Raw genomic sequence first — 72,089 nt, 5'->3', positions numbered from 1 at the left:
TTATTGCCTAATTTTATATTCTTTGTCAGAACTGTGTGAGCTTCAGGCTTCATAAGATACACCTATTCCCTGGAGACCAAACTAACCCATTTCAAGGGGAGTCCCTGTGGGTTCCCCCCATCAGCGACGCTCCCTCTCAGTGCAAGGACTGGGAACGGCCACGCCCCTGCCTCAGGCTGCAGGGCTTGGATGTGAACAGGATTGTGACACCGAGCCTGAGCCCTGCCTCGTGTGCAAGAGGATCCCCAAAGGTGGTCCCGGCACCAGCAGCCTCTGATGCCCCAGAATCCCTAGGCCTGGTGCATCAGAGCCTCCTGGGCTTGGCACTTTCCCCAGGCGATGCTGATGCACTTTAACCCTGGCCTGGAATGCAGCCTGAAACTGCAGGCAGCCTCACAAAGCACCACGATTTGCCTGGGATTTTAACCTAGGGGTCCCTGGGTGCTCTCAGCAATTTTACTCATCCCTCCGCGGAATTACGCTTTCTGTGTGAGAATAAAGAATTAGCCCGAGTAGCAATCGACTGGCTTAGGCGATGAGGGGCTGACATGCTGCTCTGGCCTGCAACTAGAAACAGCATAACTGCAAAGACAAGCTGCGGGCTGCGCATGTCCAGCGTTTCTCCTTCTCCTCCACAGCAACTCTGGTAGCGAAGCGCCATCCTGTGGACAAATGTAGCCACTGCGTGAAAATGGTAGTTTCTCGGTTTTGGTTTGATTTTTACTCCAATCTGTCGCAAACTAGATTTTCTCTTGTAAAAGACGATATTCTGGAAAGTTTGTATATTATAAGACAATATATATATATATGTATATATGTGTATATATGTGTGTCTATATATATATATATATACATATATATACCCACATTTGGAGTAGCACCGCACTGTTTAACTGCTTAGGAGTTCAAGGTGCGTTGCTAAAAACCGTTTCTGTCCTGGAGAGGAGTTTGTATTCTAGAGTGCAAAAATAAGCGTGGGGCTGGGGATTTAGCTCAGCGGCATAAGCGCCTGCCTTGCAAGCAGGCGGTTGTGAGTTCGATCCCCGGTACTGATAAAAAAAAGGAAAAAGACAAAACAAACAAACAAACAAAAAAAAAGTGTGACTGTCTAAATGCAAACATACATTCCGTACTGGTTCTGAACTGACCACCAACAAGTCTAAAAAAATGACTTTTACGCTAGCCCTGTGCACACATCAGATTTCAGATAGCTATTTAAATTTGAATTTGTTTTTTGCGTTTTGTCTTGTTTTGTTTTCCTCTTATAAAAATAACAAGTTTGTATTCCTAAAACAATGTTTTTATGAATTAACATGAGGATATTGAGGAAAACTATGTTTGCTTTTTTCTTATTATTTATTCGCACTTGACATTTTGGTGCCATTTACACAATGAACCATTAAAAACTCAACACAATGGCTAAAATAAAACAGGTGCTGTGAGCTTTACTTATAAAAATCTTTCTGATCAGTCAGCTAGCTGGTTAGAGACAAACCAACAAGAAAGTAGAATGCAGTCAACATTATAAAAGGCAGACACAAAGATCAATTTCCATCACCAAATGCTGAAATGCTGTCATCAGGAAGAATGAAAAATTGAAACGTGAAATAAGGATCACCATTAACTAAAATATATTTGAGCCGGGTGTGGTAGCAAAGGTCTGTAATCCTAGAGACTCTGGAGGCTGAGGCAGGAAGATCACAAGTTCAAGGCCAGCCTGGGCAACACAGTGAGACCCTGTCTCAAAACTGAAAATAAATAAATAGATTAAAAAAAGGTCAAGGATGTAACTCAGCACTTCCTGGGTTCCCAGTAATGAAAAACAGTACTTAAAAGATGAATAGAAACAAATTGCAAGTGAGCACATGTAATATTCTTTAAGAAGAATTTTTATTATTATTCTGTAGAGGTTATTTAAATGAATTTTCTTCTTTTTCATGATCTCCAAAGTATAATTATTCATCGTTTTTATTTGCCTCTTGGAAGATGACTGAAGGTTCAAAGTTACTTGTGGGTGACCTAATAACATTTTAAAATAGTTTTGTCACTTTCAGTCTAACAAATTTTAATCAAAAGTCTACTCATTGTAGTCAGGGTTTATAGGGGAGTAGATTTAATACAGGACACAAAATTTATGGCATTATTTTATAATATCCACCTGAAGAGTCAAATGCAGAAGAGTACAGGAAATCTGAATCTAGAATCTCGGCCTAAACACTAGAATCTAGGCCTAAAGAATCAGCTGAGGGCCTGGATCCCGCAGCAATGTCCTGCATGAGTCCAGCTAAACACCTAGAGCCTACGGAAATGTCCTTCACAAGTCCAGCTGGAGGCTTAGAACCCACAACAATGTCTCACACAAGTCTGAATCAAGGATCTGCACTGGGAAGGCCCAAAAGTCAGTGGTGGGAGCTAGAAAGTCTGTGCCAGTGGGTGAAGGAGGGATCTACGCTGGAGTCAGAAAGCGATGCTCAAAGTAAGGGCCAGAGCTTCCCTACAGAGAACTACAGCGTCCTCAGCCACATTGAGGACCTGAGAACCTACAAAGATGAGAACAGCTGAGTTCCTATTAGGAGAGCCATCTCTTCTCCAGGAGAATCACCACCATGTCCCACCACCCCCTTTCTATGCTGTTGGCAACAACCCTCAGCTGGACCATCCACACGCAGCACCACGCTGATTCAGTTCAGTGGGTGTTACAAGGTGACCATAAGTTAATCCACCCTACTATTTCTTCTGGTTTTAAACTGTTAAATTTAAGGGATATTTAATTCATTTCATTCAATTAAATGATTTCTGGAAAAAGTACTTATTTCAGTGTTGACTACCAACTGTTAATGAAAAAGTGTTCGATGATCCTTGTTAAAGAATAGTAAGGAAGACTGTTCAGGGACTTTTTGGTAGATATGAATCTCTGCAATGGGATCTTGAGTTGGGGATGAAGATGGAGCTCAACCCAAATCCAGAATGGAAAGCAGAAACTGATAGTCAAGGCGCAAGGAGGGGCTCTGGATGAAAAATTAGCAGAGGAAGCGCCAAGGGAAGGGAGGTTAGGGCTGACCGACCCGCCCTGATCGAAGTCCTTCTGAAGACTGACCGCGATGATCTGGCCTGTCCTGGGGAGTGGCAGGGGGTCAGGGGCCTGGTCAGAGGCCAAGGACGATCAGGTATCAAGAAGGGACTGGGCAATCTCACTCTCCTGGGACCAGCGACAGCTTCTAACCCACAGCAAAGGCAATGTCCTGGGCTGAAATGTGTTCTCTCAAAACCCCTGTGTTTTAGCACTGACCCACAGGGCCTCAGGATGTGATTGAGAGACACTCTGGGTGCCACGGGGACAAAGGGCAGGTGCGCTTCAGAGGCCTCAGCTCAGACTGGCGACCCACTGCAGCCTGTGGAGTGCCTTTCCTACGGCCACTCTTCCCAACAGGCTCCTGACCTTGGAAACTGCGCACATCTTAAAGTCAGCGTGACTTCCCTCTGCATCCCTGGAAGTAAATTAGATGAGGCAATAGGGCTCTTGGGAGGTCACTGTACAAGAAGGAAGGGTTAGCTGTGTCTGGTGACCTGAGGAACTCTTGAAGATCACTATGTAAAATATCAACCTTAGTTCTGTTCCTACTACTGTCTTTTGAAGGCCTATATCATCATTGTTTTGGGCTCTTTGCCATTGTTATTTGTCTTTTCTGTTTCTTATTTTTCTAGTAATCTGTTTTGTTTTGGTTTGGTTTTTGCTATAATGCAGAAAGGATAAGTATGCATATAGAGGCTTATACATGCCTAGAACTTCTAAACAGTTTGAGAATCGATCATATTATGTGTGATGAAATGAACAGCTATTTTAAAGAAAAACAGACATTATGTATCCATCGCTGATTCCTTATCATCATACTGTGAAATCCAGTAATGCTTCTATTCTTTGTTCAGGATGATTTTAGTCTGTTTTCTATTGTTTAATTTCAACATACGTGAAGGTATGGACAGCTGTTTTGAAGAGAACGAGAGACATTAAGGCAGCCATTGTTGATTTCCCTGTTGTCGAGTTTTGAAGGCCTATAAGGCCTTCATCACTCTGTTCTGATCAGTTTAATACTACTTTGTTTTAGTATGATTTCATAGTGTGCAAAGATATGACAACTATTTGGAAGAAAACAAGAGACAATGTGGTAGCCGGTGAAGATCTCCTGTTGCCTTGCTCTCAAATCTGTTACTTGCATTGTTTTCTTCTGATCTGCTTTGTTCTGTTTTGTTATGCTTACTTTTACCCCTTTTTTAAAAATAAAGTAAAATAATTTTTTGAAAAGGAGAAAGGGTTAACAGAAGCTTTGGGGACCTTAATCTGTTGCTTGCTGTGAGCATAGTGCGTCTTTTCTCACCGACACCCCCGGCTTCGTGTTCTTGAGCGGTGCCAAGAACACACCCTTAGCCGAGGCCCAGGGTTTGCACAGAGTGGGAGCGTGTGGAGTCCACACAGTAACTCCCGGATAAGCTTGCTGGTGCCTCAAGGCCAGGATGTTTGCACAGAAAAGAAAATATTTTTAAATATTTAAATCTTTCTTCCAGGGCCAGTGAAAATTCCCTAGACATCAGCATACCCTGCACCCACACAGGAATCAAATCCTGCCTCTCCTTTGCTGGTGGCTGTCCCATTTTGCCTGTCTGGCTGCTCCTCCAGACCAAGCTGAAGTCCCTGACCTGCTTCACATTTCCTCCCACCCCATCTGTCTGAATTAAAGCTGTGCCTGTTCCACACTCCTTAGCCTGGCTTTTAATTGCTATTACTACTGGCTCCCAGGTCTTCAGTTACACTGCCAATTGTATTTGAAGTTGGGGCTTTTAAAGAGATAATTGAGTTAAACTGAGGCCATTAGGATTGACTCTAACCCTAGGGTCCTTATGAGGAGGAGAAATTTGGACTTAGACACTGCGGGTGTCACACACAGAGGAAAGGCCACATAAGGATACAGGGAGAAGCCATCATCTGCAAACCAAGGAGAAAGACCTCTAAAGACATTGAGCCCTGACCCAATACTTCCAGCTTCCAGAACTATGAGATGCTTGTAATCCAAGCAATGTGGGGGCTGAGGCAGGTTGATCCCAAACTGAACCCCAATTTAGCAACTTAGTGGTACCCTGTCTCAAAATAAAAAATAAAAACCTGGCTCAGGGCAAAGACTGTGAGTTTAATCCCCAGTACAAAAAAGAGGTGGGGGGGGGGGGAAACCTTTCTGTTGTTTAAGGTGCACAGTTTGTAACATTTTGTTATAGCAGCTATAGCAAACTCATGCAGACAGAAACAAGGATTTTTCTTAACCAGAACAAAACTGAATCCTGCTTCCCTGTGTTCCTGGAGACCTACCTGACACTACCTTCAGGCTGTCCAAAACTCAGTGATGCATCCAAACTGCTGCTGGATTCACACATTGCTGAACAAAGGCATCCTCTGGTGGTTTTCTTGATGGTTTAATAAATACCATAATCTGTACAAACGCATGCATGGATGGTCTGGATCCATCAACTCAATTGAGCCCTTTGATACCATCAAGTGACGCCATAAATATAGATGTGTGGAGCTACTGATGGCCTAACGTAGCACACTGCTTCACAGTAGGCATTTTTAATAAGTAAAGTACACTGTAAAAATAATCATAAAAGGTATAATAGGGTAATCAGAAAAGCAAGTGACATTATGATTACATAGCATATAAGTCTGTGCCATGCTTCTGCACGACTCGCCGTGCAGGAGAGTCATGTGCACCAACATCACCACCGTGAACCCCTGAGCAGGGCACTGTACCACGATGTGACCAGACAGCGGGAATTGCTCAGCTCCATTGTAATTTTACAGGATCGCTGTTCTCTATGTGATCCTTTATGACCAAAATGTCTTCCTGTAGTGACTTACAACTTCAATGTGGATCAGAATGTAGATGTCGGTAAATAAGACGATGTTTAATATATACATCTTAATATATTAGGTGCAAAAATTATTGTATTGCAAATGATGAGATACTGGGAGGACCTATCTACATCATGAATCAGTGGGTAGGAAGTGTATCCACACACTAAATGAGAAGCCCATAAGTTAAATTATGTAGTGGAGAACATATTTATCTCAAATGCTACTAAAGGTCTATTATATAGCAGATACTTCAATAATATTGAGCATTTCTGTCTTTAAATTCCTGTCCTTGGGCCTGAGGATTTAGCTCAGTAGCGTAAGTGCCTGCCTCACAATTGCAAGGTCATGAGCTCAATCTCCAGTACCAAAATAAAAAAAGAAGAAGACTCCAGCCAGAGGCACACATGGGACTGGGCTAGACCTAGGACCCTCCTGTGACTCCCACAATCTCCACAGATTACCTCACAGGACCCAGGAGCTCCAGCCAGAAGTGCGCACAGGGCCAGGCCAGAACCCAGCCCCTCCCATGTCCCACAGTCCTGGCCACCCACCTCAGGACCTAGGAACTCCACCTGTGACAGGCACCTTCACAGTCCTACTGTTGCCATTGGGGGACCCCCCCACCTCATGGACCTAGCATTGCTGTTGATCTTTGGCTCCCACACCTCCCCCCAGAACCTTGGACTGCAGTGAGTTAACCATGCAGTAAGGAGGGGAGATTCAGTAAGAACTCAAACAGTTGAGTTTGTCCCTAAAATAAGAATAAAGTTAGCCACCTTCAGTGCATAAATAGGAGCAACAGAGAAACCCTTCCAGAAGTAGGCCATAGGCAAGGTTGGCAAGTGAGTGGGTGGGTCTTTCTTCCACACAGAGAATATCAGGTAGCTTGAGGAGGGTGCCAATAAGGTTTCTCCTAACCTGGAGAAAATTAAGGGAGCCTGTGGGACACCCAGAGACACAGTAGGGTCCTGGCCAAGACAAACACTATAAACAGGGAGATCTGGTGAGTCTGAACAACCTGAAGACATGATAACAGCAGGAACTAGAGGTTGATCCATCAGTACTCCTAGGCTTGTAAGCCTTGGAAGAACATAGGACTCACCCAACAGGCCCTGCAGGGGAAATTCAGGTGACTGGCCCAACTCGTCATTGTGGGACCCAGGAATTGGACAAATATCAACCTTACAGTAGGACCACAAGATGCACATACCAACAGTTGACACTAGTGGGATTGAAGGACCAAATATTAACTTGAAAGGGGAAAATGGCAAAATAAAAAAGCAAGATTAAATCTCAAACATCTAGTCCACCAGGAGCAAGTACAGGAGACACTGAAATAGGGGATTTCAAAAGTAACACACTGAATATCTCTGAAAAGATAGCAACTGAAATAAAAAACAACTCCACAAGGCTATAAAGGAAATCAAATTAGAAGTACTCTCCCATGTAAAGACAGAAATAACAACTTTAGTAAAGGGGTTGCTGAGCATGCTAAAGAACAAATAGAGAAAAAAGTACAGGATCATGGGAAATTGATTGAAACAATATAGAAAACAAGCAGAATTCAAGAAACAAACTCAAAGAGACATTCAAGAAACAAAAAATTCTATTCAGAGATAGCAAAACCATTTAAATGAAGCAAAGGATAGGATTTCAGACCTTGAGGACAGGATAGCAATTAGCAATCATGAAAGGATAAAACTTTTAAAAATAACAAAACAGCATGAAATGACAATCCAGAAGCTTCAAGATGATGCCAGGAGAAACAATATAAGACTACCAGGCATCAGTGAAGATGAGGAGTCAATGCAAATGACATACCTAAAATATTCACAGAAGTAAGAGCAGAATATTTCCCAAACATGGGGAAAAATCTGATATGCAGATAAGTGAATGCCAAACAAGCACAACCAATATAAATCTACACCCAGACATATAATAATTAAGATCTCAGACAAAGCATAAAAACAGAATACTAAAAGCTGCTAGAGACTTCCGGGAGAACATGGTGGATAGACAACAGCAGCTATGGAGGCTCTCTGAAATAGCCAGCTTAGGATCCAGGAATGGTGTGGTGTGAGGAGTCCTAACCAAGGGGAGATATATCCTGCTGACCCAGGAATGAACTGAGATGAGAGAAACCAACTGGAAATGCAATCTCGGTGCTATAACCTGAACAGCTAAAATCTCAGCACCAAAGTTGGAACCTGCACTTGTGGAAACCGCGATTTGAATTTCCTGCCACCACTGGTGTGTCTGAATCAGCTCAGCAGGGACAGAGATATGAAAGCTCTGAGAGCAGGAATCGGTGAATGGAGTTGAGAGCTGGGGAGCCCTGCATCAACCTGCAGTGAGTGAGAGAAACGCAGACCCTTCCATAGACAAGGAGGTTCCAACAGAGGACATTCTGGGCCCAGGCAGACTAGCTGGAACAGGATGCTGCAGTGACTTTAGTCAAATATTCCCCTCTCAAGCAGGATTGGTGGGGAGCACTTGGCCTGGGTGACACCATGGACTAAGACCCAGTAGGCTAGCCCAAACCAGGTCCCAGCACCTGGCAGTGCACCCTAGCAGTGAAGCCTTCAGTAGGTTGACCTGGAGGGGCAGGCCTAGCAGAGGCTACCCAGGTCTGTGTCTCCCTAGTATACTGCAGAGGGTGGGAACACCTAGTCAGCACATTTCAAACAAACTGTAACCAACAAAGAAAGAAACTAGGCCTCCTATATATGTCTGTATGGAAGGGAAAAAAATATGAGAAGAGGAGGCAACAAGAAAGCATCCTCGACCCCCAATCCCCAGAACACTGATCCAAGAAATGTAAATGCAAAGGAGAATGAGGACAAAAAACATGCAACATCAGACACGGCACCAATAGACATAAAGCGATATCTCCGGAGCCTCATAGATGAGTTCAAAAGTGAAGTATTTAATGAAGTAAAGCAAGATATAAGGAGAATAGTTAGAGAAATGCTGAGCATCACCCAAGAAAAAACAGATAGTGGAATGGAAGAACAGAAAAAAGGGGAGAATTGTTTGATGGAGAAAATAGAGAAAACAGAATACGTGAAGCAGTTCAAAGAGATTACCAGGAAACTAAAAACTCTATTGAAAGCTGGCATAACAGCTTGAAAGAAACTAAGGATAGATTATCTGAACTGGAGGACAGATTTGTAAAGTGGGAGAATGAAATGAAAATCTTCTTAAAAATAACAAGGAAACAAACAGCAATAATACAAAGGCTAGAAGACGATAAGAGGATCTATAACTTAAGAATTAAGAACATAAAAGATGAAGTAGGGGCACAAACAAATGAACTACAAAGGCTATTCACAGAAATAATCCAGGAGAATTTCCCTAATTTAGCAAAAGGTAAAGATACTGTCATGGTTTATGTCTGTGTCCCCCGGTCCTCATGAGTTTGCATTGTTCATTTGTAATGGTTCATTGTATACTGCTTGGATTGATGGTTGTCAGTGCTCCACCCACATAGGGGTGGAGCCAGGATGTGATGTAATGGCAGGAAGAAGGTGTGTCTTGCTCTTTGCTGGTTCCGGCTTGCTGTTTGCAGCTGCCATGAACTGTGGTCCAGCCATGCCTGCCTGCCTTGGAGCTAACTGAGTGTGGACTGAAACCTCCAAAAAACTGTAAGAAACAAACCTTTCCTTTCCCAACTTTGGGCATCAGGTATTTTGTCTCAGCAATGAGGATAAAGTAACTAAGACAGAGACTCAGATGTATGAGGCATACAGGACTCCAGCCACCTACAACCCAAACAGAACTACACCCAAGCATATAATAATCGAAAGTCCAGAAATACAATATAAGAAAAGAATATTAAAAGTCATCAGAGACAAGAAACAGATCACTTACAAGGGAACACCCATCAGAATTACAGCAGACTTCTCGGCACAAACCATCAAATCATGAAGAGCGTGGGGGGAAATAATTCAATCTTTGAAAGATAATAACCTCCAGCCAAGATTGATATATGCACAGCTGTCCCTAGAAATTGATAGAAAAACAAGGTGCTTCCAGCATAAAGAGGAACTAGGGAAATTTGCAACCACCAATTCAACTCTACAGAGAATACTGTAGGACATTCTAAAAAAGAAAAATATCAGGATTCCAGAAACAGTGGCAGAGAGGCCACAATGAATGGAGCAGAAAGCAAAATGAAGAAGACCAACTGACAACTAATGACAGAAAAAGAGCTCAACAGAAATGAGGCAGAGAAGGTTGGATGGTATGAAGAGCTATTTTGGAGAAAACAAGACATCATAATAGCTAGTGCTGATTTAATATCATCTTGTTTTGAAGTCCCATCAAGCTTTTGTTCTTCTGTCTCCATCGGTTTTAATGGACTTTATTATATGTGATAATATAAACAAAAACTTTGATACACAAGGAGATTATAGAGAAACCATTGTTCATTTTCTGTTAGTTGGCTCTAAATACCCTGTAATACTATCATTCTCTTGAATGGTTTCACATTGGCTTGATATATTTGATGCTAAGGTATATTAAGTTATACTCAAAGATTTCAAGGAAAGAGAGACTATGGTAACTACTTTTATGTCAGGATATCTTGTGGTGAAAAACTATTTTGCTTAAATGGTTATGTTTTGACATGCACTGTTTTGTTGTTATGCCCTCATTTATCTCAATCTCCTTTTTAATTATTTACTTTTTTATTTTTATCTTTTTAATTAAGGGAAAAATAAATAAAAAATAGCAGGATATATTATAGTAACCCACTTTGATTTCCTATTAACTTGATTTGAAACCCTGTATTGCTCTCACCATCTTGTTTTGATTAATTTTCCTCTATTCTCTTTTGCTTGACAGTACCAAGTTTGAGAGTATAGGCAACAACTGTGAAGATAATAAGATTCACTATGATGCCCATTCTGGTTGACTATTATCTTCTTTTGAAGTCCTGTAATGTCTCCAATGTTTTGGTTTTATTAGTTTTGTTCTTTACTGTTTTGTTCAATTTTATTATAACTGATGATATAGGCAATTCTTTTTAAGATAGCAAGAGGCATTATGGTAACCATTGTTGATCACCTTGTATTCTGTTTTTACAATATGTATTATGTCCATCCTTTTGATTTGACTGACCCTGTTTTGTTATGTCACATTTGGTTTTATTCTCTTCCAAAAAAAAAGTAATAAGGACTTGGGAGTAATAAAACCCAAAAGGTGTAATAATCATCATACAAAAGAGAGGAAAAGAAAGTGCTCTAAAGGACATAACTGCATGTATACTTAAGCGTATAAGATAGATAACCATATTAGTGAGTTTTGTTGGATCATTGAACAGAACTGTTTGCAGTCTCACTGTTTGAATGTCCATTTATATGCTTTAATTTTGTAACTTGAACAAATATTTCCAAGATGACAATATGTAATCTATTAACTAGTGATTTCCTAATGTTTATTTTTTCTGAAATTCTGTATAATTTGTACCCTTTTTCTGTTTTTTTTTTTTCTTTTTCTCCTTAAATAAAATTTTTTTAAAAAGCTGCTGGAGAAAATGCACAAATCACCTATCAAGGAAAGCCCATTAGAGTCACAGCAGACTTTTCAGCACAAATCTTCAAGTCAAGATGAGCTTGGAATGAAGTCTTTCAAGCCCTGAAATAAAACAACTTTCAACCCAGGAAAACTTTCACTCAAATTTAATAGAGAAACAAGATACTTCCATGACAAAAAACAACTGAAGAAATTCATATCCACTAAACCAACCTTAGAGTGTTGAAAGATATACTAGATAGAGATAAAAATGACCACAATTCCCAGAAAACAACAGTAAGAAACCCCAAGGTAGGACAAGCAATTAAACAAAGGGGAAAAGCAGAAAGTAAACAACTGGAACATAATACAGCCAAGTCAAGCGAGTACATATCAATGATATTCATAAATGTAAATGGCCTTAATTCACCTACAAAAGGAAATAGGTTGACAGAATGGATCAAGAAACATGATCCCATAATATGCTGCATACAAGAAATACATCTGACCCAAAAGGAAACCATGGATCAAAGGATGGAAAATAGTATTTCATGCAACAGCAACCCAGAAAAAAGCAGGAGTAACTATGTTATTTGCAGACAATGTGAACTTCAAACCTAAAATGACTAAAAGAGATAAAGGTTATTACATATTCTTTAGTGGAAAAATTCAAGAGGAAGAACTAATAATTATAAATATATATGCAACAGGAGCATTCAACTATATAAAACAAACATTAATGGACATGAAAACTCAAATGCAAAAGAACACAGTTATAACAGGGGACCTTAAAACCCCATTGTCGGGGGCTGGGGATTTAGCTCAGCGGCATAAGCGCCTGCCTTGCAAGCAGGCAGTCGTGAGTTCGATCCCCGGTACCAATAAAAATGAAAAAGACCAAAAAAAAAAAAAATCCCATTGTCACAAAGACATAAATTAATTAGACAAAAAGTCAGAATAGAAATAATACAACTGACTCATACCTGTGAGAAATTGGACTTAGTAGATATTTACAGAGTGTTCCACTCAACCACATCAGACCGCACATTCTTCTCAGCTGCACATGGGACATTCTCCAAAAGAGACCATATATTGTCCCATAAACATTCTTAAGTAAAAGCAAAGGTATTGAAATTATCCCTTGTGTAATATCTGACAATAGCACACTGAAATTAGAAATTAATGGCAAAAGAAATTGCAAAACCTGCATAAATACATGGAAATTAAATAACCATCTGAACAAGCAGTAAGCTACAGATGAATTAAAGAAGAAATAAAGCAATACCTACAATTCAATGAAAATGCAGAAGTAACATACTGCCATCTGTGGGATGCAATGAAAGCAGACTTAAGAGGGAAATATATAGCAATAAATTGTCATATCAAGAAAACAGAATGAGCACAAATAAACAACCTAAAGCTTCATCACAAGCTTCTAGAAAAAGAAGAGTAAGTTAAACCTGAAGTTCATAGGAGAGGAAACTGTAAAGATTAGAGCAGAAATCAATGCAATTGAAACTAAAAAACAATACAAAGAATTAATGAGTCAAAAAGCTGATTTTTTGAGAGAATAAACCAAATTGACAAGCCTCTAGCCAACCTAAGAAAAAGAAAGAAAAAACCAAATTCATGCAATAAGGACTGAAAAGGGGGAAATTACTACACATCCCATGGAAATTCAAAAGATTGTAAGTACCTACTTTGGAAATCTCTACTCACATAGAATAGAAAACACAGAGGAAATGGACAGATTTCTAGAAACATATGAACTACCAAAACTCTACCAAGAAGATACAGCAATTTTGAATAACCCAATATCAGCTATTGAAATTGAAAATTTAATTAGAAACTTACCAACAAAGAAAAGTCCAGGTCCTGATGGATTCGTGACTGAATTCTACAAGAAACTTAGAGATCTTATGCCAATACTCCTTAAACTAGTCAATGAAATTGAAAAAGAAGCAGTTCTCACTAAATCATTCCTGGAGGCAGGTATTACTCTGATACCAAAACCAGAGACAGACACAACCAAAAAGAATTATAGGCCAAACTCACTAATGAACATTGATGCAAAGATTCTCAATAAAATACTGGCAAATAGAATGCAGAAAATCATCAAGAAGATTATACACCAAGACCAAGTGGGATTCATTCCAGGAATGCAGGGATGGTTTAACATACACAAATCAATAAATGTAATTCACCACATTAACAGAGCCAAAATAAAAACCATATGCTCATCTCAATGGATGCCAAAAAAACTTTTGATAAAGTCCAACACATGTTCATGATAAAAAACCCTTCAGAAACTCAGGATGCATGGTGTCTACTTCAATTTCATAAAGGCCGTTTATAACAAACCAACAGTCAGCATTATACTAGATGGACAAAAACTGAAAGCTTTCACACTAAAATCAGGAACAAGACAAGTATGTCCACTATCACCACTCCTATTCAATATAGTTCTGGAAATACTGGCCAGGGCAATCAGACAAGAGAGAGAAATAAAAGGAATAATGATAAAAAAAGAAAGAAGTTAAACTATCACTCTTTGCTATGACATGATACTCTATATAAAAGACCCAAAGACTACTAGAGGTAATAAACAAATTCAGCAATGTAGTTGGATACAAAATCAAATCTCAAAAATCAATAGCTTTCCTGTACACAAACAAAAAACTCACTGAGAGAGAAATGATGGAAATCTCATCTTTCATAATAGCATCTAAAAAATGAAATACTTAGAAATAAACCTAACCAAGAAGGTAAAAGACCTATATGCTGAAAATTATATTACTCTAAAAAGGGAGATTGAAGAGAATATTTGAAAATGGAAGGATATTCCTTGCTCTTGGCTAGAAAGAACCAACATTATGAAAATGGCCATACTCCCAAAACTGTTATGCATATTTAATGCAATCCCAATTAACCATTAACATATCTTACAGATCTAGAGAAAATATTCCTATATTCATTTGGAAGCAGAAGAAAACTAGAATAGCAAAGCAACTCTGGGCAACAAATCAAGACAGAAAGCATCTCAATTTCTGACTAGAAACTATACTATAAAGCCATAGTGATAAAATCAGCATAGTAGGAGACCCAGAACTCTGGAGATTCAGTCATGGTGGGACTCAGGCAGCTTATTCATCCACCCTCTTGGTAAACGTCTGCAGCGTGGGCCTGGAGGAGAACCACAACTTCCGAGATCCGGCCATAGTAGGACTCAGGCAACTTAATCACTCACCCCTCTTGGTAAGCACCTGTGGCATGGGCCAGGAGGAGAACCAGAACTCCCGAGATCCCGCCATGATGGGACTCAAACAGCTTATTCACCCACCCTCTTGGTAAGCATCTGAGCGTGGGCCTGGAGGAGAACCATTATCTGTGAGCCTACTGCCACACAAGCCGAAAATCAAGCACCCTTCCCTCACCCACCTCCTCCCCACATATCTACTGGGGATAGAGATCTAATCATCTCTTGGAGGATGACCATATGCAGTATGGCAAATATGGGAGATTTCCTTCTATCTTCTGTTTGAAGGCAAAGGTTGTTTTCACTGTTTTGTTATGTTTCTTTTGCTCTATTTAGTATTCTCAATTGGTTTTATAATGTTCTATTTTTTGTTTGATTTTGCTATACCTAATTGACTGGACAACTATTGTGAAGTTAAAGAGCTATACTATAGGGGCTGGGGATTTAGTTCAGTGGCATAAGCACCTGCCTTGCAAGCAGGCGGTCGTGAGTTTGACCCGTGGTACTGATAAAAATGAAAAAGACAAAAAAAAAAAAAGAGCTATACTATAGTACCTATTACTATTATCCCAGTATCCTACCGTGAAATCCTGTACCAGTTTCACTGCATTGTCTCAGTTGTCTTTGTTCTGTCTTGTGCTGTTGCATTTTACTACCTTCAAAATAAATTTTTTAAAAAATCAGCATGGTACTGACAAAGAAATAGATCTGAGGATCAATGGAACAGATTAGAAAATGCAAACCCAACTACAAAGACACTCAGCCACCTGATATTTGACAAAAGGGGCTAAACATGTTCACTGGAAGGATAGCCCCTTTATTTTTTTTATTTTAAAGAGGGTAATATTAAACAGAACAAAACAGATCATAAGGAAACAATTTTAAGAAACATGGATTTCAAAGCGAGTCCACTGGAGATCTTCACTGTCTATCATATTGTCTCTAGTTTTCTTCCAAATAGTTGTTCCTATCTTCACACACAGTGAATACATACTGAACATTATAGAATTAATCTAATCAGAACAGAATGATGAAGGCTTGTTAGGTTTTCAAGACCTGACATTGGGGAAGTCAATAATGACTACCATGATGTCTCTCATTCTCTTTGAAGTACCTGTCGATATCTTTACATATGCTGAAATTAAAACATAAGAGACTTGACTAATATCACTCTGAACAGTGAATAATAGTATTGCTAGATTTTATATCATAATGCTACAGAATTAGCACTGGGTATTTTAGTGACTTTTCTTCTTCAGAGTATCTGTTCATTGCATCATGCATTATGTAATCTGTTCCCATAAACTGTTTAGAAATTCTCCACTTGTGTGAGTCTCTACATGTACAGCTATCCTTTCTGTATTATAGGGAAAGACAGATCAAAACAAGACTGCAAAACAAATTCCTAGAAAAACATGAAACAAAAAAGACATATAAAACCACAATATTAGGTGATCTACAGTAGTTACTATGCTTTCTCTTGTTATTTTCAATAGAATTCTCTACATCATCAGACATAATATAACTGAACATTGCATTACATAGCAATTTTAATAAAAACACAATATTGGAGACATTGTAGGACTTCCAAAGCAGTTAATAATCAAACCGGAATGGATATCTTATTACATCTTGTCATCTTCAGAGTAGTTGCCTCTACTCTTAGCCTTGATACAATCAAACATACCAAATTCAAATAAAATCAGTCAAGACAAAACAGTGGTCTAACAAACCAGCTTCAAATAAGATCAGTCATAGAAAGACAATGTAAGTATAACAGGGATTCAGTTTAAGTTAATAGGGAATTAAGGATTTTTACCATAGAATATCCTGCTATTTTGGGGATAGCTGTCTGTTCCCTCAAATCTAGTATGAGTAGACAGACCAGAACAAAATAAAATCAAACTAAACAGAGCAATAAGACTAATGTGGCTTTAAATCCTGATACACTATTAACAATGTTCTCTGCCTTCCTTTTTTAGGCAATTCCTCCCCTTTCCCTTTCTCAGACTGCTTTGTGTATTTTGGGTCCCACAAACTCCTTTAGTTTCTAGATTAGGTGGGCAACATTATCTATCTAAGTGGTGTTGAACCTTTTTACCCCTGAGCTTGATCTTGAGCTGTATTCCTTTACTTACTAAAGCCACAAGGTTTTCCTTCCTTATAACTGAGTAGTTCTCCACTGCACAAAAGTGTCATAACTTTCCAACCTGTCTGCAGCTGCTGCATGAGTTGTCCCTATTTCTCTCTGGTTTCCTGTCATTTAGAGCTTCCTTTTCTCATCTTTGACTTTTAGTTTATTAACCTTCTTTCTGATTGAGTGTATTTCCTATTTAGAGCATCTCGATGGATCCTATCTCCTAATCTACTCTGCCTGTGTTTCTTTTTGTTAGTGTATCAAAGACTATCTACATTACAGATTATAGCCCACCTTTTCTGCCTCATCTTTGCTATTCTATTTTTCTGCTATTATTTGTCCATTTTTCTCCTTCATTCCACTGTGTGCCCCATTCATTGAGGCCTCTCTGCCTCTTTTGCTGGAATCCTGGTATTTTTTTTCTATCTCTTTCTGGACTGTCTTCAGTATTTTTATAGAGTTGGATTGGTGGCCACAAACTCCCACATTTACTCCTTGTCTTGGAAACATCTTGTTTTTCCATTAATTTTGAAAGAGTTTTTCAGGGTACGTCAATCTGGGTTAGAGGTTATTTTCTTTCAGGGCTTGGATTACTTCACTCCAGGCTCTTCTTGATTTGATAGTTTGTGTTGAGAAGTCTGTCATTATTTTGAATGATTTTCCTTTATAGGTGATCTGCTACTTTTCTCTGACTGCTTTTAATATTCTTTTCTTGTGGTGAATTTCTGGGACCTTGATTATTATATGTCTGAGTGTAGATCTGTTTTGGTTGTAGTTGTTTGGAGTTTTGTATGCCTCATTTATTTTCTATGCCTCATTTATCCTTTTTCCTATGCTTGGGGAGTTTTCTTAATTATTTCTGTGAAAAGTCTTCGTAATTCATTTGTGGTTACTCTTGCTCCTTCACTCACACTTTTTATTCTTAAGTTATAGATCCTCTTATCACCTTCTAGCCTTTGAATTGTTACTTCCTAGTTCCTTATTATTTTTTTAGGTAGAAATAATATACACATTCAAAGAAAAAAATAAACAGTAAGAAATCACTAACTGATGTTCACATATTGTTGTTTTACAAATAGTTGTTCAAGGTACAAGAGTGGAACATGTAACATGAGAATTCAAACAGTGAGACAGCAAACAGTTCTGTTCAACTGTCCAACAAAAACTTAGTAACATGGTTGTCAATCCTATACACTTAAACATACATGCAGTTATCCATATCTTCATTTATGTTTAGATTAAACAAACTAAAGCAGGTTAAATCATTCTGAACAAAGAATAATAGTATTGCTGGATTTCACATCATGACACTCCATGATCAGCACTGGGTAAAGTAGTGTCTTTTTAAAATTTAATTTAAATAAAGACTAAACAAAACAGAAAATGGGTAGAAATAAAACATAATTTCAAAGAAAAAAATAAACAGTAAAAAATCACTAGTTGTCTCTTCCGGTGTCATGGCTGCAATTGCAGCTGAGTTAGTTAGAAATACAGGCAACTGACTTCTGGGAGAACATGGCAGACAGATAGCAGCAGCTACCGAGGCTCTCTGAGAGACCCAGCTTAGAATCCAGGAATGGTGCAGAGTGAGGAATCCTAAGCAAGAGGAGATATACCCTACTGACCCAAGAACGAACTGGGCTGAGAGAAACCAACTGGGAATGCAATCCTGGTGCTATAAAAGGAACAGATAAAGCCTCAGCATGGAAACTGGAGCCCGTGCCATTGGAAGATGCAATTTGGGTTTCCTGCTGCCGCTGCTGCGTCTGAATCAGCTCAGCAGGGAGAGAGATGAGCAAAAGCTCTGAGAACAGGAATCGGTGAACAGAGTTGAGAGTGGGACGGGTGGGGAGCCGTGCATTGACCTGCGGTGAGTGAGGGAAACTGGGACTCTTCCATGGTCTAGGAGGCTCCAACAGAGGACATTCTGGAGGACATTCTCGGACCAGGCAGACTTGCCAGAACAGGGCGCTGTAGTGACCTCAGTCACATATCCCCCTCTCAAGCGGGATTGGTGAGCAGTGCCTAGCCTATGTGATGCTGCTGGCTGAGACCCAGTAGGCTAGCACAACCCAGGTCCCAGTGCCTGGAGGTGCATCCTAATGGTGAAGCCTTTAGTAGGTTGACCTGGAGGGGCGGGCCCCCACATAGAATGCCCAGTGTAACTCCCTGGTGCGCTGCAGTGGGGAGAAACACCTAGCAAGGGCAATTAAAACAGACTGTGGCCGACAGGGAAAGAAGCTGGGCCTTGTATATACACTTGTATTTAAGGAACAAAGAATATGGGAACAGGGAGCAACAAGAAAGGCTCCTTGGCCCCTAATCCTGAGAAACAGGCAATAGCAGACACAGCACCAATAGACATAAAGTGCTATCTCCAGAGCCTCATAGACAAGTTCAGGAATGAAGTCATTAATGACCTGAAGCAAGACATAAGCACAATAGTTAGAGAAATGCTAAGCACCGCCCAAGAAAAAACAGATGGTGGAATGGACGAACACAAAAAAAGGGCAGAATTGTGTGATGGAGAAAATAGAGAAAACATAGAATATGTGAAGCAGGCTCAAAGAGATTACCAGGAAACTAAAAACTCTATCGAAAACTGGCATAACAGCTTGAAAGAAACTAAGGATAGCTTATCTGAACTGGAGAGCAGATTTGTAATATGGGAGAATGAAATCAAAAACTTCTTAAAAATAACAAAGAAACAAACAGCAATAATACAAAGACTAGAAGATGATAAGAGGATCCATAACTTAAGAATTAAGAACATAAAAGAAGAGGTAGGGACACAAACAAATGAACTACAAAAGCTACTCACAGAAATAATCCAGGAGAATTTCCCTAATTTAGTAAAAGGTACAGAAACTCAGATGTATGAAGCATACAGGAACCCAGCCACCTACAACCCAAACAGCTACACCCAAACATATAGTAATCAAAATACCAGAAATTTAATATAAGAACATAATATTAAAAGCTGTCAGAGACAAGAAACAGACCACTTACAAGGGAACACCCATCAGAATTACAGCAGATTTCTCGGCACAAACCATCAAATCACGAAGAGTGTGGGGGGAAATAATTCAAGCTTTGAAAGATAATAACCTCCAGCCAAGATTGAGATATCCTGCACAATCATCCCTGGAAATTGATGGAAAAACAAGGTGCTTCCAGGATAAAGAGGAACTAGGGGAATATGCAATCACCAATTCAACCCTACAGAGAATACTGCAGGATATTCTAAAAAAGAAAAATACAAAGAATCCAGAAATAGTGGCAGAGAGGCCACAATGAATGGAGCAGAAAACAAAATGAAGAAGACAAACTGACAGCTAATGACAGAAAAAGAGCTCAACAGAGATGAGGCAGAGAAGATTTGATGATAGGAACAGCTATTTTGGAGAAAATGACATCATAATACGTAATGCTGATTTAATATCATCTTGTTTTGAAGTCTCATCAAGCTTTTGTTCTTTTGTCTCCATAGGTCTTAACATGTTGTATCTTATTGGATTTTATTATATGTGACAGTATAAACAAAAACTTTTATAGACAAGGAGATTATACAGAAACCATTGTTCATTTTCTGTTAGTTGATTCTAAATACCCTGTAATACTGTCATTCTCTTGAATGGTTTTACATTGTTTTGATATATTTGATGCTACAGTATATGAAGTTATACTCAAAGATTTCAAGGAAAGAGACAATATGGTAACTACTTTTATGTCAGGATTATCTTGTGGTAAAACACTATTTTGCTTAAATGATTATGTTTTGATCTGCGCTGTTTTGTAGTTATGCCCTCTTTTATCTCAATCTCCTTTTTATTATTTACTTTTTATTTTTATCCTTTTAATTAAGGGAAAAATAAATTAAAATAGCAGGATATATTATAGTAACTCACTTGGATTTTCTATTTTTTTTAATTTTATTTAAGGAGAAAAAAAAAGCAGAGAAAGGGTACAAGTTATACAGATTTATAGAAAAAATAAACAGTAGGAAGTCACTAGTTAGTGGATTACATATTGTCATCTTAAAATATTTGTAAAGGTAAAAATTAAAGCATATAAAGTGGACATTCAAACAGTGAGACTGCCAATAGTTCTGTTCAATGATCCAACAAAACTCAGTAATATCATTGTCTATCTTATACACTTAAATATACATGCAGATATATCTTTTAGAGCACTTTCTTTTCCTCTCTTTTGTACAATAACTATTACACTTTTTGGGTTTTATTACTTCCACAGTTCTTATTACTTTTTTGGAAGAAAGTAAAACCAAATGTGACATAACAGAACAGAGTTGGTCAAATCAAAAGGGTGGACATAATAGATAATGTAAAAACATAATACAAGGTGATCAACAATGGTTACCATAAACCTCCCACTATTTCTAATAGAATTGCTTATATCATCAATTATAATAAAATTGAACAAAACAGTAAAGAACAAAACCAACAGAACCAAAACATTGGAGACATTGTAGGTATTCAAAAGTAGATAAAAGTCATCGAGAATGGGCATCATAATGAATCTCACTATCTTCACAGCTGTTGCCTAAACTTTCAAACCTGGTACTATCCAGCAAAACAGAATAGGGGGACATCAGTCAAAAACAAGATGGTGAGAGTAATACAGGGCTTTAAATCAAGATAATGGAAAGTCAAAGTGGGTTACTATAATATATCCTGCTATTTTAATTTATTTTTCCCTTAATTAAAAGGATAAAAATAAAAAGTAAATAATAAAAAGGAGATTGAGATAAAAGAGGGCATAACAGCAAAACAGCGCAGATCAAAACATAATCATTTAAGCAAAATAGTGTTTCACCACAAGATAATCCTGACATAAAAGTAGTTACCATATTGTCTTTTTCCTTGAAATCCTTGAGTACAACTTCGTATACTGTAGCATTAAATATATCAAAACAATGTAAAACCATTTAAGAGAATGACAGCATTACAGGGTATTTAGAATCAACTAACAGAAAATGAACAATGGTTTCTGTATAACCTCCTTGTCTTTAAAAGTTTTTGCTTATACTATCGTACATAATAAAATCCAATAAGATATAACCTGTTTAGACCAATGGAGACCGAAGAACAAAAGCTTGATGAGACTTCAAAACAAGTTGATACTAAATCAGTATTACCTATTAAGACGTCATTTTCTCCAAAATAGCTGTTCCTATCATCCAATCTTCGCTGCCTCATTTCTGTTGAGCTCTTTTTCTGTCATTAGCTGTCAGTTTGTCTTCTTCATTTTGTTCTCTGCTCCATTCGTTGTGGCCTCCCTGCCACTATTTCTGGATTCTTTGTATTTTTCTTTTTTTAGAATATCCTGCAATACTCTCTGTAGAGTTGAATTGGTGGTTGCAAATTCCCCCAGTTCCTCTTTATCCTGGAAGCACCTTGTTTTTCCATCAATTTCCAGGGACGGTTGTGCAGGATATCTCAATCTTGGCTGGAGATTATTATCTTTCAAAGCTTGAATTATTTCCCCTCCCCCCATGCTCTTCATGATTTGACGGTTTGTGCAGAGAAATCTGCTGTAATTCTGATGGGTGTTCCCTTGTAAGTGGTCTGTTTCTTGTCTCTGACAGCTTTTAGTATTCTGTTCTTGTATTGAATTTCTGGAATTTTTATTATTATATGCCTGGGTGTTGCTCTGTTTGGGTTATAGGTGGCTCGGGTCCTGTATGCCTCATACATCTGAGTATCTTTACCTTTTGCTAAATTAGGGAAATTCTCCTGGATTATTTCTGTGAGTAGCTTTTGTAGTTCATTTGTTTGTGTCCCTACCTCTTCTTTTATGTTCTTAATTCTTAAGTTATGGATCCTCTTATCATCTTCTTGTCTTTGTATTATTGCTGTTTGTTTCTTTGTTATTTTTAAGAAGTTTTTGATTTCATTCTCCCATATTACAAATCTGCCCTCCAGTTCAGATAGTCTGTCCTTAGTTTCTTTCAAGCTGTTATGCCAGTTTTCAATAGACTTTTTAGTTTCCTGGTAGTCCCTTTGAACCTGCTTCACGTATAATATGCTTTCTCTATTTTCTCCATCAAACAATTTTCCCCTCTTTTTCTGTTCTTCCATTCCACCATCTGTTTTTTCTTGAGTGGTGCTTAGCAGTTCTCTAACTATTCTGCTTACTTCTAGCTTCAGGTCATTGATAACTTCATTCCTGAACTGATCTATGAGGCTCTCTAGATGGTGCTTTATGTCTATTGGTGCGGTGTCCACTATTACCTGTTTCTCAGGATTAGGAGCCGAGGAGCCTTTCTTGTTGCTGCCTCTTCCCATATTCTTTGTTCCTTATATATGCAAGCTTATATAGGAGGCCCAGCTTCCCTCCCTGTCAGCCACAGCCTGATCAAATTGCGCTGGTTAGGTGTTCCCACCTACTGCAGCACACCAGGAAGTTCCAGACCAGGCAGCCTATGCGGGGCTGCCCCTCCAGGCCACCCTCAGGCTCTGGGATCTGGGTTGGGCTAGCCTACCGGGTCGGCCAGCAGCATCATGTAGGCTAGGCACTTCTCACCAATCCCACCTGACAGGGGGATATGTGGCTGAAGTGGCCACCGCGCCCTGCTCCCGCAAGTCTGCCTAGTCCCAGAATGTCCTCCGCTGGAGTCAAACTGTGGTAGAGTGTCAGTTTCTCTCACTCACCTCACCACAAGTCAGTGCACGCCTCCCTGCCCATCCTGTTTTCGACTCCGTTCGCAGATTCCCGTTCTCAGAGCTTCCGTGCGTCTCTCTCCCTGCCGAGCCGATGTAGATGCAGCCACCGCACAGCGGGAAACCCAAATCGTGGCTTCCAATGGTGCAGGCTCCGGCCTCCACACTGAGGCTTTTCTGTTCCTGTTCTAGCACCAGGACTGCATTCCAAGTTGGTTTCTCTCAGCCCAGTTCGTTCCTGGGTCAGCAGAGCATATCTCCACTGGCTTATGTCTCCTTACTCCGCACCATTCCTGACTTCTGAGCCGAGTCTTTCAGAGAGCCTCCGTAGCTGCTATTATCTGTCCGGCATGTTCTCCCGGAAGTCCTTGATTTTCTATTAACTTGATTTGAAGCCCTGTATTGCTCTCGCCATCTTGTTTTGACTGATGTTCCTCTATTCTGTTTTGCTTGATAGTACCAAGTTCGAAAGTTTAGGCAACAGCTGTGAAGATAGTGAGATTCATTATGACACCCATTCTGGTTGATTATTATCTACTTTTGAAGACCTGTAATGTCTCCAATGTTTTGGTTCTGTTGGTTTTGTTCTTTACTGTTTTGTTTAATTTTATTATAACTGATGATTTAGGCAATTCTATTGGAGATAGCAGGAGGCATTATGGTAACCAATGTTGATCACCTTGTATTATGTTTTTACATTATCTATTATGTCCACCCTTTTGATTTCACCGACTCTATTCTGTTATGTCACATTTGGTTTTACTTTCTTCCAAAAAAGTAATAAGAATTGTGGGAGTAATAAAACCCAAAAAGTTTAATAGTCATTGTACAAAAGAGAGGAAAAGAAAGTGCTCTAAATGATATAACTGAATGTATATGTAAGTGTATAAGATAGACAATGATATTACTGAGTTTTGTTGGATCATTGAACAGAACTGTTTGCAGTCTCACTGTTTGAATGTCCACTTTATATGCTTTAATTTTGTAACTTGAACAAATATTTCCAAGATGACAATATGTAATCCCATTAACTAGTGATTTCCTACTGTTTATTTTTTTCTGAAATTCTCTATAACTTGTACCCTTTTTCTGCTTTTTTTTCTCCTTAAATAAAATTTAAAAAAAAAAGAAATCACTAGTTGATGAATACAGATTGTCTTCTTACAAATAGTTATTCAAAATACTAAAGTGGAGCATATAAAGTGGGGGTTCAAACAGAGAGGTTGCAAGCCGTTCTGCTCAACTATCCAACAAAATCTTAGAAATATGGTTATCAATCCTATATACTTAAACATACATTCAGTTATCCATATCTTCAGTTATGTTGAGATAGAACAAACCCAATGAGGCTAATATCACTCTAAATAAAGAATAATACTATTGCTGGGTTTCACATTATGACACTCCAGAATCAGCACTGAGTACTTTAGTGTCTCTTATTCTTCAAAGTATCTGTTCATTTCATTATGTATCATAAGACCAGTTCTCATAAACTGTTTATAGATTCTACACATGCATGAGTCTTAAGATGTATTTCTATCCTTTCTATATTAGAGGGAGAAACAAAACAAAGCAAGACAAAATAAAACATATTCCTATAAACACATGAAACAAAATAAACATATAAGACCATTGTACAAAGAGTTTTATCATGGTTCCTGTGTTGTCTCTTGTTAGCTCCACTAGAATTGGCTATATCAACCAACATAGTATAAATTGAACATATCAGTAAATAACAGTATTAATAAAAATACAACTTTTTATAGAGTATAGAACTTCAAAAACTGGCAGTTACCAAACCATGATAACCAGTTATCATAGAGTCTTGTCTTCTTCACTGTAGTTGCCTATACCCTTAGACTTGATACTATCAATCATATCAGTTTTGGTTAAAATTTTCTCTGCCTCATTTTTGTTATGCTCTTTTTTGTCATCAGTTGTCTGCTTAACTTTTTCATTCTGTTTTCTGCTCCATTCATTGAGGCCTCTCTGCCACTGTTCCTGGAATCCTAGTACTTTTCTCTCTCTCTAGAATTCCCTGCAGTATTCTCTGTAGACTTGGATTGGTGGTTGCAAATTTCCCAAGTTCCTCTTTGTCTTGGAATCACTTGTTTCTCCATTAATTTCTAGAGACAGTTTAGCAGAGTATATCAATCTGGGATGGAAGTTATTTTCTTTCAGGGCTGGGAATATTTTGCTCCAGGCTCTTCTTGACTTGATATTTTGTTTCAAGAAGTCTGCCATTATTCTGATGGGCATTCTTCTATAGGTTATCTGTTTCTTGTCTCTAACAGCTTTTAATATTCTGTTCTTATGTTGAATTTCTGGGATCTTGATTATTATATTCCTGGGTGTAGCTCCGTTTTGGTTGTAGGTGGCTGGAGTTCTGTATGCCTCATACATCAGAATATCATTTCCTTTTCCTATGTTTGGGAAGTTTTCCTTAATTATTTCTGTGAATAGCCTTTGTAGTTCCTTTGTTTGTACCGCTGCTTCTTCATTCACATTCTTTATTCTCAAGTTATAGATCCTTTTGTCGTCTTCTAGCCTTTGTATTGTTACTGCTTGTTTCCTTGTTATTTTTAAAAAGTTTTACCTTTCGTACTCTCACATTGCAAAATTATCCTCCAGTTTAGATAATCTATCCTTAGTTTCTTTGAAGCTGATTTGCCATCTTTCCATAGGGTTTTTAATTTCCTGGTGATCTCTTTGAATCTGCTTCATGTATTTTATATTTTTTTTATATTCTTCATCAAATGGTTCTCTCCTTTGTTTGAGTTCCTCCCTTCTTCTGTCTGTGTCTGACTGAGGGGTGCTTAGTATCTCTTTTATTAATTTTCTTATATCTTGCTCTATTTGGCTAAGTATTTCACTTTTGAACTCATCTATGAGGTCTCAAATATATCTCTTTATGGCCACTGGTGCTGTGTCTTATAGTGCATGTTTGCTGTTCTCATTCTCCTTTGTATTTACCTGTCCTGGGTCAATGTTCTCAGGGTTGGGACCTCGGGACTTTTTGTTGTTGCTTCCTCTTCCCATCTTTTTTGCTTCTTCCAGGAGGCCCCAGTTTTTTTCTTTGTTGGTTACAATTCTTCTGAAACATGCTGGCTAGATGACCCTTCCCACTGCATCATGCTAGTGAGTTGCAGACAGGGACAGGGTATGCTAGCCCCTTCCCTCTGGATCAGTCAAGCACTGTGGCCTGCACTGTATTACTTTGTGTCACCTCCCCTCTGGGTGGCAGCAGCTGGAGTACAGCAACAGCAGCAGCGGTGGACTTTGCGCCACCTCCCCTCCAGGTCAGCAGCGGCAGCAGGGGAGGGGGTGGGGACAGCCAGTGGGCTTGGAGTTGCTCCCAGGCCTACGGCAACAGGTCTCACAGGCAGACTGGAGGCACCGCAGGCAGTAGCTATAGCACAGCAGGACAGGGATCAGTCAAGTTGCTGTGGCGTGCACTGTCAGTCAAACTTCTCTTCCTTGTTATTTTTAAGAGGTCTTTTCTTTCCTGATCACACATTGGAAATCTATCTTAAAGTTTTGAAAGCTAACTTTAGTTTCTGTCAAGACATTTTGCCAGCTTTCAATGGAGTTTTTAATTTCCTGGTAATCTCTTTGGATCTGTTTCAGGTATTCTAGATTTTATGTATATTCTTCACCAAAAGATTCTCTTCCTTTTCTGAGTTCCTCCATTTTTCATTTATGTCTTCTTGAGAGGGGCTTAGCATTTCTTTTATTAATCTTTTTATATCTTGCTTCACTTGGACTAGAATTTCAGTTTTAAGTTCGTCTATGAGGTCACAAAGGTATTTCTTTATGTCCGCTGATGTTGTGGCTAATATTGCACAATTACTGCCCTGGATCTCTTCTGTATTTACCTCTCTTGAACTTATTTTGCCAGGGCCAGCAGCTGGAGGCTTTTTCTTATTTCTTTCTCTTGTCACGTTTCTGGTTTCTTTCAGACAGGTGTATGGTGGAGGTCTCAGGCCCTTTCCATATTGCTTACAGTTTTCCTGAAGCATGCTGGCTGGGGCTTGCGGCCTTCTCCAGTCTGCTGTTATCTGAGGTGCACACAGGGATGATGTGGCCCCTCTCCTCTGAGCCAGTCAACCAGGGAGTGCCTTCAGCATGTTAGTCTGTGCTGTGGCAGACATCACAGGGTCAGGATAGTTTTGTCCCTGGCTATTGGTCCCAACCAGGGGCATAATCCAGCCCAAGCAGGTCCCACCAGTCCTCTGTGGGCCAGGGGCAGCTGACTGGTGCCACTGCGGTTCCGGGTTCAGGCTCATCCTGCCCGACTCCAATATGTCTTCCACACCCACCCACCACGGGACCCAATATCCAGCACTCACCATGAATTAATGCAGTTCTCCACCTTGGCTCCACTCTATGCTGTGCCACATCCTCCCGCCAAGGGCCCGGGACTCACCAACTCCTGTTATCAGCAGCCATGACTTCAGCATGAGTGTGAATCTTCCAACTCCAAGGTGCACCCAGCACAGTGTGGGACAGGTTCCAGCGAGCATGCCTGGTTCCAGCCTTTTGTCCACATTTTTCCTTCCTCTTCCTATTTTTCTTTTTCCTTCAGTTTCCTCCTGGGTTGCAAGAATCCCTCTCCCCTCATCTAGCCCTCTCCATGTTGTCAAATTCCAGCATCTGAGCTGTTTTTCCTATAGAGGCTCTCACCCAGCTACCTTGCAATCCACCATCTTCTTGTTTCTCCTAGATGATTATTCAGGATAGCCTCTTTAATAAGTGGTGTTGGAAAACTTGGCTCTCCACATGCCGAAGACTGAAAATAGACCCATGCATATCACCACGCATGAAACTAAAGACTAGATGGATCAAAGACCTAAACATTAAAACAAAAACACTAAATCTACTGGAAGCAAGGTAAGTATAAACCTTAGAGACATATGGGTAGGCAGAGAATTCATGAATAAAACTCAAATTGCACAGGAAACACTTCAAAGAATCAACAACTGGGATCTCATATTATTGAAATTTTCTGCACGTCAAAAGAAATCACCAACAGAGTGAAAAGAAAACCCACATAATGGGAAAGAATTATAGCCAGTAATCCCTCAGACAAAGGACTTGTATCCAGAACATATAAATAATTGAAAAACATCAATTCCCCCAAATTCAAAGACCCTCTCCAAAAGTGGGCATCTGAAATGAACACACATTTCTCAGATAAAGATATACAAATGGCAAATAAATACATGAAGAAATGTTCACCATCACTGGTCATTCAAGAAATGCAAATTAAAACAGCATTAAGATTTCATCTCACCCTGGAAAGAATAGATGCTATCAAGAAATCAACTGATAGCAAATGTTGGCAAGGCTGTGAGGAAAAAGGAACACTGTTCCACTGTTGGTATGAATGTAGACTGGTGCACCCACTATGGAAATCATTATGGAGATTTCTCAGAAGACTAGGATTGGAAGTTCCATTCAATCCAGCTATTCCCCTCCTTGGTATTTTCCCAGAAAACCTGAAAAAGTCATGTCACAGTGATATATATGCACCCATGTTCATAGCAGCACAATTTGTAATAGCTAAATCTTGGAAACAACCAAAATGCCCATCAACTGCAGTGTGGATGAAAAAGATGTGGTATTTTTATACAATGGAATATTACTCAGCTATAAAACGATGATCTTGAGTCCTTCATAGGTAAATGGAGGCAACTTGAGACTATCCTCATAAGTGAAATAAATAAAACTCATATTTATAAATATCACATTGTGTCTCTAATATAAAAAGTAATAAGAACTGTAGGAATGATAAGACCCAAAATGTGTAATTGCTATTATAAAAAAGAGAGGAAAAGAATGTGCGCTAATGGGTGTAACTGCATGTATGTTTAAAGGGTGGAAAAGAGATGAGCGTATTACTAAGTTTTTGTTGGATTGTTCAACAGAACTGTTTCCATCTCACTATTTGAATGTCCACTTTGTATGCTTTAATTTTGTAACTTGAACAACTATTTCTAGGATGATGGTATGTAATTTATCAATTAGTGATTTCTTAGTGTTTTTTTCTTTTTTTCCTTTGGAATTCTGTATGCTTGCTACCCTTTTTTCTGTTTTGCTTTTTTTTCTCTTTAAATAAAATGTTTTTAAAAATTCCTGTTGTTGTATTATTATTGATTGCTTTTACAAAAGTACCTTATAAAATATAATATATAAAATATTATTCTAGATCTATAAAATATATGTGTTAGAATAAAAGCTAGAATATAGCAATTTTATGCTTTGGTTATTAAAGGGAAAGCTCAAATGTACATAAATGAGTCTCCTTTAAGCTAAAATTAATATTTGACATTTGCCTTTAGAGAAATTTGCTGGTATCACATGCCAGTTTTTCACACTGTAAGTCATTGATATGAGAAAAGGGTATTTTTACTTTAGACTTTTGTACGAATGTCAAGAGGGTTGACATTATGAGCAAAGGGTTTAAAGAGAGGCCTCAGACGTTACTGCTATCTTTGGTTTCTGACTTATTTCTCATCTTCTACGTTCATCATCTCCCCGTTCCGTAAGGAAGAAATGTCATTTCCATCAAAGAAAATCCCATAAAGAAGCGGATGAGAAAATCAGTACTCAGTTTCACAACTCAGTTCACAAGAACACTGTGCTGATTTTTGTCTGATTGCAAAAGAACATTCTTATTGAAATAAATTCTATGGCATTTTTATATCAAACTGATACAGGAAGAGTTTGGCAAAAATGCTACATTGGCCAGCAGTTGTATCTGCAACACAATAAGCACTGAGAACCTGTGTTTGGAGTTTGCACATTTTCCTCCTTTTACTTATTTATCCAAATCTTCACTAGAAATTACCTGAAATTGAGTTTTTGTTCATCCCAAATCTAGAGGGCATGGATGCCTGAAACTGGAGCTAAAAAATTTTAATAGTAATGTGATATTCTAAAGACAATAATGTCATTGATGTTTGCCATAAAAATTATTTGAAGGACTATTCTTTTAATAAGTTTTCTCTAAACCAAGGGCTAGAAAATTAAAACTGTAAGCCAAACCCTCTCCACTGCCTCTTTTTATTTTTTTCTTGTAAATAAATTTTCATTGGAAAATGTCTAAACTTAATCATCTATATACCGCCTCTAGTGACTTTTGTACCACAATGGCAGAGTTTGAGTATTTGGGACAAAAATCTGTATATCCATAAAACGTGAAGTGCCTGCTATCAGGCCCTATCCAGACCAAAATTTCTGCCCTGATCTATGACAATGACATAGTAATGTTTCAGAGGAAAATTTCTCAGGCTCCTGGGAAGTGTTTGGCAGTGAATGGAGAACTGATCAGGGGGATCTGAGAGCTGCTGGTGAATTCGGGGTGACTCTTGAAAAGGATGTTGGTGCTAGAGTTAGGCAAGAGAAATCTGCACCGAGATCAAGATCCCCTTGTTGCAAGTGACTCTCCTGGGCAGTGGCTCTCAAAGGACAGCCAAGTAGTCTCAGGAGCCACGCTGTGTAGAAATGGAGGATAAGAATCTCTCAGCAGTGACTGAGTCAGTGTAGGCATTGAGTGGGCCAAATATTCAGAGAGACCTGAAAATTTGTAGGACAAAAAGAATGCCTTTTCACCTTCATCTTCCAAAACATTACCAGTGCATTTTTCTTAGGATTCATTTTCAATAAACGTGTGTTGCATTAAATTAGATTGGGCATGATCTTTGCACTCAATCTGGGAAAGTATTTAAATTCCAAAAAATAAACATTGTGTTTCTATGTTTAAGGATATAGTAAAGATTATAAGTTTTTGCATTTGCATAAGATCACAAAAATGACAAACCTAGAAACAAGTTAATCATCTATCTTCTTTTTAATGTTTACCTGTTCATCCAAAAATGTTATTTTAAGCACCTAGTATATGCCAGGTTCAGTGCTACATACTACAGAAGCAATGGTGATCAAATAGTTAGGATAGTCCAGAGAAAACAAAATGCATAATGCAAGAACATGACTCGTCACTGTGTGAGGGAATAACAGTGACTGGCACATGCTGTAGAGGTGTGCACGCGTGTTCCTGGCTGTTGTTTATGAAGTACAGACAGTCTTGGCCTTCAGTGCTTTGACTTCACAATTTTTTGACTTGAAAGTAATATGAATTCAACACAAACTATTACAAATTTTGAACATTGATCCTTCCCTGGCCTAATCTACACAGTGTGACCTTGCTGGGCAGGGACAGCTGTCCATAGCCAAGAGAGCAACCGTTGCCTAGCACTGCACTGTGCTGTTAAGTTACAGTGACCAGTAGTTGAGATGGTTTAAATGCATTTCCAACTTACTGTGTTTTCAATTGAGAGTGGGTGTGCCCACTGAGAAGTGTCTGCAGGGCTCTTTACCTGTACCGCTTGAGAAATTGTTCATTTCAGCCATCAGCTTCTAAGGACTACATTAGATACAGTAGAATTCTGCTGATTATATCATAAATCTGTTGTCATCATTATGATTTGTCATTGTAAATTTGTCACTGTGTGTGTGTTTAATTTTATTTTGAAGATAGTAAAACATAACAGCACAAGACAGAACAAAGCCAATGGAGACAATGCAGTGCAATTGGTACAGAACCAGTTACCAGGATAACAGTACCATAGTATATCTTGTTATCTTCACAATAGTTGTGCTTTAAATCAGGAATAACAAAATCAAACCAAAAACAGAACAATATAAAACCTATCAAAACAGAATACTGAATAAAGCAAAACAATTAATCAGAACAAAGCAAAACAGTGAAAACAACGTTTGCCTTCAAAGAGAAGATAGAAGGAAATCCCCCATATTTTCAATATTGCATACAGTCATCTTCCTAAGAGATGATCAGAACTCTGTGTTGTGTGTATTTTTAAAACAGTACTCAACAGGGGCTGGGGATTTAGCGCAGCGGCATAAGCGCCTGTAAGTTCGATCCCCAGTACTGATAAAAAGGAAAAGACAAAGAAAAAACAATACTCAACAATTATATGCCTTAGATTCCTTGGGGGAGATTAAATGCGTAGTAGCATCAGAAATTATCAAAAGCTGTACTCAGAGGAGCAAATAGTATTTGTCTAATTTTGCAATGGCCAATTGCTGAGCCAAATTATTCTGATTGTGATTCCCAAAATCCGAAGGATTAGAAGGAGCATCTTCCGAGGGGCAGGGAGAGGAGAGGTTTGCCCTACGGTGGCCTGAACCCAGGGCCTTCACACTGAGCTACATCTCAGCCCATTTTTATTGTCATGACAACGTTTTCCTGCTTATCAAACTATCCAAGCTGTGTCTGAACCTGAAACCCATCTATCTCAGTCTCCTACAGTACTGGAATTACAGTCCTGCAGCACCACGCTGGCTACCACCTTCTTCACAGACAGAGAAAGTTTCAGATTTAGTTCCAAGCAGGCTACATCTGCTGCTCCATTTAGATTTAGTGTCCTCTTTGAAATCCTTTAAATCTCTCTGGAAGAGAGGCACCAACCCATGTCACTTTAACATAAATTCACCCCACTCTCCTCTGAGTTAGTCAGGGTCCCACCTTGAAAATGAGGCTAAAGAATCCATCAAAGACGAACCCTAACTTATCTGTTTCTGCTTCGTGGAGACTTCCGGTCAAGCATCCCAATGTTATTCAAGCACACAACATTTCTAGTCATCTCAAAGGGAAATGAAATTTTTTCTTGGAAATTCTCATCAGCCAGGTAGGGTGGCCCATGCCTACAATCCTAGCACTCAGGAAACTGGGATTGAGGCAGCACAATCCCAGTGGTTTGAAGTTTGAGGTGGGCTACATAGCAACTTTGAGGCCACCCTGAACTACATAGAGACCCTGCCTCAAAAAACCAAAAATGAAAATGCTGCTTGTATGAGAATCTAAAATAATGTGTGTAGAAACTTCTCTCCCAGGAGGTGGGGTTTAACCCTCATCCTCACCTCTCAAATACAGGCTAGATTTAGAGACTTGTTTCCAAATAATACAGCAGAGAAAGAGGAAGGCCATAGCTCTGCATTAGGGAGGGCGGGCAGGCACTGCCAGGGGGTAGGAGGAAAAATCCAGCACCATCATCACCTCTGAAGGCACCTGGGTATGATTCAGTCCCTCCATTATGTGCAAAGACAGTGCAGAGCCTCTGGGTGTTTATTCCCAAACCTATGCAGCCTAACATCAAGGAAACATCAGGAAAACCCAGGATAGGTGACATTTTCCAGGGTCTCCAGCCACTATTTCTCAAGCCTATCAAGCTTGTGCTCTAAGAAGACCTGACCACTAAATGCAATGTGGTTCCCTGGACTGAATCCTGGGGAGGGAAGAGGAGAATTCTGGTACAATCCAAGTGAAGGCTGAAGTTAAATGAATAGTAATACATTGCCAATTTCCTGTTCTGATAAACACATCATGGAAAGCACTTACTGATAGAACCGGGTGAGGGCTGTGTGGGGTGGCTACATCATCTCTGCAACTTTCTGCAGAGCTAAAATTATCCCCAAAATAAAAAGCTTATTTTAAATGTCTATTCTTATAGAGGTTCGATTCATACTTCAGAAATGATAACAAGAACAGTCACATAGTAGCCATTCATAGTTAAAATAAAGTAAAAAGTATAGATTGAATATCTGAAATTGTGACTAGATTATTGGACACCAAAAACTTTATAGTTCCCTAGTCTACAACACAATTAGAGGTGGACAGAATTTGTTTCATCATTGCATAAACTTATATGCGCTGCTTTCTCATATCCTGGCACATTATTGCCTGAACAAAACAGCAGCAATCCTAATGACTGCTATGAGAATATGCAAAGATGAAACTAAACTACTACACAAATTGTCACCATGCAAGACGGGAGCTTCTACGTGTTCTGTGGTCCTTGCATCACTCAGAAGTCACAATGTAGCAACGCTGAACAGCATCCGAGTGGTCATGGCCTTTGTTACTGTACCAGCAACATGGCCCACACTGACTCTGGGCAGATCATGACTACCCCATGGAGTCAAAGCAGTAGGTGGCCAGGGGAGGTGTGTATTAAGGATCCATCTTTGTGTCTTCTTTTTTTCTGGTAGCCTCAAAATATGCCACATCTCTGATTCCCATTTCTAGCTCCATGCTGCTCCCCTGATGCCCAAATTCAGAGAGCTCCATCGGTTTCATAACTGAACACTTCCAAGGCTCCCCTTCTCTCTCTTCATTCTCCTGGGGTCTTACGTCACTGCCGTGTCCTAGACTCATGTTTAAGATGTACATGCTCGTTTCTCTTTTGGGTGTGACTCCGGCTGCTCTTATTGCTTTTTTGATGTAACTCACCTTCCCTGTCTAAATTGACTCTGATTCATGAACTCCTCTACTGGGTCTTCCTCCTGAAGCCAGCACCAATATCTGACCCCAGGGAGGATGATACAACAACTGGACCCTTTCAAGCCACCAGGAAAGATTCAGACTACTTGAGACAATGCAGTAGAGTCCAAAGAAATCAGTTTTGGAGACAGTTAATCCAGAATCAAATACTTTAACTCTGCTGTTCATTATCTCTATAAACTTGAAGAAGTTATTCAAAACCTCTCCTTCAATCTCCTTATTTTTAAATTAAGGCTGAACACTGATACCTACCTCATAGAACACTTATGAAATTAAGTAACTTGAGAAACTGCTCACCATGACATTTTACACATGATATACATTCAAAACTAAATGGTCATTGTCTGTGTTTTACTCCAGCAAACATCATAAAATAGTTTCCATTAGAACACAGTTAGAAATTCATTTATTTATTGATATTTTCATATTTCAAATCATTCCACAAACACTTTAAAGCTGTTGCACCAAAACTCTAATTTTGGAAGCTGCTATTTTAATAACAGTAACATAACTCTAAATGACGCTGGGGGGAGATTCTAATTCTTTACCGCAAACCAAGCACATTCCATGAATCCCTGAAGGCCTTTTTATACAGTGATAATAAATCAGTAGCACAAAGGAATTACTAAAGTAAACAAAAGCCAGCTTCTTCCTTCTTACCCCATTACTGCTTCTCTTCCTGACATCTAACTCAAGCAAATGGATTAAATACACAATATTTCTCAGAAGAGCCTGGACCTGATGCCCCATGCCTAACATGCTCCGGGCCTGACATACTGGGAAGGCTGAGGCAGAAGAATTTCTTGATCCAGGAAGTCTGAGGCCAGCCTGGATAACATAGAGCACTCTGCCTCAAAAATAAAATGGAAAAAATCTCAGAAACAAGCAGCTTTGACAAATTGCTGGAGTTGCGTATCTTCTCAGACGCAAAGCTCCAGTGAATGGCACTAGAGAGCTCATTCTTTGACGTCAGCCCAGGATTCAATCTAAAGGGGTGAGATTCTCCCCATGAAAATTCACTTGGACTTGCAAGGTGAGGCCCATAACTCAATAGTAGAGCAACTGCCTAGCACGCACAAGGCTGTGGGTTCAATCCTCAGCCTCAGAAAAAAATAAAAAAACTTTCACTTATGTCTTAGTTACTTTCTTGTTGCTGAGACAAAATACTCAACACCCACAAGTTAAAGAAGAGAGGTTTATGTTGGCTCGTAATTTGTCGAGGTTTCAGTGCATTGTCAAATGTTTCCAAGGCAGAGAGACATAGCAGAGGAGAAACAGTCCATGGCATGGCAGACAGAAAGCAACAACAGGATCAAGTGAGTGGGTGGGACATACACTTCCGGGCAGCACCCACAGTGGCCCACCTCTTCCCATCAGGCTTCACCCCTCAACATCACACCCCCATCGGTGGGCCAATCCAGTATCAAACACCCACAATCCAGTCCCCTCCAAAAGCCTCCTGGGGGTGCATGAAGCTTTGGAGGACACTTTATTTTTTTTTAATTTTATTTAAGGAGAAAAGAAAAAAAAGCAGGGAAAGGGTACAAGTTATACAGATTTACAGAAAAGAAATGAACAGTAGGAAATCACTAGTTAATGTATTACATATTGTCATCTTAGAAATAATTGTTCAAGTCACAAAATTAAAGCTTGTAAAGTGGACATTCCATCAATGATACTGCAAACAGTTCTGTTCATTGATCCAATAAAACTCTGTGATATCATTTTCTATCTTATACACTTAAATATACATGCATTTATATAATTTGGAGCACTTTCTTTTCCTCTCTTTTGTACCATGACTATTACACATTTTGGGTTTCATTGCTGGAGGACACTTTAAATATAAGCCATGATACTTTCAGATGAAAAAATACAAAAAGCAAACATTTAAGAGCTGACAGTTGTCAACGGCAGTGTTCTCAAACTCAACTGTTAGAGTTCCAGCAGTTTCCTGATTTCTGTCCTCACCAAGACCAAGATCTGGACCTGAGTAACTCTAATTGATCAACCCACAAGTTATCTATTTGTTTAACCTCAGTTTTTGAATTATTTGAATATATATACAGAGGTATTTCAAATTTAAAACTAGACATTTAGGGATGTGAGATATTTAGCTGCAATGTCTAAAAACTGCTTTGTATGTTTTGTCATTAGAATCCACCAGAGGGCAGAAAGTCCCTCCGCTGAACTTTCTTTAATCTATGAAAAGCAAGTTTGTGCTTACTTTTAAATGCACAGCTAGTTTTATTTCAATCACAGTATTCGTTATTGTGTTTTTACTAAGAGCAAGAGATATACAGTGATTATTGAAAAGAGTTTGGGGACTGCAGCCCTTCCAGGGGGAGAACCAGCAGTGTCTCCTGAGATCCACGCCATGTTGGAACTTAGGACTCTGGGAAGCCAAGCAAGCACCTCCCCTCCCTGGTAAGTGGTGGCAGTGTGGCCCAATGCAGCCCTTCCAGGGGGATAACCAGCAGTGTCTCCTGAGATCCACGCCATGTTGGAACTTAGGACTCTCGGAAGCCAAGCAAGCACCTCCCCTCCCTGGTAAGTGGTGGCAGTGTGGCCCAATGCAGCCCTTCCAGGGGGATAACCAGCAGTGTCTCCTGAGATCCACGCCATGTTGGAACTTAGGACTCTGGGAAGCCAAGCAAGCACTTCCCCTCCCTGGTAAGTGGTGGCAGTGTGGCCCAATGCAGCCCTTCCAGGGGGATAACCAGCAGTGTCTCCTGAGATCCACGCCATGTTGGAACTTAGGACTCTGGGAAGCCAAGCAAGCACCTCCCCTCCCTGGTAAGTGGTGGCAGTGTGGCCCAATGCAGCCCTTCCAGGGGGATAACCAGCAGTGTCTCCTGAGATCCACGCCATGTTGGAACTTAGGACTCTCGGAAGCCAAGCAAGCGCCTCCCCTCCCTGGTAAGTGGTGGCAGTGTGGCCCAATGCAGCCCTTCCAGGGGGATAACCAGCAGTGTCTCCTGAGATCCACGCCATGTTGGAACTTAGGACTCTGGGAAGGCAAGCAAGCACTTCCCCTCCCTGGTAAGTGGTGGCAGTGTGGCCCAATGCAGCCCTTCCAGGGGGATAACCAGCAGTGTCTCCTGAGATCCACGCCATGTTGGAACTTAGGACTCTGGGAAGCCAAGCAAGCACTTCCCCTCCCTGGTAAGTGGTGGCAGTGTGGCCCAATGCAGCCCTTCCAGGGGGAGAACTAGCAGTGTCTCCTGAGATCCACCCTATGTTGGAACTGAGGATGCTGTGAAAGCAAATGACCATCCTGCCTCCCTACTTAGCAATAGTTAACCTACTGCTACATGGCCTAGAGTCAAATATCGCATTTCCCCTATCCTCCTTCCCCTCCTCTCCCCGCCATCTGGCCCATTAGCAAATGGGAACCAGAAATCTGAGCATCTCCTGGGAGGTTGACCATAGCAAATAAGGGGGACTTCCTTCTACCATTTCTTTGAAGGCAAATACTTTTATTACTGTTTTGCTCTTTTCTGATTAATGGTACTGCTGTATTCAGTATTCTGTTTTGATAAGTTTTATAGTATTCTATATTTCATCTCATTTTGATATACGGGATTGAAAGAACAACTATTACAAAGATAACAAAATATACTGTGATACCTATTACTGTTATCCCGGTAACCTGCTGTGAAGTTCTGTACCAATTTCACTGTACAATCTTAGTTGGCTTTATTGTGACTTGTTCTGTTGTATACTTTCAAAAAAAAGATATACAGTGATTATTGAAAAGAGTTTGGGACTGATTAGAAATGGTTTCAAACCTTCCTTTTAAAATTTAGTAACTACTGCTTGTGCATTTGTTTGTTGTTTGTTTGTTTTTTTGTTTTTATAGTACTGAGGACTGAACACAGAGCCCATACACATAAGCTACATCCCAGCCGTGGGGACTATTTTGGAGACAGAATTTACATATACAGGTCAGACTGCCCTCAAAGCCCTTTTAACTTGTTTTGTTTCATTTCATTTTGTTTTGTTTCATTTTCAGACAGCATTTTACTATCTTGTCGAGTTGCCCAGGCTGGGATCAAGCTTGGATCCTCCTGCTTCAGCCTCCCAGAGTTCTGGGATGACACACTTGGGCCTCCACACCCAAGTCCTTGGCTTTATGAAAACCCCTGGCTTTGGATGCTCATGTGTGTCTGATCTTGGGCTAAGGGGCTGGGGGTTGGGGTGGTTATACACCGTGAGTAGAGGGTTGCTGTTCCCTTGGAAAACAGGGAAAGTAAACCTAGTCAGGGTGAGTAGACTGCTCAGGATGACCAAGCTGGGAAGGGCTGAACTCGGGCGTAACTCAATGAGCCTGTGTTTAGTTACAGTTCCATACTGCTTCCTTATATCTACCTGCGTGTGCTCAGGCACCAAGCGCTTCTGAGAAAAACAGCTGTCACATCAGCATAAGACCTCCCCAAAGACAGCACAAAAGGGCTACTGACAAGATGAATAAATAAGGACCAATATGCAATCTGGAAATAATTCCCTTTTGCATTTGTCTAAATGAGCGTTTTTCAAATGATGATGAAAATGCCATGCAATATTAGCAATAAGTCTCATTCTATAATGATTAGCTGAGAAAGATAAGCACAAAATGAGATCTTCTGTGTAACTCTGAGTGTACAATGTTCAGCAGAGACAGAGCTAATCTGGCACATTAGAGCTTACCCCGGGGGTGACCTGGAGACTGGGATGGGATCGGGTGGTTACTGGATCCAGATCACGTCCTGCCTCCGGACTGGAGTGCCAGCCACCTGGATCTGCTCACACTGCAAAAATTGCAATCATCTCTGTACAGTTCTGTCCACATGTTATCAATACTTCAATAGAATTATTAAAAATGAAAGAAGGATCTGCACCTGGAAAACATAATCTTTTTAAGTACATGAGAAATAACTTAGTATTTCATAAGTGTTGAGGTACTATAAACAAACCAAATGAATTCTTAGGACTTGACTCAGTGACACCCCATCTTTTCCCAGATGACATTGTTAAGGTACAAGGTTCCGTTCAGTCCCATCCCGTGTGGATGGGACATAATTGTCACAAAGCTCTTCCTAGTGCCTGGGCACCAAGTCTCAGGCTGGCTTTGGGCTTATTTGCGCTTGCTCCTGTCTGAGTGTGAACACAGTTCTAGCTCTGTCGTTGCTGCTGTGGTCTGTTCTTGGGTTGACTTCTTGCTTCTCTCTTTCCTTCCTCCTTCTTCACCAGTTTCCCAAAATTTGCATGATCTTCCTTTTTCCTCCAGCCTTGCTTCTAATCTCTTCCTCTTCTTCTATTTCTCTATTTTTCCTCAACCCCTTTTAAATTTTCTCTCCTGGGGAAAAAAATCACCATATCGAGGACTTATTTACTGTACACAATTTTCTGGATTTGCTATATAACCACAAATATAGTTCATACGGTTAAAGGCAGCAAATTAATAGTTGCCAAACTTTGTCATTTTCTAGGCTGCGTTTGATGCTATTGTTATTGCTCATTGTCCTACTTTACCAAGGTGACATAGTTATTCTAACAGCTATTCTGTCAGATATACTAAGACTGAGATTGCCTAAGAGTCATAAAATAATACTAGAGACCAGGTCTAAAGAACCAGAGGCTGGATCAACTAGACAGCAACTTCTCATTCCCAATAAACTGAAGAGGTAGGGTCTTGTAACTCTAAAAATCCTACAGAAAATTGGTATAGGTGGTGTTAATCTCAGTCTGATAGATGCCATCTATATCAAACCACTAGCCAGCATCATACTAAATGGACAAAAACTGAAAGCTCTCACTCTGAAATAAGAAACAAGACAAGGATGTCCACTCCCTCCACTCTTACTCAACATTGCTGCGGAAACTAGAGCCAGAGGAATTAGACAGAGAAAGAAATAAAAGGAGAAAGGGTGGATAAAGGAGAAGTTAAATTAGCATTATTTGTGGATGACATGATACTCTCAGAGAAGACCCTAAAAGCTCTACCAAAAAACTTCTAGATTTAATAATCAAATTTAGTAGCATAGCTGGATACAAAGTCAGCACTCAAAAATTGATAGCATTCCAGTATACAAATAACAAGCTCACTGAGAGAGAAATCAGGGAAATAACACCTTTGGAAACAGCATTCAAAAAAATGAAATACCTAGGAATCAGTCTGACCAATGAAGTGAAAGACCTCTACATTGAAAACCACAGTACTCTGAAAAAGGAGACTGAAGAGGATCTTGGAAAATAAAGGCTTTCCTTGGTCTTGTGTAGGAAGAATCAATATAGTGAAATGGCCATACTTCCAAAATTGTTACACAGGTTTAATGCAATTCCTATTTAAAATTTTCCAGTAGAATATCTCCCATAATTAGAGATAACCATCCTAAAATTCACTCTGAACCAGAAGAAATCTAGAATAGCAAAGGCAACTCTGGCCAACAAAGGCATGGGAGGAGGCATCACAATACCTGACTTGAAATTATATTACAAAGCTGCTCTGATAAAAACAGTATGGTACTGCAAAAAAACAGATGTGAGGATCAATGGAACAGATTAGAAGATGCAGAAAAAACTCGAAACACACTGATACATTTTGTGTTCCACAAAGAACCCAAACAACTCCACTGGAAGAAAGACAGCCTCTTTAATAAGTGGTGTCCAAAAAGACTGGCTCACCACATGCTGAAGATTAAACTTAGACCCATATCTTTCAACATTCACTAAACCAAAATCAACACCAACACAGAAACGTTAAATCTGCTAGACTAGATAGAACTCTCAAAGATACTAGTGTAAGAAAAATTTTATGAATAAAACCCAGTCACTCAGAGACAGCTCACTGTGTGGGAAAAACATTTTCACCAGACATTCCTGAGACAAATGCCCAATATCCAGCAAATATAAAAAATTAAAAGATATTGGATCCCCCATGTTTAAAGATCCAATTCAAAAATGGGCATCTAAAGTTAATAGGCACTTCTCAGATGCAGAAGTAGAAATGGCTAATAAATGTTTTTAAAATGTTTAATAAGTGTTTTTAAAATGTTCAACATCACTGCTCGGGGACCACACATCATAGATTGAGTCTAGGCAACTCCAAAGCTGCTCTCACCCTGCCCTTGAGCCATGAAACACCCTGTTCTTTTCTTGTCACAGCTGGAAGCCCCAGGGCTAGTGACAAGGTAAGACCTGCTAAAAATGATACGGCACTTGGGGAATGACAGTTTTCTTATTGCCCCCGCTCCCCCTGCACCGTGCTCTTGTCCTTGTCCTCATGAGAATGGTTTGTCCTTATTAGCCCACTATGGCCACCATTACTGTCCCCAGAAGCACCAAGCCCCCTACCCACTGTCCTTGGCTTGGATGTAATGAATGAACACCACGGTTCTGGGCGCCTGTGCACAGCTGCTCACCCCACATCCACGCTCCTGCTCTTTCTTCGCACTACGTGCTGTAACTCTGAATAGGATATTAGGGACTCACTGATGGGTCCCTAACAACTGGTACCACGGAAAGGGGTAATCACTGCTCATTTGAAAGATGGAAATTAAAACAACACTGAAATTCCATCTTATTCTAGAAATAATGGCTATTATCAAGAAGTCAGCCAATACCAAATGCTGGTGGGGCTCTGGGGATAAAGGAATGCTTGTCCACGGTTGGTGGCAGTGCAGACTGGTGCAACCACTGTAAAAATCAGTGTGTAACCCTCAAGAAACTAGGAATAAAGGGTCCACTTGATCCAGCTATTCTCCTTCTTGGAGTTTTTCCAAAAGAATTAAAAGTATCAGACCTGTGTGATACAGGCACACGTGTTTAGAGCAGCACACTTTGTAACAGCTAAATCCTGGAAATAGCCCAAGTGCCCATCAACCAGTGAATGGATAAAGAAGACGTGCCGTTGTATATACACTGGAGTATGACTCTGGCATAAAGAAGGATGAGCTGGAGACATTTCTGCGTAAACAGACGGACCTTGAGACAATCCTGCTAAGTGAAATATCACATGGTTTCCCTGGTGTGGGAAACTACAAGTGTAAGGAGGAACCAAAATACATACTAGATGCTGGGAAATAGGAACAAAATGTTCGAATGAGAAGAACAAGGGAGGGAGAGGGAGAAAGGAAAAAAGGGGTAACAGAAAAAAGAACAGAAGAAAAATGGAAACAAAGTTCTATAAATAAGGAGGGAAAGAAAACTGAAGGGACAGGAGGGAATTGGAAGAAAGAAGAAGCCAGATAAACCACGAGCAGGTGCACAGTCCCTCTGATGCATGCTATCACTATGTGTATCTAAAATGTACCAGCCACGTAAAAGGAAAAATAGTGAATGTATTATTTAAAAAGAAAGAAAGAAAATTAATTTTAAAAGACGAGACTCCGTCTAACTGATTCAGAAGAAAGTCTACTTTCAGGTTCTGGAGTGACACTTTGAATGACCAATTAAAATACATGTTTTAAAACCGTCCTGTGATAAGCCCTGTTGATATTTGCTTAAGAGATGCATTGTTCCGTGTCCACCATTTGGTCAGCAACAGGGACAAGATAGAGGTGGCAGGAAGTCAGTCTTCTGCTGACAAATGTGTTCTGTAAAGAGATATCTGGAGATGGGTACAGTGGCACATGCCTGTAAGCTGTTACTGGGGAGGCTGAGGCAGGAGGGTCACAAGTTCGAGGCCATCCTGAGCAACTGATGAGACCCCGTGTAAGAAGTGCAAGGGCTGGGATTGTAGCTCCGTGACAGAGCACGCGCTGGGCTAGTGTAGGAGATGCCCTGGGCTCAGTCCTAGTACTACAATAAACAAACAGAGCCTATGCAGTTCCCCCAGCAGATCCTTCCCCGTCCAGACAGTCAGTGGAAACAAATGATATCATCACTTATGTAAAATCCCCTCACTCCGAAGAGGCAAGAAAGTCACAAATTCAAGGTCATTCTCAGGTACATAGGAAATTCCTGACCAGATTGGATGACTGATCTAAAACCATAAAAAGATGAAAGGTACATTAAATTAAACAAAGTCCAAATGTTACTCAGAAGTCAATAGCAGTTTTAAAGCCAAAGAGAGCTCAAAATATTGTAATTTAACTGGCACAATATTTTAAAGTTTTTCTAGGGCTGGGGATGTGGCTCAATGGTAAAGCACTGCGTTCAAATCCCAGCACCACCCAAAAAACAAAAATTTTTGTGTGTCAAGATTTGGCAATCAAAATGTTCCCCCATAAAAGTTCATATTCAAACTCCCCTAGAGAAATCCAAAGGAAGCCTGTATTCTAGCCTAGGCCAGGACCGACGACCGCCCCACTTTTGACCATGAGAACAGTCTCTGCGGCCTGGTGGTTTGTTTGTGTCAACCTGGTGGCTGGCAAGCAGCCAAGATCCCATCATCAAGGTTAAATAGCACTTTTAAGTTTGTATTTCTGAGTTGGATAAACTGAAGCAGTTATAAGAGTAGAAATGAAGAGGATAATCTTGTCTGCATACGTAAACACAACCTCTTACATAAAACGTAAGAATTTTTATGAGTCACTCAACAATTGCTCAATTGTTTCATAAATAATTGTCTGCTTCTTGTGGTGACTTATAATGTGATCTTTAATTTCATTCATTGGAGGGTGAGATAATTGTTCTTTTATTACACAGTCTTCTATGAGCTGGACACTGTTCTAGGCTCTGGAAATCCTTCAGAAGTGAGCCTGTTCCCTTGGAGACCTTGCTTATTGTGGAGGAAAGAGAAATGTACAAATATAATTCCTGCAAAGACCGACAAATGCCAAGAAATAAAGTATTAAAGAAAGTGTGGCAAAGGCTAATGTAGAGTGAGATTTTCCAATCAAGTACTCATTTTAACCTATAAAAAGTGACAAACACATATATCTAAACCCCCACACCCCCAATGGAAAACCTTGTTTTCTACAAGTTCTCAAGGGTTAACTGTAACAGCTGCATCTTTCCTCCCAAGCAAATAAAGTAAAATAAAAATGAAGTGGAAGGTTAGGTACTTACAGACCTCACAGAGCTTAGCTGGAGCGCCTGGCCACACCCTGGGGGCGCACAGCTGGGAACAGCCCACTTTAATCCAGCTCCAGCTAATCTGGAGAAAACAGCGCCAACCGTCTCCCTCTCTGCCTTGACTATGACCCTGTTGCTCTGCTGCGTGCATGTTACTGGTAAGTAAGGAAATTCTGTGCTGTTCACCTTGCAACCATTCATTTCCCTCATGAGAAAATTTTCTCTGTGAAGACAATGAAGTCTCTTCATTCCCAACTCTCACAACCTTTTCATGCTGAAATCTATGCAAGAGAAAGTGAGTGTCATGTAGTAAAATAATTTTAAATAAAATAGTCTGAGAGCATTTGTAAGAAAATATATAACATACAAAGAATTTTTCAGGTACATTAGACATCAATAAGAATGTTTAAGATCTAATTTCATAAATGGAATCTGAAACAATTCTTTTTTATTGAAACCACACCATGAACCCTCTGTCGACTATTTTCTGGATCTCTGCCTGCCAAATACAAGTCACCAGCAAGTTCCTACTTGTCATTTAATAGCATTTTCCTCTGAATAAAATAGACTTCGGCTCTCTAGTCATATGCAAACCTAGAAAATATTACTACATGTAACTAACTGAAAATGTAATATTATTTTCATTCTTTAGTACATAGCATGATTGCAGAATTTCATCCTCCACACCAGGTTTCTCAATCATAATTATTGTCTTTGTCTATCAGCCAAATAAAATAAAAGGGGAAATTGAGAGAGTAGTTTTACAATATTTCTGAAGCCAGAGGTAATTTCTCAGGGTACTTTTTACTATGGACAAAAGAATATATGTACATTTACATACAATACACATTCCACACTCAATGATAAAAGAATTCAAGAAAAAGCCTTTCCAATTGCTCTGTTGTAGGTTTCTGAGTGTTTCATACTGTGTTTAAATAAAACAGGCTATTTTGGTATTAGGATATTCTGCTATGTTCTAAACTGAATAATTAGGCAACTTCCCAGCTCAAGGGTGATTGTATGTCTTTCTATTCAAGACGGCAACTCTATGAGTAGCTTCGAAAGTCAAAAACTGTCACAGGATCCAAGTTATCAGTGCAAAAAGCATATTTATATACAGTAATCATGTCTCAATATTATAACCTTTTGCCACAAGTACCTTTTATTCAAAGAAAAACAACTCAAATTTCTTCTATTTCAGCTTTAATAAAATTCACATTTCAAATTAATGTAATGAAGACCACAAATTCTTAGTAGATGCATTAAATATTAAATAAAAATTATAAAAAATTGACTTTGCATATTACAAAATCATACACAAAACAAATAATCATTTCATACTTGCCCTCTCTGACATAATTTACATCATTAAATGTTTAACATGGAATGCTAACCATGTAAGAAAATAGTATTTCCACAAAATAAAGTAGAACACAATTTTAATATTGTATTTGTAGTATGCAATTTAAGCCTTGTTTTCCAAAATGATAAATTACTGTGTACACAAAGATAAAGCAAGGACTGCATTTTGGGGCAGAACACAGCTAATCTTCGATTTCTAGGAAGTCCCTTTGTCTACTTTGGTTAATATCCCAGAAGCAGAAGTTTCATTTCCTTTACATTTACTGTGAATCCAGGCACTTTTTTCAAATTACATTTGCATCCTTAAAAAAAGCCTGTGGGGAGAAAAAGAAGAAAACATTAGTGACCTAGCTTTAACAACTATAAACATGCATGTTACACTGTATTTATTCATGTATTTATGTGTTTTTCTTTAATTTTGCTCAAAGGCTCTATGTATCTCATCCTAGGAATACAGACTAACGGATTCATGTAGGAGGTCTTTTAAAAGTGTAAGATGAAAACTACAGAAAAAATCACTAACGCCCTAAGCTTCACAATCAAAGAGTCACATTTATCAGCTCTGTCTTCTATAGCTCTAGATAATGCAGATTTTATACAATATTTTATTAGTTTTCCTTTTTTGCCATGCAGGACACTAAACCCAGGGCCTCATGAATGCTAACACGCGCTCTACCCCTGAGTATATCCCACCATGCAGTTTAGATTAGAATTCACTACTTACTTAGAGGGAATTTTTCAGTAATTATGTTACCTAAAGGACTTTATATTTACATAAAATACATTAAAAATTAAAAAATAGATGTTTAGTTCAATACCCAGATGATTTTTTGATTTATTCACATTTTATTTACATCATTCAAACCTCTGAGATAGTATAAAGGTAATTGATTGAAGCAGCTTGCCACTAAATACTAACTACTGAAATGCTCTCTCTCATTTCCCTAATCTAATGCAAGGGAAAGTTTTAAATTTAGCATCTTAAATATTCAGAATTAGCAGTGCTAATTATTATTAATGTTTACTATAACTTAACATAACAACAGTAGCAGCGAAAGAGCCGAGTCACAACACAGAATCATGATTGGGCATTTTATTTATCTGCTTCCTTATTTTTCTTTGTAGGTATGTTCCTTTGTGGTGTTTGTTTCGTTGCTGTTCCTGCCACGCTATATTCCACCTAAGATCAAACCTAAGGCCTCATGCACACCAGGCAAATGCTGTACCTCTCAGCTACAGCCTCAGTCTACATAGTTCGACAATCTTAAATTACAGCACTCAGATCTTTCCCTTGTAATTATTATTAGCTTTGCTAATTTAGGTTCCCAAAAGAATCTATTAGATCAATGAGTTATCACATGATTATCATTATTCAAAAAATGAGGTCAGGATTGTCTCAGTAACTGTCAAAAAAAAAAAAAAAACTTGTGAAATGGTCTATGTAAGTCTCTTGTATCTGCAGTACCACAGCCAGTGCAAAAAATTTCTATACTGAAGGTGGCCCATGAGTGTCGTTGTCACCTGTGTAACCTAATACACAAATGTCCTTCACGGGACTTGTCCATGGTGCTGAAATCTGACCCCAAAATGTAGACTGTACCACACTGGGGAAGAACTACTCATTAGAAAAATAGTGTTGCTAAGAAATTAGTATCTTTCAATATTTTATATTGATTCTACTTTTGTGAATAAGTTTTATCATTTATAGTAAGATTTTTTACTATTTACTGCCCTAAGGCTCCCAGAATAATTATGCCAGCATAAAAATGTTGAGGTCTCATTCCATTTGTCACGGAATAGCCTAGAACACATGATGACTTAATCATTATATTTTAATTTTTTTCAATTTTTACAATATCTTCTGCCTACTTGTTATGCTATATAAAATAAATTTTTCAGACCTAGTTTCTCTTATTACATCTGTTAGCCAGTTAAGAAAAGACAGACCTGTGAATCCTCCTGCTGTCTGTCTGCATGTTTTCACGCAATAACAAAGTACACTAAAAACTGTTGAATTAGCTTCTTTAATCACTCAAACCAGGAAGAGTGCCACAAAGCTCTTTATCATAAGGAAATCACTGCACAGGACATTTAAAGATTTTTTTAAAAATTAAAAATAACAATAAAACAGTTTTGAAAAGGCTAGTAGGAAAGTAACAATATTTAATACATTGCATATTTCTATATTCATAATGGTTGTTCAGAGCACAAGATACAGACACGAAGTACAGTCCAAACCATACTGGCACAAACCTTTATTTTCAATGAACTAAGAGATACCAGCTGTATAACTATCCTAACTATCTCATCTACATATATTTTTTTTCCTTTTCCCCTTTCTCCCATCACATTTTTTCTTTCTTTGGGACAGTTCCTTCCCTATGTCCAATATCTATTGTATACTTTGGATCTCATTTATTTCTGAAACACTTCAGATTAATTCAGTAAAACAATCAGTGCCTTTTAGATCACGCTTGAACACGAAGTAGACAATCCTCAGGTTCACTAGACACTGCTAAGATCAGCCCTGTTCTACTTCACTCACAGTTTTCTCAAGAGAATTAGACTCTTAGGGCTGCGGCTGTAGTCAGTGGTAGTACAGTGGATGCTCAGCATGTGTGAGACTCTAGATTTGATTCCCATCACTACCCCCCCAAAAAAAGAAACAAAAAGTGAAAAAAATCCAAAAACTTAAGTAGTATTAAACAAGATAAAAAGAACAAACACATACTCACATTCAAGGGTAAGGATTTAGGTCTGTGAGCACAGTGAATTTACTGCCAGTCTTTTCAGCAACCTGGCACATCTTTTGTAATCTAGGGAAAACATTTAGACACAAGTTATAGATGTAGTTATACTGTGGGCAACATCATGTCAATTGCCACTAATTGATTGAACAACAGATACAATTTAATAAGCACCCAATACATCAATTGCTTAACATAGATTTTCTCATTAACTCCCCCCAAAAGTGTGATTTTTATCTTCATTTAAAGACAATAAAGAGCCTCAAAATGGTGCTTATTGCATTGCTAGCACACAGTTGGGTCCCAAAAACCTGCACTGTCTCCAGCACACTGTGCCACCGCTTAAAGACTTTTTCTTTAGCTCCAATGTTTCACTCTCCTTCGTTTCCTCAGTATTATTCAATACTAATTATTTTTGAAAAAGAATTACAACAAATCTGACCCAACATCCTGAGTCCTTAAGATGAATAATCCAGATAATAAGAAACAAAATACTTAAAATTCATTTTCTTTAAAAGGAAAGTGGAGGGCTAGAAAGGAATTCTAAAAACAAGCGAGTGAGTTATTACACATAACCACAATTTGAGCATTTTAAATGATGGCACTGGAGGACAGTGTTTGGATTATTGACTTCAGTAACTTAAGTACCCAAAAGAATTCATTAGAGCAAACTTTTAATAACACAAGCTACCATTACTCAGAAAACATCCAGCACCCAGTTTATAAGTGACATGCTATAAAAACATTTACTTTAAGATAACTTATGAGGAAATTCTGAGTTACATTTCATAGTCCTTTCCGTTTTTCATTTCTATGAGGGAGGACTTTATTTATGCCAAGGAATTTGAATAATGATAAAATGCTTCAATCCAGGCAAACATTTTGATCTTTAAGGAAATCTGGCTATTTTCAGATTTGGATATATTTCCAACTAGAATGTGATTTTATTCCTTATAGTTTCAACAGCATACACAAAACTTAAGTACTGTCAGAGTTATAAATAGCTTCCCATGCAATGTTTAGTCTGTTATGTTCCATTTGAAGGCAGCTGGAGCTTAAAACTGCATACATTCACTGATGGGTAGGATATTTTTTAAACTGCCCAAGCGACTTACAAGCTGGCATTGAGCAATCCCTGGTATTGTGGTAGACTCGATGGAAATGTTTGCTACACTCAGCTGAGAATGTGACCGGCCCTGGAAGACAGGAAGAGAATGCTTATTATAAACATGGGCATGTTTTCCCAAACAGATTGCTAGCACTTTATGGATGATATAATAGAACTGTAGCTTACATCCTTCCTGCCTTAAAAGAACTTGCCTGAGAGCTCTTCCCCTCACTCAGATTCTGTGGGTGGGAGGGAGCTGTGATCTGTGGAAAATAATCTGAATTCGTTCCACATTATCAGCATGTCACAGTACGGAACCTTCGTTTCCAGTAAAACTCTTTAGAGTAACGGGAATGGAAAAGCCCCCAGATTGAAGGGGAAAAATGCACAGAGTAAATCAAGTGGATGTAAGAAGATAAACATCATTATTTTTACTTTCTGTTCTCTCTTTTTATGTGATAGGAAGACATTTATTTTACTTTTTAATTAAAGTGACACATGTTGGCTTAGTGTCCATGGCTGCTGTAAGGTAGGCAGGGTCTTGAGACTTTTCTTGTCTCCCCCTATAAATCCAAAGTAGACTCCATCAAAACGTTCACCCTTCCACCTCCCTCTACTAGAAATGGAGAAGTAGAAGAGCCGTCCACTCTGGCCATTAAGACCTCCCATCCTTACATACGAGGCAGATGGATCTCTCCTTGATCCCCATGATCAAACTTTTAAAGTTCATTAACAACTATGGTGCTTCTATTTTATAAAGGAGGAAAGCCAAATGCAAAAACTGCATCTTTCCCATACTACAGTCCTGGGATATAAAACAATAGAAGGCAGCTGAGATGATCAGGAAGAGAGAGGCAACAGGAAGTGTAAGGGGCCAACCTCATAATAATTTAGCAATTTCTCTAGAACGTGGAGCATGGGGTGGTTTGAATATGATTCACAACAGCATCAGCACAGAGCAGGTCTTCTGGGTCTAAGTTATGACACGGTCTGTCTCTCCCCTGCCCAAAACCTTGTGCTGCCCTGGGTTGCTGGGAATCCTGTCTAAATCCTCAGCCCACACTTAAGATCACGAGCACTACGCCTCCAACCTACCTTCCCAGCCATCAGTTCGCCTCTGACCCAATGCATCCTTCCCCGCGATCACCGATGTCCACGCCACCCACTTGCCCTTCCACTAACCACACAGTGAGCTGTCCTGCTTCCAGTGGATTCTTTCTGACCAGACGCTGCTCTCATCCCGGAAAAATCCTGTTCATCCCTAAATCAACTAAATACTATGTCTACTAAAAGCCATCCCTGGTTCTTGGCCAAATTATTCACTTCCTGTGTAGCCCTAAAACTTATTTACACTTCTACCTATCACAATCTGACTTGCATGACAATTCATACATGCGAGCAGCACCTGTCCGTGTTCCTGGCTGGACTGCAAGCCTCTTCCACACACTGATCTTCTCAGACCCAGTGCCTAACACAGTACCCTGCAGCCAATCTTGCTATTTGACTGAATCACTAATACACTGTGGCCTTACCTGTGAAATGCTTTATGAATTTGTCTTTCAAGTTCAAATCTCTTGGGAATATTTCTGAAAAGAAAAAAAAAACACTTCAGAGTTTCTAGAACACATTTCTAAATATCGATCATGTGCTACAAGTACAAGCACTAAACACACGAATCTTTGGTAGTTTGTGAGTTGATCTCAGATGTCTCTCTCCATCCCTGACCGTGCCATGGAGCTCCAGAACTCCAGCAGAGCTGTTTGCTGACCTCTCAGGTCATGACTAAACTTCTCATCTCCTAGCTGCCCCAAACCTGTCCCCCCATTCAACGTTTTCCCCATTGTAAATGGCACGACTTTTTACCCTTTGCTTAGTTTGGAAATCAAGAAGTTACACCTGATTTCCTCTTTCCCTTGATATTGCATCCAACCAATAAGTGAGCTTTGTATATTTCCTTTCCAAAACTTTATCCCAGCCTCATGCATTTCTGTGTCCTTCCATTAGCACAGGCTGGTCCAAGACATCATACTTCTGTGACTGTGTTTTGGCAGCAGCCTCCACACCACTTTTCTCTTCCTTATAATCCTTTTTCCCATGAAGCTGCCAGAGAAAATGAATCGAAATATACTTCAGGTCATGGGACTCTCCTACTTCAAAGGCATCAAGCTTAAAATAAAATAAAATTTGACAGTCAAGTTATAGCTCAGACTGTAGCTGGCATTCCCTAAAAATATGCTGTACAGAAAATGCAATTTATAAAAATAATTGGGCGCATATGCAACTCATTTAAAAGAAGAATCTTAAATCTTAAAAAAATGCTTGAAATACAAGGGCTTGGGGGAGCTATGAATGCTTTTATGGTAACTGACTGCTATGTATGTCGAAGATGTGACACAGACGTGAACACCTGTCACTTGCCACAGGGGAGACTGAGCTTAGACCGAATGAAGACGTGAGATTCAGTAGCTCTTCACACCTGAAAGCGCATCAGGGGTGAGACCCTGCCTCCCAGCAGGTAGCCTTGCAGCTGTGGGAGCCCTAGGCACGAGTGAGAGCGGGAGGCAGGAGCATCAGGGCTGTCACCTGCTGGGGGACAAATACCTGTGCTTTACAATCAAAAATAATGCTGAAATAAATCAGGAGTGCAGGAAACATATTTCGGCAGGTCTTCTGGAGTTCTCTTCAGTGATGTTCCAGCCTGCATGAGGCCCTTTCCCCCACACCTCTGGGACACTCAACATTGCAGCTGGCCAGGGGCGCCGCACCAGCACTTTCTGAAAGATCGGCCAACTAAGTGCAAAAACAAGTGCTTAGAAGTCATTCTACTCCCAGGAGCATTGCAGACGGTGGGCAATGATGACAATTCGGGTTTGTAAATAAGTGACACATTTTAAGTAAGCTATCCCCTACCCTCCACCTTTCAAACGCACTGTGTAACTTCTGTCAAAGTAGTTGCCACATTTTGATCAGCATGACGGTGCATAGGGCGTATGTCTGTCCCCATTACAATCCTCAGGGCTTTAACACCGGCAGCGGGCACAGCACTACTTTGCCGACAGGGGGCGCCTGTTACAGTTCAAATGGAAATGGCGCAAGCTTCGTTGGCGCTCCCTACAGGCCACCAAAAGCATCACAGTTTTAGTACAATTGGCTAAATATATCCATGGGCAAACTGACACCAACGAAACAAGGCGTTACAGACCCTAACCCTAACAGACTGATGTAACCGAAACTGAGATGCGGTACTTAAGTAGTAAGTACTTAAGTAATGAACAAGCGATACCTGTGCAAGAAGAAGAAAAAGGAAGAACCGCCCTTGGGTTTGATTGGCTGAGGGAGAGTGGAATGAGGCAGAGACAGAGGCAAGGCTGCAGGTGGACCTGGCCTCGGGAAGAGGCAGGGAGATTGGAGCAAGAGAATGACAAAGTCGAGCTCCATTTAAGCTTTAAAAAAAAAAAGGTCTATTGCACAAGGGTAATTGCTAGGACAGATTCTTAGGTGTTCTTACCATAAATAGTACCTGTAGAATGGTGGCTACGTTGGTTTGCTTCCCTACAGTAAACATTTCACTATGCATACATTTAGCAAGGTATCATGTTGTGCACATGAAATATAAGCAACAAAAATGTCATACACAGTTCAAAAGCCTTTTAAATAAATATTAAAATATTAATAAATATTAAATATAAGTAAATAAGTATTAAAAATAAAAATTTAGGGGCTGGGGATTTAGCTCAGCGGCATAAGCGCCTGCTTTGCAAGCAGGCAGTCGTGAGTTCGATCCCCGGTACCGATAAAAAGGAAAAAGACAAAAAAAAAAAATTTAATGATCGGGATGTCTACTATGCAAGAGCAAGAGGCAGAGACTACTTTAAATGTCTACAGAGCAGAAGTCGAGTCTAAGACCCCACCTGCCAAGCCTCAGGCTGGCAGACACTGTTCAGGAGCACAGGGAGCCTTGCACCCGTGTTCACAAACTAAGTTCCACGGGACACAGCCACTTCCACTGCTCCTGTGTGGTCACTCAGCAGCGTCCAGGCTGAGGGGTTGTTACAGGCAAATTTGCCCACAAAGCCCAGGTTCTACACTTTCTGGCTCTCTCTATAAAAGACAACCCATAGCAGTCTCCTCTCTGTACTAAACAGCAAGAGACACCAGGAAAGAGAGCTCTGAGAGTTGAGAGATGTTTCCATGCTCATCCTTTTTACGACTCTCAATTTTTGAACATGTCTGTATTAAGTTTTTCAATAAAAAACTGGCCAATTGAAAATAAATTTGCATTTTTTCATAAGATGCAAACTTTGATCTATCCCTGCCATTGTGTAATTTTGTAATTTATGGCTGCTATTGTTCTGTATTATTACTTTCTTATACTGGCTTTACCAGATACTTTAAGACCCATCTTGTGCTCTTTCTGTCTTAGCTCTAATATCAGGGATTTCTCCAAAGAGTCCTGATTCCTTTTATTTATAAAAGACACAAGAAACAAAGGGCCAGGCCCCTGGCAAGCCAAACGCCCCTGCTGTTACTGGGATGCAGTGGCTTCTGGGGATGTAGCTCACTATGTTCCTGAGTTCAATCCCCAATACTGAAGGAGAAAGTAAAAAAGAAATGTCCTACACCCAATGCTCCATATCTGTAAGTTCTGTGTCTTCAAGTCAACCATTTTCCCCCAATATACCTGGGGAGGATGCATCTATACTAAGTGTGTACAGCCAGGCATGGCAGTGCACACACCTGCAGTCCCAGCACTCATCAGGCTGAGGCAGGAAAATCATTGCAAGTTCGAGGTCACCCTGGGCTACAAAGTGAGCTCCAGGTCAGCCCAAACTGCACAGCAAGACCATCTCAAAACGACAAAAGAAAAAAAAAGTTTCACTAATTGTGTACAGACTTTTTCCTAGTCAGTGTTCTCTAAACAATACCATATAATGACTGTTTCCATCATATTTGCAAGACTTAGGTTTTATAAGTAATTTCGGGATGATTTAAAGTACACATCAAGATGTGCATGGGTTATATGCAAATGCCAAGCCATTGTGTGAAAGTAAACTTTGTGAAATTTGCTACTGGGCAAGCAGGTGTGGAATCCATCCCCCATAGATTCTGAGTGAAAACCGAATTGTGCTTTAGTTTTCCAGGACTGCTATGACAAAATTCCTGGAATTAGATGGTTTATAGCACAGGATACTTAACGCCTTGTGATCTGACAGCCAGAAGTCCGAGGTCAAGATGTGGGAAGGGCCACGCTCTCTCTGAAGGCTCAAGGGAAGGACCCTTCCTTACCTCCCCAACTGGGGCTCCCTGAAGCCCCTTGTGCTCTGTGGCAACCTCCCATGCGACCTTCATCATGACTCGGTGTCCTCCTGCATCTCTGCATCTCCACGTGGCAGTGGATAGCAGGATTACACACACACACTGAACTAAGGACCTTTTTGTTACCAGCTTCACTCTAACTAATTATATCTGCAAGGCCCCTGCTTCCTAATAAAGCCACATTCCGAGGCCCTGGGGTGTGGTGCTAGAACATTTCTTTCTGGTGTGACAAAATTCAACTCATGGAAATCTCAATCTACTAAACAAAAATACTGATTTTATTAGTTGAGTTATCAACATTATTTATTTGCACCATTAAAAAAATTACTTCTAAATGGTTTATCAAAAATTACAGAATTTTTTAGTTACAGAATTTCAATGTATGCATAACTTTTACATAAACACAGACATTCTGTTAAGTCCCTTGCAAAAGAGATCAGTTCGTCAATTTGGTCAACACAAGTTGTAATGAACCAATGGTAAAGAATATTCCAACTAAAACACTTCTCCAAACAGAAAATAGTTTTGAAACACTGACTCCAGGTAATTTAGAGTGCTAAAAATTGTTCAGAGATCGCATTTAAGCTTTTTATAAAGTAACATTTGAAAAAGTATATTAAATCATTGTTTTTCCCTCACAAATAGGCTTTTGAGAAAAAATTCATATCCTAATATTGAAAACAGAATCATTCTGGAAGATCCCAACTGCTTTCAAGACATTTTTTAAAATTATTTTTTATTATTGGGCAGTTTCAGCTACACCAAAAACTTACATATCACGTTCCCAACATCCTATTTCTCCTACTTACACATTTCTTGCAATTAATGACCCTGTACTGACACACTATTACTCACAAAGCTCTATATTTCATTAATTTTCGAATCTCCCTAGTTTTTGCCTAATGTCCTGTTGTTGTCATATCTCCCAGGGTCCATTTGGCTGTAACAGTTTTTCAAATTTTGTTTTGGATGACTCTGACAGCTTTAAGGAATTCTGGTTCAGTATTCTGTGGAGTGTCCTTCATCTGGAATTTGTTTTTCTCATGACTACATGTGGGCTATCAGTTTGAGGCGACCACACAAACAAAATGGCATTTTTTCTTACATCGTATCAAGGGTGCAGAGAATCAGTATTATTTGTTATCTGTGGTGTTGACCTGGCTTACCTGGCTGAGGCAGTGTTGTCTCCACTGTAAAACTCATCCGTGCCCTTACCTTCCTTTTCATCAGAGATCACTGTGCTGTGCATCTACTAGGGGTCATGTTCCTCCCAGCCTTGAGGGTACGGTAGCCATGTGAATTAGTCTAGATTCTGCATGAAAGGTTTCTCACCTCGACCCTAGGTGTTTACTTATTTACTAAACATCTTATTTATACTGATGTGTACTCCTAGGTAGATATTTGATTCACTGGGTTATAACCTAATATTACTTTATCATTTAAATGATCCCGTCTGAACCACTGGAAACTTTTAGTGGATTTGTGCAAACTTTGTTATACTGCTGTTATTATGTAATTTTGTCACTGTTGCTATTGTTCTGCATTCCTACTAATTTGTTTTAAATTTCTGGCTTCACCAAGTACTCCAAGACTCATCTTACTATTTTCTGTCTTAGCTCTGGGATTTCTCCAAGGAGTCCTGATTCCTTTTATTCTGAAACAACACCAGAAAGTAAGAATCAGGCCTTGGTGGACTGGTTATTGAGGTTTCACATGCCTGTAATCCTAGCATTTAGGAGGCTGAGGCAGGAGGATCCTTTTGAGCTCTAGGCCAACGTGGGCTACACAGTGAGTTCAAAGCCAGCCTACATTACAGTGTGAGACCTTGTCTCCAAAAAAAAAGATATCCATGTAGGACACAAATGACTTTTTAATTTACCTTGTGTTGTAATTATTTTTAAATTGCACATGGTGTTTGATAGAAAACCACCTGTGCACAGTATTTCACTCATGATGTAAAGATTATATTAGAATAGCTTTATATGATCTGAATTTCAGCACATAGTCCTCCTTGTGCTATTCCCCCTACCTGACAGTCACACTCTGTCCTAGTTGTGGAGTGTCCTCCCCTGAAATCTGACAGTTACACTTGGTCTTCTCAATCAGAGCAAAATTCTCCTTCAAGCCAAATAATGCCATAGAAGCCCTAGGTTTCTTCCTATATAAATCACATTAGACAGACAAAATATCTCTAACATCCCTTCCAAGTCCTATGAAAACATGACGACAAAATTCTCACATTACACTGTATGTTTACCAAAGAGCAAAATATTAAGTGAGTCCAGAGAGCTTGGAAAAATACGAAATTAGGTTGCAAAGTAGATTTATTCTTGGTTGTAAACAACAGAACAAATTATGTATTATATAAACAGCCATTTCATCTGAGGCTGATCTCATGGAAACGATTTATTAAGTTACTGGCATAATTAGATAATCTTCCTTCCAGATTTAAAACTATCATTTTATAGACCTTTTTAAAAAAGTCTTATAAAAATGCTAAAACATTTCATAAACAAATACATAAACAGCGTTTCACACTGGAGTGACATTTTATGTGCAGTTGTTAAGAATCACAAACCATCAGAAAACTGTCAAGCATAAAACACAGAATCCAGTGCTGATGTAGCTAGACAGCTAGAAGCCTTTTCAGTAGACTGAGCTCCTGCAAGTCCCCAGACTGCAGTTGATCCCACAGTAAATTCACTCCAGTCTACAAGCGTACCCTCCAAGAAGCAAAAACTTGCTTTTACTGAGGCCAAAAATAAAGAGAGCAAGTTAGAAGGCAGAAACACAGGTCCTGTGGGGAAAGGTCAAATTTGAGATTCTCATAGTGGAGATATTCAGCACAGTGTGGTTATGTGAATTTAAAAAATAAGGGGAAGGAGGAAATGTATTCTGGAATCAGCATCACAGAGGCAAGCTGAACTAGAACAGTGTCTATGACTATACCAGGGAAAACTCCAAGTATGAAAAACCCACGGGTAAAAGTGACTCCAGGATGTCTGAAGAAAAGGAGTTCAGGGAGAAAGAATGTTAAGAGAAGAGGGGAACAAGGGGACAGTAACTGTGGAAATACAGCAACCACTTGAAGAGGATAGGAAGGGGTCAGCACAGCAAAGCATCCAAGAGGCAAGTGTCACGGTTTGTCTCTAAAATATCCCTTCAACCAAGTGTGATGGTGCACACCAGCAATCCCAGCCCTTGGGAGACTCAGGCAGGAGGACTGCTGTGAGTTCAAGGCCAGCCTGAATTAATAGCAAGACCCTGTCTCAAAAAACAGAAAGAACAAAAGAAACAAAGAGAGACAGAGACCAAGACCAAGAGAGGGAGAGACACAGACACCCTTCAAAGGTGAGCTGGGCTCTGGGAAGGTGATTGGATCATGTGGGTGGTTAGCTCATTGGTCTACTGATCCACTGATCTGCTGAACGGGATATTAGAAGGTGAGGCCACACTGATGGCAGTCCTAGGCGCCGGACCTCAGGGACTACATTTTGTCCCTGGTGCCTCTCTCTGTCTCGATCCCTCTCTCTCCTCTCCCTTTTTCCTCTCCTCCTCTCTCCATCCTTCTCTCCATTGCTGGCTGCCATAAGATGAGCAGTCTTCCTCCACCACCCACTTCTGGTAATGAAGCCAGCAGACTGAAGGAAACCTCTGAAACTGGAAGCTGAAAACCAACTTTTCTCCTTTAGTTTGTTACTTCTCAGCTATTTTGTCACTGAAAAAAGCTGACCAACATGAAAAACTGGTCTTGAGAAATGGGATTGTTGCTGGAGTTATACCTGCCCGTGTGGTTTAGAACTGATTTACAGGAGGAGTTTGGAAGTTTGGAGACACAGATTATGAAAGCCTTTTAATTTTTATAGGTGCTCACAGCTAAGAATTTCCTTTGAGTCTCAGAAAACTTTGGATTTAGACTTTTAAGCAATGGTGGAACTGTTAAGACTTTGGAGACTCTTAGGGATGGATTAAACACACTTTGTCTTATGAGATGAATTTTTGGAGGGCAGGTGTTTAATAGTCTGATTTCAATCTAAAATGTCTCCCCAAAGTTTTGTGTCAAGAGGTAGGACTGGGGGCTGGGGATTTAGCTCTGCAGCATAAGCGCCTGCCTTGGAAGCAGGCAGTCGTGAGTTCGATCCCTGGTACCGGTAAAAACGAAAAAGACCAAAAAAAAAAAAAAAAAAAAAAAAAGAGGTAGGACTAAGTGACTGGATCACAAGGGCTGTAACTTCTTCAGATTAATGCACTAAGATCATGATCTGAAGGCTCCGGGAAGTGATAGAAACTTAGGAGGTGGCACACAGCGAAGGGAGTGGGTCACTGGGGCATTACCTGGGGATCATATCTTGTCCATGATTCTTCCTTTCTGTCTTTTTCTGATCTCTCAGCTTCCTGCTGCCATGAAATAAGCTGCTTTCCTCCACTCACCCTTATGCAATGATGTTCTGCCTTAGCCCTAACCCTAAGCCTAACCCTAACCCTAAGGGAGCTAGCCAACATGGATCGAATCCTCTAAAACCGTGAGCCAAGTTAAGTATTTCCTCCTTTACATGGCTGGCGTTGGCTCTTGTTGTCATAGTAGCAGAAAGCGAACACATCAAGCAAGATAATCACCACCGACTGCCCACAGTGGGTGGGGTGAAGTCAGGGCAATGCGATAGGAGAAACAGATAATGGGAAGGGAGGGTGGTCAGCTGGAAAGGAGGTCACATCTTGTCCTGTCAGTTTGCATTGATCATACCTTTTTACTTTTATATTCCTGGTGATTTGACATCTGAAAAGCCTTCTAACCCTGAATGGACTGATCTTGTGTACACTGACTCCTAGACATGGCAAAAGGCTCACCTGTAAATTTGCCTTTCAGATGCCAACCAATCAATGCAGACTCCGCTCCCCACATGCCATCTATTGGCCTCTCAGAGTCATTGTCACCTTCTCTTAGTCACCCTATGTCCAGGCATAAGACAGCTAGGGACAGCCCTGCACACCAGAGCTCACTGAAATTACTCAAACTAACGGACCCCAAGCCTGCCTATCCTGGTTTTCAGTAGACCTGCTGCCTGGCCCCTCTTGTGCCACACCTCCCGTTCCTAGGGACCTGTAAAGACAACTCCTTCCATCAGGACAATCATGTTCCTGTTTCCGTGGCTCACAATACTCGCATAAAACAAACCCCGGTACATTTTAAAACACGGATGATGGAGGAATAGTAATCTAAGATCTGTTTTATATTATTTGGCAACAATGCAAATGGTAGTTATATGAAGGCTTGTATCTACCTGTACAGAATTTTACAAAACCTAAATTTTCTAAATAAATTCCTTCCTAGGGGCTGGGGATTTAGCTCAGCAGCATAAGTGTCTGCCTTGCAAGCAGGCAGTCGTGAGTTCAATATCAATAAAAAGGAAAAAGACCAAAAAATAAATAAATAAATAAATAAATAAATTCCTATGAAGCAATAGAATTCTTTGAGCAGCAATTTTCCAGTATATTTCACAATGTCCCACTCTCTAAACATTTTTAACATGTATAATTTAATTACTATTTCAATGCATCCCTCAAAAGTCCATGTTTAAAAGACTTGGTGCCCAGCCCTGGGGATTTGGGGATATAGCATAATCTTTAAAAGGCTGAGTCTACAACGTGAGCTCAAGGCCAGCCTGAACTGCATAGCGAGACCCTGTCTCAAAAAGACAAAAAAAAAAAAAAAAAAAAAAGGCTGAGTCTACTGGCTGGTCCTCTGGGCCTGGAGGTGTTTCCTTGAAGGTATCCCCTTTTCCTGTCCTGTATCTCAACCATGAGGCAATAGTTTTTCCACATACTGCTGAATGTGCTGCCTCACTTCAAGTTCAAAACCATCCAGGTCAGTAACTATGAACTGAACCTTCTCAAACTGAACTGAACCTTCTCAAACTGAGCCAAAAGAAATTTCTTTTCTTTGTAAGGTAGTTATCTTCAATACTTTAGTATTCTGTATTAATGCAATAAAGTTAACACAACTTGATTACCATAATGTTGGAAGTTTTCCAAAGTTATTGAAAATACCTAATTAAAAAGGAAGATAGAATAAGGAATCAGAGGAAATGTCTTTCCTAAGTGGAATATATGGGTTTAAATGTATAAAATCACAAACACTAATAACACAGTAATGACATTGAACCAACATTTGTCAGCATATAAGACAAACAAGTTGATTAGTTATTGCACCCAAAAATCTAGCCTGCTAAGTTTCTTTTCTTTTTTCTAAAGTATTTTTTATTTATACTCTACAGAAGAATTTTTCAAGGACACTTCATAAATTAATGTAATGGTAATGAGTAATTTAATGTAGTGAATCATTTTATTCTTTAGACTTAAACTTCAAGCTGTAAATCTTGCCTTAAAACAAGACTCTTCAAATCTACAAAGAAACTCTAGTCACAGAAAAAAAACATTACCAAAAGATAATTTTCCTAACCCAACAAGCACACTGTTTTTCTTTTCTTAGCAACAAGCAGCAGCAAATTTCCCATAAATCAATATAACAAAGTTTTGAAGCAGTCATGGTGACATTTATCTTTTCAGGTTCACTGCTGCTCTGATGCCAGTGCAGGACGTGCAAGCAAAAGGCCACACTCCTGTAAGACAAGGGTCCTGCCCAGGCGCCACCCCTCCTGATGGGTTCTCTCTGGGTACAGCTGCGACACACGGAACTCAGAGACACACACACACCTGTCCAAGGTTGCAATGAGCCTATACTCTTCCTTACAGGAGATCCACACCATGGAAAGGATCAAGATCCAATTACTACTGATACCGTGCTTAGTAAGCTGTCAGCTAGAAATAATCATCTTTGGGAGTTTTAATTTTTTATTGTTTTTGCACAAGTTACTATCATTTCCTAAAGATGACAGTTTTTGGATTGGCTCACATATAATTTGTTTTATGTTCACAGAGAAAATACAGTCTACCACATGGGAATTAGACATGTCAAGTGATTAACATGAACCGCAGTTATAAGCTCTGTACAATTCAAGCAAAATTGAATGCTCATATGTTAGTTTTTTAAAACATTTGCAGGAGCACAATGGAAGTACTCTTCAAGAGAGTCCTTACATTTTAGATGAGTAACGTACCATTTACTAAAGTTTCCTCTAGACATTTACTCTTTCCTAGGTGACACTGTATTTCTTCACCTAGCAGCTGGCGTGACACTGTTCCCGCGACTCCTTTGCAGCCACCTTGCCCTGCTTCTCAGCCCCTCCTCATCGCTTTCCCTTCTCTCCTCCATACCTACCCAGCCTTATCTTCACAGTGTCCAGTGGGCTGAAGGAGGGCCAGCTGGCCTGCAGTGACTGGAACAGCATTTCCCCAAATGGGACCCTCAAAGCTGAATTCCACGAAATTTGAACAAAGGTAAATTTTTTAAAAGTGTGGATAATACTGATGTACACAGTTTCCTTTTCTGGCAGAAATCATGGTGTTAATATTGTGATTTTTCAAGAAGGAAGGTAATGGCCATTTTCTGAAGCTGGTAGACCAATGAAGTTTATTTCATAGATTATCTTTCAGAACACACTGGAGTACGTGGCTATCAAATGGGAGTTACAGAAGGAATGGACAGAGCAGACAACGGATGTAGTTGGAGTTGTGAAGGTGGTGAGCAATTGTCTTTATCTGGAAGGAAATTTCCAGAAGGTTTTGATATGCCACCTTTTTCCTTCCCATGTCCCTCCATTTAATAATCAGGTGCTTCCAAAAACTCAATGTGCATTAGGCTTTTCAAAGACTCTGTGGATATGCAGACTTCCTGATTGCACTCATAGATATATTAGACCAAGAGCCATGTCCAAGAATTACATCTGAAACTTGCATGTGATCTCATGAAACTTATGTTAAGCACCACTGCCGTAGTAAGTGGGGAGCGAGATCATTGTCAAAAGGGAAGCAGGTCAAGAGTGGAGGGAACTCAAGGAGGGAAAGGGTAAGGGATGAAATAGGAAGTTGGATAAATTATGAGTATGTACCAACTCCACACAAGGGCTATAAACGGTCTGCACTGCAAACATGAACAAAAAATAAAAAAGAAAGGAACCGAGGTATGGGTGGAAATGGAAGGGAGGGAAAGGAAAGAGGATGGAAAAGGGAATAAAGATACGTTGTGTGCATATGCATACACTCTCCACAATGAATATACTAATTACACACTGCAAATGTGTACTTGAAATCCCAGTTTTTGTAGCCAGTATAGTGGTTGGAAACTAGTGCCCTATGACTCGGGCCATTCCAGCATGGGGAAAGGAGCACTGGGTGATCCTGTCAACTGCCTGCACAGAAGTTCTAGCCTGCAAGCAGGCAAAAGTTACTGCCAGACATGCTGTGAATGGGCAGAAATGCATGCGTGTGGGTCAGCCTTGGCTGCTGACAGTGGGTGTTTATGACCATAGCACAGACAGATTTATGGTCATAGCACCTGTGAAGTGCACATGGTAAAGCCAGGCGTGGTGGTGCACTCCTGTAATCCCAGCACTCAGGAGGCTGAGGCAAGTAGATATTTTAAGTTCAAGACAGGCTGGGCTACAAAGTGAGCTCAAGGCCTGCCTGAACCACATAGTGAGACCCTGTCTCAAAAAGACCAAAAAAAAGAACACCACATATGGTAAAAATTATGTATGACTTTGTCACCTTATCATCTTAAAACATTTAAAAATGGAATATGATTGATACGTTTGTTTGGCTCTAACAGTTGTTTCCCTGTGTGTACATGTATCAAAACCTCAGGTTCCTGACTTAAACATACACAACACAATTTTTTTAAAAGTTCAAATACCCACCCACCCCTTCCTCAGTGATATGCAAAGTAGCAAAAGCTACTATCTTTCCTTCACTCAACAAGTATGACTATCTAAGTGGGTGGAGAGAATGGTAAGAGCCTTACATGGCACAAATAAAATTCCATTATTACTCAAGTCCAAACAGTATGCAAATACACCTGGATTTTTTGTGAAGCTTTTATCAGAAGTGTGGGATAGTTGCAAAGCGAATCCAGGGGTTAGATTATTTTTGAGCACAGAAATAACTGCAAAGGCATTGCAGTGATAGCACAAGTAGAGGGTTGGAATATTAGGAAATATATGTTTGTTATTCATACATGCTTCCCAGCACCCAACTCCTAAAACCCTTGAAAAAGTCCCAGTCATCATGTTTTATTGCATGTATGTCTTATTCTGTATCCTTTATAATCAACTAGCAAACATAAGCATGGTATTTCCCAGAATTCTACAAACTTCCCTATCAAATTAAATGCAATTTGGCCTGTGTAAACGTTGGCCTGAAAGCTGGGGTGTGTGTGGAGTAGTGGTGTCTACAGACCAGTTCAAAGTCCCAAGCATGGATACACCCGAGATTAGATTACTAATGGCTTTCTGATTACATTTTAGCGCCCTGAACCTGTACCACTGCACTTTGACTTTCTTCTCTGACCATGAACACCGGAGACCACCAGTGCTCGCTTGCTGGTGAGAAGACACCACCATCCTCAGGTCTTCTGAGGAGCAGAAGTCTGCTGTGTTGACAGTTGAGATGTAAGATCAAGGGGGAAAAGTCTGTATGGCACTCATGCCACAGCAGGAAGGTTGTTATCACTGAAAGCTCTAAAAGGGTCGTCACTAGCCTCGTTGGTGAACAGACAGAATTCCAACAGGAAACGACGTAAGAACCTTCCAGAACATAGCATGGCATCTGTGAGGAGCAGCACAAGGCCTGAGTGGCACAAAAGCAGTCCCTGACAGAGCCACAGAAAGAGGTGGTGGGAAAAGAAAGTGTAAGGAAAGAGACCTGCCTTCCAGAGGAGTTGGAGTTTTTTTTTGGAGACTCAAAAGAAGCCACTACAGACCTGTGACTTATGTAGCCCAGCACTAATAAGGAATATTCATTTGTGATTGCTCAGGATAACCTCACATAAACGATCAGTTTCTCTTTAAGCTCCAGATTAGCAAAGTTTTACATGAAAACAACACAGATCTAGCTCTCAAAAGTCTACAGAAAAAGTGTATTTCCTGAAATCTCTTGAAAAGGGAAGTTACACAGGGGATATAGCATTGACTAAAACTTCCCAGGAGTCCTCCTTACGCTCCTATCACCCCATTTTCCACCTCTTCTCAAACTCACGCAAGCCATTTTTGTTACTCTACAGCACCCCAACTCAAAGCCTGGTTGTGTATATTTCAGTGGGTGAATACAGTGTCCCTTTCTAATGGCAGACTTTATGTGCTTTCTTCTGCTGGCGGGATGATCAGAGAAAGTGGAAGGAAAGAACAAGAATAAGAGGATGAGAGTAAAGGTTACAAAACCTCATAATTTCTCATTCTTAGCCCAATAAGATAGACTGGCAAGGGTGAGACAGGTGGAGGAAAAATCAGATTCTAGACATTTGTGGAAGGACTTATTTGGTGAACTGACCTGAAAAACACAGTCAACAACACTTGTGAACTTTATAACCCTCGGCCCATCGAAGTGACCTCAAATGTGTGCTGAAGGCTAAACTAGTAGGTGAATGCACTCATGAAGAACGGGGAGCAGGGAGGATCAAGGGGAACCAAGCATGGTGAATCGTAAGTGCTCCTGGGAACCACGCACTGTCCCCCCACTCTCCCTTGACAGTCCTTAAAGGTACCATCTGTGTGGCTCAAAGGTTTTTACGTTTACTGCTTCTCCTACCTGCAAATAGTTCTCCCCCTCCAGCCTCACATCTATACATAAGTTGCCTATCAAAAAGGGAGAATGCACAATTGCATGTTGTTATACTGTGAAAGGTATTTTTGTCCTTGTGCAATAAAAATCCTAAAACCCTTGGAATCTCTAAAATAATCACGCATTTCCACATGCTAATAAATTGGCAGCAACCAGCCCCTAAGTAGCTTCAAAATCCCCAAGATTAGAGGATTAGAATTCTCTCTGGGAAAGAAGAGGGGCTGAAGGTTAAACTGATCACTACTGACCAATCACATAATCAATCAGCTCTATGTAATGAAACTTCCTCAATGAAAACTTCAAAGCACAAAGTTCCCAGCACTCCCAGACAGCTGACAGTGCAGGCACTCATGGAAGGTGGCGGGTTCAGAGAGAGCAGAGAGAAGCTCAAGGCCCTTCCCTCATACCAGGCCTTATGCATCTTTCCATCTGTGTACCCTTTGTAACCTTCTTTACCATAAATCAGTAAATGTTCCCCTGAGTTCTGTAAGCTTCTCTATTAAATTAAGTGAGCCTGGAAAGTGAAGTGTGGGAACCCCGATCTATAGATTTATAGGTGGTCTTCAGAAGCACAGGGAAAAGATCGGCACCTGAAAAGCTGGGGCGGGAGTGAAGGTCAGTCTGAGAGATCGAGTTCTTAACCTGTGGGTTCTGATCTCCCAGACAGAAGATGTGAGAGCTGAACTGAATTACAGCACAATTTGCAGGTGCCCTTTGCAGAACCAGTTGTTTGTTTAATGTGAGGGAAGGGAAACCCCACCTATCTGAAGTCAGAAGGCATCCGTGTGTGGGAGTATAGTAGGAGAAACTGTGCCTTCTCCTTGCACAAGCAGCAAGGATTTCAGCCTCCAGAGGCAAATACGCACCACTGGGTGTTGGCACTTATCATGTTGCCAGCAGGGATGGGAGTCCTTGACCTCCAGGATCTGGAAAATGTTTCATCCTACACAAGCCATGACACTTGGCATCTCCCGAGCATGTCCCATGAGAACATCCACAGGGTCCTTGTCCTCTCTGTATCCAAGCTTGGCCCTGATCCCTACCCAAGTGCCCAATCCAGACCACACTTCCAGTATAAGGAGCGACTCTTTCCTCCCCAGGTGCACTGAGCACAATAACCAAAAGATGAAACCACCCTGAGCAGCGGCAGAGAGAAACAGACTTTAAGAATGACCTGTGGGTCCCTTACTGTCAAGCCATCTTGCTTTTCAAAACTTCAGATCCTTGCCACTTTCCCCTTTAAATAGTGTTCTTTTCTCTCTCTTGTAATTCACATCGGTGTCAGTAAATCTGCACTGTCCTCAACCAAAGAGAAAAGATCTTTTAAAGTGCAAATGAAACAGAGGGTCTGAATTACTGTGTCACCATCTATGTTCCTGATGAGACTTTCTCCCACTCTTTTCACATTCCAAAGGGACACTGTGTCCTCTGAGATAAACAGCTGGGATGACAGTAACCAAAGTGTGTAAGTGTGGCACTATCCTGGCGTCCCTGGGTATTGTCGTGGTCCCCTTCCAGAGGGCTCTCCATCTGCCAGTCAGACTGAAAGGCTCAGTCTGGGCTCTCCTCACACATTGCTCAGCACCCACCTCAGCCTCCCAACTCCTCCTGCTTCACACTTGCCTGCAGAACAGGTCACCGTTTTCTACCTTCATTCAATGCAGGAGTCACCAACACGCGCGCGCGCGCACACACACACACCCAAGTGCTGGAAAGGGCTCTGCCGTAAGCAGCCTCAGCCTTCAGCAGGACGGCTGCCATGTAAAGACAGGTATTCAGTATGACTGCAGAGTGAATGTGTCATCATATTATGAAATAAAAAAATAACACTAAAAAAAATGAGGCACAAGCTATGGAGCTATGTGGACCTATGTCATGAGATCCAGGTGGAAGCTACTGGGTATCATGAGGGCACCTGAGCTTGGTCCAGTCACTAAAACACATGTAGTGGCCTGAAGATGGACCCTTTCACTCCCAGCTCCTGCCACCAGTCCATCTCGCCATGGACCTGAACAGGGACACTTTGCATAGCGTGTTGTCTTTTGTCACCACCTTCCTTCTTCCTGACCTGTGTCCTGACCTCCCACACAGCCCACCTGCCCCTGGCCTCCTCCCCTCTGCCTTCCCTCTTCTTCTCCTCCTCACTCACAAGAGTTCTCTACCCTTAAATGTCCCTGCGCCTCTAAAATGATAACTTTCTCTCCCTCCTCAATCGCTCACCTACAGAGGGATGCATCAAAGCACCAGGAAGCTGGGTATCCAGCATTGATCTGGAAGCAGCTGGCACTCAAGAAAGGTCTGAGTTGCCATCTATTACAGCAACCTGCGAGAATTCCGTGTCAGGGCCCGGTCCCTGAGGCCAGCTCAAAACCACAAGGAAAGGTCATTCATAAGAACGTTCAGGTGTCTCGGACCAGTCCTTGTTACTTAATTCTCAAAAAGACTCAAGGCCCAGAAATGAGGCGCTGACAGGTCCCTAAGCTGTCCATTACACTGAGCCCTTGGGACGGAAACCCAGATCTTCCAGCTATTTGATCAGTTTATTTCCAAGCAAGTCTGCCACACCTGAAAAAAATGATTCGCCAGCCAGAATCTGTCTAAGCTCAGTTGTGCTAAGTCTAATAAACTATCATCCTTTCCCCAGAAAAGCAATCTGTGCAGCGGGACAGTCAAGATTCTCCAAGCGCGCGCCTCGTGCCCGGGTTAGCTCAGAAAGTAACCCAGAAAGACTCAGGCTCGGGCGGCGGAGGACAGAACCGGCCAGGACTCACCAGCGCTCCGGGAGGCTCCGGGAGCCGGGCCCGCCCCCGCCGCGGGCAGGAAGAGCAGAGGCTTGTGCTCCGCGCCGCGCGGGGCTCTGCGCCCCCGGGGTCGCGCGTGCGTCTCGGGCGGGGACAGAGCCAGCGCCAGCAGCAGGAGAGCGGGCAGCGGGGCGCCCGCCTTAGCCGGCCGCATGTCCTTCGCGGTGGCAGGAGCCGGGCCGGGTGCAGAGGGTCTGCAGCCCAGACGGGGGCGGCAGGACGAAGATCGCGGCTGCCGGGCGAGCCGGGTCCTCCGCGCGTCGCCGGGGCTCAGGCTGCGGTGGCTCCGGCTCCCAGCGCCCGCCGAGCGCTGAAGTCTACGCCGCGGGTCGCGGGGGGCGGGGGCGGGGGCGGGTCGTGGGCAGGAGGGCGCCGCCCCCGGGGCGCGACCCTCGGGCTGGCGGTCCCTGCGGGCGCAGGCGGGGCTCGGGGCTCACGTGGCAGGCCCGGTGGGGGAGCACGGGTCACCCCGCGGCGCACGGCAGGTCTTCTGGGCTCGGGCTCCAGCTGTGGTTTTCTGGATCGCAGCTTCCCCTGCCCATCTGGGCCCAAAGACCGCGCAACTTTTAAATCTGGGAGGAAAAAAGCCGTGCAGCTGTGGATTCCCACGCACTCAGCCCGAGGGTGCGCGCGGGTCTCGGGCTGCGCGGCGCCACCCCAGGCCTCGGAGCTCCGGGCCCCCAGATTCTGCTCCCGGTGCTCATGAGGATGAGCACTTTTAGGGGCAAACTCTCTGGATGAACCAGAAAAGCCCAAGAACACACACAGATAGTGAAGTTAGGGTTCTGTTGTTTTGTTTGTAAGTTATGAAACTCTGATCCAAAAATTTTGTCGGTGCCAGTAATAATGATGAAATTCGGTCCACTGTTGATTATAATAACGTGCACCTGTTGTTTTGTGTTAACTATATTGAGAGATGTTTAAAGTACCTGCCTTCAACCAATTATCTTCTCATATTCAAAGTGGCAAATAGGCAAGGAATAACCAAGGGAAACCGAGGATCCTTTGGTCATGAGGCGTTGCTCAATGTCAGATTTCTCCGCAAAGAAATCTTGTCTGTCACAAATAGAATTAGTCCCAACTCGGTCAAACAGTTTAGGTTTGGCGTTTTCAACATACCCAAGAAATTAGGGAAACAAAGCAAGCTCTATAGGAGCCCTTTAAAAGCATGCCTTTGCGTGACTCTTTTAAGAAAGTTACAATACTGGTGAAGGCATCTGCTCTGTCGCGTGGCTATTACAAGAAAGCCTAAGATTCTGGTGTTTGAAAGCCAAAGATTCTGGTGTTTACTCAATAAACACAAGAATGGCTACGAAATAGGAGCCATTGAAGAGTTTTAAACAAAAATAAATGAAAAGTGCTTCAGAAGGTCCCAGTTCAGTGGAATAAACATTTTCTTACAACTACGCTCATGTGAAAAACAGAAAACGCTCACAGAAATGGACAAGAATTTCAAAAATTAATTTTAATTAGAAGTACAATAAATTGGAGAGAACTCTGAAAAGCAAAGGGAACTGCAATGTGAAATAATGCTATAGAAGAAGGGAAACACAAACAAGAAGTGACCTCAGTTATTAGGGAAAAACAAAATTTGGAAGCTACATTGTTTTCCTGTTTTGTTTTAATACATGAAAGGTAGAAGAAGGAAACAAACCAATAAGCTTTCCTAGCTTGGCTTGGTTGTGTTTAACACAGATGTTAACCACAGCGGCCTCTGCCTTTTCTCTGGTGAAGACGATTTCACTGGTTTGCTGATTGTACAACCTGAGAAAAAGGGATTTAGGTCTGACGACAGTGGAGAATGAATACACATTGCCAAGCCTGGTGGGCAGGGTGGCACTTGTAGTTCCAGCTGCATTTTAAGGGACTCTGGGTGGTCTTAAAACAAGTAGTCCGTGAGACCCACTTCTGGGCTGGGGATATAGATTGGAGGTACAGCACCTGCCTTGAAAAGTGCAAGGCCTTCAGTTTGACTCCTGGTAGCCAAAACAGAAAAACAAAAACAAAGCTTTTATTCATTTAACAGAAATTATTTGGAAGTGAATTACAGACCAGGCACAGAAGAAATACTGAAGCTATGGCAAAGGATAAAACTGACAGAGTTCTGGTATTTGTGGAGCATTAACTTCAGGAATTTAATTGTCTGACTTAATGATTTGATCATAAGTAAATATGGTTATTCTTTGCTTGGATCTTTGCTTTGTTCTTCGTATGTCCTTATTGATCCATTGAATGCTATTTGTGTCACCTCTTATTAAATTGTTCAGTGGCAATTTGAAATATTCATTTAGATACTGTCTCAATAGCACTATGTAACTTAAAGCATAAAAAAGAGACGATCTGTATAGAAAAGAATACTTAAAAACTAATGTTTTAAGTCATTTTCAAATAAGTACACTTGTTAGAAATTATTTTCAAAGCTTTGAAACTTAAAGCACTTATTTTCTTTATCAGTTATCTAATAATTGGAATAAATGACATTTCATTACATAGTCAGTAACGGTGTTCTCTGGACTCGGACTTAGTTCAGGCAACATGGACAAAATACACCAGAAAGTTTGAAATCATCTCACTATGGTACCTCCCTCGGGAAAATGCTGAAGAAAACTGAGCTCAGCCAATATGCCAAGTACTCTTGATCCTTCAGTGGCAAAACCAAGACAAAGAGACAAGCCGAGAGGATGTAGCACAATGGCTCCTGTGTCAAAACATAGGCAGGTAATGCCTGGATCTTGGGTCCCACGTGGCCATCACAATAACCTCTACCAGAAGACTGAAAGAGCCCAAAAACCAGCCAAACAAACATACAAAACACAGTGGAAGCATTGCCATTTGAGACACTTTGCCTGTAGTAAATGGGATAATTTATGTAACAACCAAGAGTGTGTATGACACCAACTGTAATAAACACTTCAAATTATAATCACAAGTTTAATATACTTGATTCTCTCAAGTATTTCAAAAAGTAGATAGAATTTTAAAAGGCAGAAGTACTGAATATATCCTGTATATCCATTGCTACATCTTCCTCAATTTTCGTTTCTGCCCTGGACCTCTTGCATGCTATGCAAGCCATTTAGCACTGAATACACCTCTAGCACCATTTGAAATTATTAATACTAATTTAATTTTTAAAAAATCATCATCTGTCTATACATATTTTGTACC

General features: G+C 40.4%; 1 protein-coding gene across 1 annotated transcript; it reads right to left on the bottom strand.

Annotated features, from left to right (window-relative positions):
• Positions 1-45,314: 45,314 nt before the first annotated feature.
• Positions 45,315-69,236, bottom strand: Alkal1 (ALK and LTK ligand 1). Its single transcript, XM_063257877.1, has 5 exons — positions 68,892-69,236; positions 51,603-51,656; positions 50,078-50,158; positions 48,951-49,031; positions 45,315-46,529 (listed from the first exon to the last, which is right to left on the bottom strand). The coding sequence occupies exons 1-4, from the start codon at positions 69,073-69,075 to the stop codon at positions 48,967-48,969; spliced, it is 384 nt and encodes a 127-aa protein (XP_063113947.1). The 5' UTR covers positions 69,076-69,236; the 3' UTR covers positions 45,315-46,529; positions 48,951-48,966.
• Positions 69,237-72,089: the final 2,853 nt, after the last annotated feature.

This window comes from Cavia porcellus, unplaced genomic scaffold (assembly GCF_034190915.1).
Source record: "Cavia porcellus strain 051 isolate PalLab524CR breed Dunkin Hartley unplaced genomic scaffold, mCavPor4.1 scaffold_11, whole genome shotgun sequence".
Taxonomy (NCBI): Eukaryota; Metazoa; Chordata; class Mammalia; order Rodentia; family Caviidae; genus Cavia; species Cavia porcellus.
This window is presented reverse-complemented; position numbering and strand designations above follow the sequence as displayed.

Bases quoted from the DNA above. Each gene is read 5' to 3' on its own strand.
- Alkal1 (XM_063257877.1), bottom strand. From the start codon at position 69,075: ATGCGGCCGGCTAAGGCGGGCGCCCCGCTGCCCGCTCTCCTGCTGCTG. The intron at 51,657-68,891 runs GTGAGTCCTGGC...TTTTCTTTTCAG, and splicing joins CGGAGCCTCCCGGAGCGCTG to AAATATTCCCAAGAGATTTG. The intron at 50,159-51,602 runs GTAAGGCCACAG...CCTGTCTTCCAG, and splicing joins ATTCATAAAGCATTTCACAG to GGCCGGTCACATTCTCAGCT.